The 72,089-nt window shown below is 43.5% G+C and overlaps 1 protein-coding gene and 1 long non-coding RNA gene across 4 annotated transcripts; one reads left to right on the forward strand and one right to left on the reverse strand.

The window, feature by feature from the left end:
* Positions 1-11,815: 11,815 nt before the first annotated feature.
* On the reverse strand, positions 11,816-25,709 carry YPEL5 (yippee like 5). Of its 3 annotated transcripts, none has more exon segments than NM_001194271.3 (4): positions 11,816-14,048; positions 15,884-16,048; positions 16,763-16,823; positions 24,136-24,432. In NM_001194271.3, coding segments are annotated over 2 exon segments (366 nt in total). In that variant the 5' UTR covers positions 16,025-16,048; positions 16,763-16,823; positions 24,136-24,432; the 3' UTR covers positions 11,816-13,823.
* Positions 25,710-26,123: 414 nt separating this feature from the next.
* Positions 26,124-54,182, forward strand: LOC144333806 (uncharacterized). The gene is made up of 3 exons (XR_013402869.1): positions 26,124-26,283; positions 52,370-52,451; positions 53,852-54,182. It is a non-coding gene; the product is annotated as an uncharacterized LOC144333806 (long non-coding RNA).
* Positions 54,183-72,089: the final 17,907 nt, after the last annotated feature.

The following is a 72,089-nucleotide window of genomic DNA, read 5'->3' on the forward strand; positions in this document are numbered from 1 at the left end:
TGCTCAAGTCCAAGAACAGGAGCTTCTCTGGCCACTGGGGAGTTGTATTCAAGCCTGCCCAGAAACTTACTTTCAAGCCCATAAAGCAAGTCTCAGAATCATTCTCTGGGTTTCCTGGTACAGGGCGGGAGCCTGCTCTGAGCTGGTTCTTGGGACTGAGCATTCCCCTGGGGCCACCAGCAGCTCATTGATGGAGCAGGGGCCTGGGGTGGCCAGCCTCTTCTTTACTGGTCTGGCATCTCCTCTGGCCTAAGCTGGGTGTGCTCACTGCTTTAGTGAGGAAAATGCCAACACAGCTAGACCAGAACATAGTCCAGTGACTCTCCCTGCTGACCATGTGCCGGACTGCATGGATTTGCAGAAGGAAATACCAATCTGTTTTCTCTCACTTGGAAGGAAGGGAGAGGGGACTTTTTTTTTTTTTTTTTTTGAGACGGAGCCTCGCTCTGTCGCCCAGGCTGGAGTGCAGTGGCGCGATCTCAGCTCACTGCAAGCTCCGCCTCCCAGGTTCACGCCATTCTCCTACTTCAGCCTCCTGAGTAGCTGGGACTACAGGCGCCCACCACCACGCCCGGCTAATTTTTTGTATTTTTAGTAGAGATGGGGTTTCACTGTGTTAGCCAGATGGTCTCAATCTCCTGACCTCGTGATCTACCTGCCTCGGCCTCCCAAAGTGCTGGGATTACAGGCATGAGCCACCGTACCCGGCTGACTTTTTTTTTTGGAAGCACTGTATCAGCTAATTTTTGCTTCATAACAAATGAGTGGCTTAAAACAACAAAAACTGATCATGCACAGTTTCTATGGGTCAGGAATATGGTGGTTACTATGGTCTGAATGTTTACATCCTCCCTAAATTCTCATGTTGAAACAATTCCCAATGTGATGGCATTATGAGGTGAGGCCTTTGAGAGATGGTTAGGTCATGAGGGTGGAGCCCTTGTGAATGGGATTAGTACCTTTATAAGGGGTGGAAGAGACCAGAATTTTCCCCATCCACTGTATGAGGACACAGCAAGAAGGCACCATCTGTAAGGAGGCAGGCCCCCACCAGACACTGAATCTGCTGGGGCTTTGGACTTCCCAGCCTTCAGTACTGTGAGAAATAAATGTTTTTGGTTATAAGCCATCCGATTTATGTGTTTTGCCATAAGATCCCCCAGTGGACTCGGACAGTTTGGCTGGCCAGTTCTGGCTCTGGGTCTTCCATGAGGTTGCCATCGTACGTCAGCCAGGGCTGCAGTCATCTCAAGGCCTGACTGGGGGCATCCTGGAGGCTGGCTACCACAAGTACCTAGCATGAGCTAGGTGGTATACAAGTAATAGATAGCAACACAATCATAATATACAATTGGAAGTTATTTCATGTTAACTATGTGTCCAGATGTTAAGTACTTTCCCTGAGTTACCTCCTTTATCTTCATAAAAACCCTACAAGTTTTGTCTGGTTACCATCTCATTGAAGAGGTTAGAAAACTGGGGCTTAGAAGCCAAGTGTGGTGGCTCACACCTGTAATCCCAGCACTTTGGGAGGCCGAGGTGGGCGGATCATGAGGTCAGGAGATCGAGACCATCCTGGCCAACATGGTGAAACCCCCTCTCTACTAAAATACAAAAAAAAAAAAAAAAATTATTTGGGCGTGGTGGCACGTGCCTGTAATCCCAGCTACTTGGGAGGCTGAGGCAGGAGAATCGCTTGAACCCAGGAGGCAGAGGTTGCAGTGAGCTGAGACTGGGCCACTGCACTCCAGCCTGGCAACAGAGCAAGATTCCATCTCAAAAAAAAAAAAAAAGAAAGAAAGAAAGAAAGAAAATTGGGACTTAGAGAGGTTAGGTACTACAGTCACACAGCCAGTAAGAGGTTGGGTCAGCATTCACACTCCTAAGACTGTGCTCTGTGTTCACTGTGCTCGAATGCCTCCCTTGGCATTTAGGTTTAACAATCCAGGAGGTGTACACAGATGAGGACACTGAAGCTCAGGAAGGTCAAAAACGTGGTCGAGGTCACAAAATCAGTAAATGGCAGAGCCAGGATTTGAACAGAGGCCTAACTCCAGAGCTCATGGTCTGTCCACTCCATCACATTGCTCCAGAACAGAGGAGACAGACATAGAAAGGAGAGAGTGCAAAAGAACCAGGTAGCCAGTCATTGTAGCACCTCTTGCTTGTTAGAAAAGGCGTCCCCTTCAGTGTGGCTAGGTGCTTGGCGTGGCGAGCTCAATCCCCACTCTCTTCCTTGGCCAGGCACTCCTGGTCAGGGCAAAATCTGAGTGTGACAGCCCTGGGGAAGGTCACAGGAGACAAGAAGTAGGCATAAGCAAAGGAGGATGCTTGCAGAAGAAAGAAGAGAGAAAAATAAACAGAAATAAAAGAGAAGGGAGAAGGAAAAATAAATAACCAGATGAGGAAAGAAGGGAAAAGAAAGGACAAAAAACAACAACAACAACAGAAGGCCGGATGTGGTGGCTCATGCCTGTAATCCCAGAACTTTAGGAGGAGGCCAAGGCTGGAGGATCACTTGAGCCCAGGAGTTTGAGACCAGCCTGGGCAACATAGGGAGACCCTATCTCTGCAAAAGTTAAAAAAAAAAAAAAAAAGGAAGGAAGGAAGGAAGGAAGGAAACAAAAACAAAAACAGAGCAAGCACATGGGGTCTGATTGGCCCTCCCAGGTGTAGGCTTGGGGCCTTCTCCATGTGTGGCAAGGGAGCCCACCAGGTTGGGGGAGCAGGAGACCCAGTGGAGAGCTTGAAGCCTCCTCTGACTCCAGCTCACATATTCTTCCCCATGCCTTTCCCTTTCTGGGTCACTAGTCTGGGGAATTAGGGAGAAGAAAAGACACTCCAGCATGTATCTGGCCAGAAGAAAAACGTAGCTTCAGAGAAAATGGGGTGGCAGCAAGGTGAGCGGCCTCCTGGATAACACAGGGAAATCCAATTCAGAGGATAATTGCTAGAGTATCAGAGAGCTGATTGATTAATTTATTAAATAGAAGACAAAATTGGCTGGGTTAGGTGGCTCACACCTGTAATCCCAGTGCTTTGGGAGGCCAAGGCAGGAGGATCACTTGAGTCCAGGATTTCAAGACCAGCCTGGGCAACATAGACAGACCTGTATCTCTACAAAAAAACTAAAAAGGAGACTAAATAGGAAAGCATTATTAATGGCTTCACCACTTTGCTTCTCTTTGCAGTTTGGTTCCCAAAGCAAATGACTTCATTGGCAGGGTTAATGTTGATTATCACTGGCCACTGATGAATCAATGTCTGTTTGCCCTTGTGTATGAATTAGTCAATTCTCACTTTTCCCTTGAGGGTATTGAGTGAGAGAAACCATCTGGAGGAGCTGCTAATTTGAAGTAAGTATAAAGAGTTGTGAGACTTGGAGGCCGAAGACCTGGATTTGAGTCCTAGTTCTGCCAGCAGCTGAAGATCAGGAACACCACAGCCATCCCATGGCTTCCAGTGGTCTCATGATCAGCTTTCAGTGGGCTGCTGCTCCTGAAAGCTGACCAGCCTCCCAGAGACCAGTCTCTAGCAGGAGGGTTGAGCAGAAAAATCATTTTTTTCCTGCCTCCCGTCTTTCCCTGTTCCAAGGTCTCACAATTGCCAATTGGCTTTCAAAAAATATATATTTGACCATTTCACTCTTCTACGTATAATCCTTCTATGGCTTCCATCTACCAATAGCATCGAATTCAAATTCCTGAGTATGGCAGGTCAGGTCCTTTGCAGTGTGCCCCCTCACTACCTTGTTAGTTTTGTCTTCTATCAGTTCCTGTGTACCTTGTTACTCTGGGCTTTTTCTTATGCTGTTAGCTCTTACTGAAACCACTCTCCTTCTGCTTGGTACTCTGTTTCAACCCTCAGCTTGATCATCCATGTATCCATCCCTCCATCCATCCATCAGCCATCTAACTATTCATTCATCCAACCACCCACGCAACTCATCCTGCACTTATTAAAACTCTGTTTCAGTGCTTACCAAGCTTGCCTGCACACTGGACTCACCTGGTGAGGTTTGAAAAATACTGATGGCCTGTTCCACCTTCAAAGATTGTGACTTAATTAGCCTGAAGTGGCCTGGGCTTTGGAATTTTTTAAAGATACCCAGGTGATTCTAATGTGTAGACAAGTATTGAAACTCTTGAAGACTTAAGAGATAAAAATTGGTTGAGACTAGAAATTTAGCCTAGAAGGAGAAAGAGACCAGTAAATAATTGTACAACCATGTACACAAGTGCTATGAAAGGGGTAAGCCAGAGTTTCTCGGGAAGGGACAGGAAGAACACATAACCCACACTGATGGGGGTGGCCGGAGGAGTTGAGTCTTCAAGGACAAGTAGGAGAATTCCAGGGAAAGCAGGGAGCAGACATCCAAGTCAGAAGAAAGACCGAATGCAGCAGAGCAAGCTGGAGAGAGCGTGCCATTTCTGGGATGAATGAGGACTTAGCGTGACTGAAGCTTTGGGGGCAATGAACCTATAGAGGCAGATGGGGTCTCACAGGGCAGGGAGGGAAGAGCCAGTGAAAGCAGGTGTCAGGGCTGTGACGGGTCCAACTCAGTAGCTGTGAAGTAGAGGAGGTAAGGCAGCTGGTGGACTAGGAAGGAAGATGGTAGAAACTGGTGGTTAGGCCTTCCCTTCTCCAGAGAAGCCGTCCTCACATTTTCTCCACCCACACACTCCTGCTCACGACAGAGATCCTGTGCATCTTTGTTCCTCTGGCCCACAGCTCTGTGCCTGGCAGATAATGCTCATGCCTCATCTCGCATGGTGAGGTAGGAAAAGCACAGGACAAAGAGCTTCAAAGGCAGACCAACTGGACTTAAGATCAATTCCATTCCTTACAAATAGTGTGCTGTTGGATGAGTCAGCCACATGCTCTGAACTTGGTTTTCTCTGTAAGGAAATGGAGATGATGCCAAGCCCATAAGCTTATTTTGAGGATTAGAAAAAGAGGTATGTCAGTGGTTCTGAAAGTGTGCTCTCTGGACTGGCAGCACCAGCATCATCTGCTAGTTAGAAATGCAGGTTCTCAGGCCCCACCCAGCCCTGAGGAATCAGAATATCTGAGAGTGCAGCCAGCAGGCTGTTCTAACACACCCTGCGGGTGATTCCTATGCACGCTCAAATTGGAGAAACACTGATATATGTCAACTACTTCATCCTTGCTTGCTTTTCTAGAAGCCTAGCTACTCTTGAACAGTGGAAAGAAACAACTGGCACCTCGCTCTGGGCTCTGTACCAGTCCCTCCTTTTGTTTTCCTTTCCAAGTCTGGTCATTGCAGATGTGGGGCTTAGGTGGTCAGGCTTGGAAATCAGACATCTAAAAGGGAGTTCCACATCAGCTGTCTGTGCGCACACACACACTTGACCTCTAAGTAAAACTGTGTGACCTTAACCTCTGAGCATCCATTTTCATCTACAAATGGGAGTGATAATAGTTATGGGCCAGTCATTGGTCTAAGCACTTTACATCTATTACCTCATTTTAGCCTCACAACAACCCTATGAAGGTAGTACTATTATCATCCCTGTTTTAGAGATGAGGGAACAGAGGTACCGAAAGGTGAAGAAACTTGCCTCAGGGCATAGTGATCATGTGTGAAAGCTGGGATTCAGGCACAGGCACTCCGGCCACAGGGTCCCCACTCTTTGCCAGTATGCCTCACCAGGTTTTGAAAATATTACTACATTTGTAAGACGTTTAGCACACTCTGTTGTGCTTTGTTAAGATGAAATGTCTCATTGTGGACAGTCATGTCTTTCTGCTTCTCACAGTGAGAACTTGGCTTAGTCACTTCACTTCTCCTGGCCTTAGGTTCCAACTGTTTAAAATGGGAGGTTAGACTAAATTAAAGGATATAAACTGAAGTTCCTAAGGCCCAAAGAATAAACTGTATTTGGCCAGAATTTTCTCTTAAATTGAAAGTGACCATCTTTAAGGGGTACATGCTCTCCCCTGCTCATCCTGTAAGCCCTGATTTCAGCTGTCTACCACAGGCCCACTTCTTGAGTGACCTGGCACCTGGAGGCATTTAAGTTGGAGATCACTGACACTGATCACAGCCAGTGGCTAAACCTGAGGTCCTACGGATTTACTATTCTTTCAATTTCACCTCTCTTCCTCCCCTCCCTGCAATCCATCTTCATACTTTACCTGGGATGTTTCTTGTGCAAAGGCAGCTCTGAGCCTTGGCTCCTTGCTTCTCACTGTTACAGAAGCCCTCTACTTGGCCTGGCTGCCAGAGGTGTCAGTGTTCCTACTGGCGTATGTCCCAAAATTGCTGATTTATATTTGTTTCTGCAAGGGAAAATAGATAAAGCTTGTTTTAGGGTGTATAGTTAAGCCAATTCCAGAATCTCCTACACATGGAAATAGATTTATTTTCACTTAATCTGAAAGGCTTCCTCGTTTCTAATGCAGACATTAAGCAATTGCTGGAAGAGGAAAGAACTTTTATCCAGCTTCATGAGTTCACGCACCCCTACACTGAATACCTTCCATTTCCTGCGGCAGGAATGCATTCAGTATTTTTACTGGCTTTGCAAATATCCTTCATCTGGCCGCCGGGAAACAGGTGCCAGGTGTTGTTGTATTACTATACTGCCTGACACACATAACAGGCACTCAAGCACTGCTGACTGGAGAAAGGAATGGGCAAATTCTTTAAACAACTGGAGCCTACACTACCAGTTAAGTAACACTGAACCTCATTCAAGTTATAGGAATATATATCATTTTTAGAATTCCATACGGCTTATAAAGTCCTCACACATGTTCTCTAGAAATTATTTTCCCTATTTGAAAGTCAAGGAAATGAAGCTTCTAGAGGTTAACTTCAAAGTCACACTGTGACATTCAATTTTCTGAGACCTCAGGTTACTGTTACCAAATTAAGGCCAATATTAAAACATAGTTTTTGACAAAAAACATTTTTGAAGTTGTATAAGCTAAAGCTTTAGATACTAAAACGAACATTGCAGAAAAAAAAATCATGTATCGTAAAGAGGAAACAGTACTATTGCCTCGCACTTGATAGTTTGCAAAGCATTTTCTCCATAATTCGATGTTGCCCAATGACGTCGTGCCATTGTAGTAAGAGGGTCCCTTGCATCAGCACCGGGTACTGCACCCTAGTGGACGAACAGCAACAAGAAGTGACTGCCGCAACGTTTCTCTTTTCCAAGATAGGTCAGACTGGTGGTTAAGAATGGAATTTCTTGGCCGGGCGCGGTGGCTCAAGCCTGTAATCCCAGCACTTTGGGAGGCCAAGATGGGCGGATCACGAGGTCAGGAGATCGAGACCATCCTGGCTAACCCAGTGAAACCCCGTCTCTACTAAAAAATACAAAAAAAAAAAAAACTAGCCGGGCGAGGTGGCGGGCGCCTGTAGTCCCAGCTACTCGGGAGGCTGAGGCAGGAGAATGGCGTGAACCCAGGAGGCGAAGCTTGCGGTGAGCTGAGATCGCGCCACTGCACTCCAGCCCGGGCCACAGAAGAATGGAATTTCTTGCACACTCATGCCACCTACTGGTACTTTTCTTGTAGCAAAGGTTCCAGCCGATTTTTTTTTTTTTTAATTAACATTTTTTTTTCAGTGTAAACTTTAGCAGGATAATTTGAATGTTTTACTCATTAGCCCAGTTCTTTAAAAATACCGCCCCCTCAAACTTTGAAACTCACTTCCTGTTGTTGCCCTAAGAAGCCTTCTCTAACACAGAATCTGACTCACTTGAAAGGGACTGAAATATTTTATTCCTTTTGGCCTGTTGACAAGCTTCAGAAACGCCTCTGAGCACCTTGCATTGGGCTGGGAACAAGGGAGATGAGTTAGCTGGAAAGAGATTACACTCATGGAATCTTCTGGAGTTCACAGTAATGTCTCCACTTTGCCCAGTATTTCCTGGGAGGGCTCCAGGTAGAGTGGGATAGTTGAGAAGGTGGTGGCCAGCTCCCCCCATGGCAGTTCAACTGCGGAAGAAGAGGGAAATTCTGAGTGAATTCTGAGGAGTGGCTTTCTCCTCTCCTGGATCAGGGGCACATCAGGGGATTTCTCAAACTGCTCCAGTCCCTGAAAACCTCTGGCCTATCCTCAAGGACACAAATATCACCTGCAAAGCTGGGTTTTCAAATTTTCTTTGGATACAGGTTTTAAAAATTACTACATGGGATTTGTCTTTGTATTTTGCTTTAAATCCAGGTGGAAGAGATAACTTGTTCATCTGTAGGGCACATCAGAAGAGGTATATAAGCCATTTATCTCACAACCTTAGGATTCTTTAAAAACTGGATGAACGTCATTATAGCAGTAGTATGCAATAGGCTGACACCAACACAGGAGAAAATGAGTCAGTTGCTATTAGTGAAAGCTCTGGCAGGTTCTCAAAGTTAGCTTGTCTGCGGGGGGAAATGATGGCCTTTTAATTACCATTGATATTATATTCAATGAGCTTTTCACCTTTTTCTCTTCTGCTCCATGGCAGGAGGAAAATAGCAGCTTTGAAGACTTTTGAAAGCAATGTAAAATTCTATTACAGCAGATTATGAAAAATCCCTTATAATGAAAAGTCAAGATGGTAACATTTAATAAACTGCAGATTTCAAATCTTCATTTGCTGAAAGGTTTAGCAGTACAAGTTAAGTCCAGAAAGGATTTAAAGAACTTTGAAAGCATTCTGGTCATTCTATAATTTAGAACAAATTAGGTTAAATTGTGAAGAGTTGTTCAGGATTACTGAAAAAAGTAGTTACTCCAGTTACACGCATACTGCTTATCAACAGGTTTTTATGATCTATATTTCACTATGTTCTGACAAGATTTAAGACGGGGCTTGTTTTTACAATTCATACTTGAGAGAACTAAGGTTCAGAGGTTAACTGACTTCCCAAAGTCACACAGCTAAAGTTAGTCAGCATTGCAGATATGTCTTCTTTATTACTATTATTTTTTTTTTGAGACGGAGTCTCACATCGTCACCCGGGCTGGAGTTCAGTGGTATAATCTCGGCTCACTGCAACCTCTGCCTCCTGGGTTCAAGTGATTCTCCTGTCTCAGCCTCCCGAGTAGCTGGGTGCCCGCTACCACGCCCAGCTAATTTTTGTATTTTTAGTAGACGGGGTTTCACCATGTTGGCCAGGCTGGTCTCGAACGCCTGACCTTGTGATCTGTCCGCCTCGGCCTCCTAAAATGCTGGGATTATAGGCGTGAGCCACAGTGCCCGGCGATTTTACATGTAGCAGTCTTCCCAGAAACTAGGTGCCTCTTTCCCAGGGACTCTTCCACTCCTTAAAGCCAGTTTATCAAATTGGTGTATTAATCCATTTTAAGACACTTTTTAAAGCAGATGGAAAGCCATATTAATGTGTTTTTTTTTCTTACCCATACTTCTTAGCCTATCAGCCTCTTGTGTCATAGGCTTTTATCAGATGGCAACATACCACAACTATATTTTCAATAACCCTTTGAATAATGATTGTCATGTATTAGCAGATGTTTTGTAGCAGCAAGGTTGTATGAGGTGCCCATGAAAATGGAGCTCTCTTAGCTATAGCACTGGCCATGACATGGGTAATGGGCATACATGGTGGGTGACTATCCCGGTCATCATAAAGGCAGTCCCACATGGCTTGCACATCAAGTGTATTAGCTGCTTTATCTTGAGTGTTCTGCCTCGCATTTATAGGGGAAGTTGGACAGTTCCCATTCTCAGGGTAAACAGATCTTACAGGGGCTTTTTAAATCCAGTCCACCAGACTAGCTATTCTTCAGGAATAACCTGTGTGTCTGGATCATGTTTAGCCATCTGCAATCTTTCAATAGTGAACTGTGGGTCCTCCATCAACCCAAACATTTCTTCCATTCTGCAGCATTTGAAACTAAAGATACTGCCCCTAAATTACTCTCATAGTCCATTTTAGTAAAGGTTCTTCAGGAAGCTAATGATATTGATCTACGAAATGCAACAAATCCTTGTACACTATACCCTCTGGTTTCAAGTTACTTGGTTTTGCTTTTCCCCGACATTGACTACCTTCTTGGTAACCATAGATCTGAGACTTTGTTGTTGCTGCGTAACTTTGCCCTTGTGGGTGGCTCTGAGGCTAGTGGCTGAAGCTCGGCCTGAAACCTAAGGTTGGTGCAGCATCAAAGTTGGACCCAGCACTCTCTGGTTTCATTTTAGCTATTATAGATAATAACCAAGGGATTGTACAGTTCACTTTTTTCTTATTAGCTTGCATTTCCTTATGCATCCAGTGAATCACTTCTCTACGAGTTGGATCCATCTCTAAATTTCACTGGTAGTAATTGAGTGCAGTTGCAGCTGTATACCATGGGTGGCCATGTGGCCACCCAGGAATCAAAGGTTTCTGACCATCACCCTTTCATCATTTTTCTTGTCCACCTTTCTGAGCCAGGGCCCTTCTAGCAAATCCCATCTCTCTGACAGCAATTGGTAATCAACTTGACCTGCAACCCTTTTCCCCTCCCGGGAGGTTGCTCTGTGAGGCTGGAAGCACCTTACCTCTAATCATGCCTGTATCTTTCCCGTGACCAGCTCTACCCTGGCTATCAGTCTCTATTAGCACACACAAAGAAAATCTTTTGAAAATTCCAAGGATTTTAGGGATTGTATTGCTAGGAAATAGGGACGAAGACCAGATGACCAAATACATATTTCACAGCATCAAAGAAACATGTTACTTTTGGAGTTTGGCAAAAAAAACAAAAACAAACAAAAAAACTGGAGTTTTGGCTCCACCTGAGACCCATTCAGTACTGGGGAGGGGAATGAGGACATAATTGACATGTTTAACAAGGCTCCCAGGTGCTCATGCTGCAGATGGGTTTTTTTTGTTTTTTTGAGATGGAGTCTTGCTGTGTCGCCCAGGCTGCATGCAGATGATTTTTAAAACCCAAATATGCAAAGTGATGCTTAGGATTATACAACCTTTACCGATGCTTTGGAATGTGTATTTTATGCTTTACCACAGAAATTTCAGTTTGAGAAGCCCAGTATTTTAAAATAAGCCATGCAATTAACACCCAACTTAACAGTATCCACCCTAATTTCTGCTTAGTTCTTTCTTCCTATAATAGATATCTTATCAGTGCAACGTGCTAGCCTGATAAGAGTCCTTCAGTTTAATCTTGCTTTATTCCCAATTCACATAGATTAGAAGTAAATTTATATGGCTCCTGGTAGGAAACAGGTGTTAAACAGATGAACGATTAGTGGATCTGTTTAAACTGAGATTTTTTTATAACTGATGTTTAGGAATGAATCATCATAAACAATTCTGAATATTTTACAACTGGTAGTTTAATTCTGCCCCACCAAAAATTACCTGTTGACTGATTTAAGCCTGGGCTTGGGCCCAGCCTCTGATTTAAACATGACTTTATGGGTAGGTAAATTTAGGAAACAGATGGTACTGATATTTTTCCCCTCCAATCCCAAAGTAACAACTCCTAACTGTAACTTAAATCTTCACATAATTACTAAAATTATTTTTAACCAGGAATGTTCACTTGAGAGTCTAAATAAAAGCACTTTAAGATCAAAACAACTTACAGTTATACGGCCACCTAAAACTAAGGGCAAGAATCTTCCTCTTCGGTCAGGGGAAAAAAAGCTTAAATCTGTATATTCCTCAGTAACCTACTTAGTTAAGTTCACCTGTACTTGTTTAACTCTCGTATCCCAAAGCAAAACTCATTCCTATTAATTAGTATCCCCATCTCAAAAGAACAACGGTTTCTGTAAATAATCCAAAGTAGACCTTCATTCATATATATATATATTTTTTTTTTGCAAATGAAGTTTTTAAAAGGCACAGAGGAGCTTGTTGCTGGTACCTGCCAGTCACCTAAAAGTTTACCCAGTAATATGAAATTTTTTTGTTTATATATACTGAACTATAGTTACCAGTAGCTAAGGCAAAATGATCTCAGAGAAGTTAACACTGGCAAAGTCAATGTCTTCACGTGTGAATTAGGCAGTTAACCATGTCAGAACGTCACTATCACTGCCAATTGAAGAAAGCTACAGTACTCAAAGATACCAAGTATGTGTTCAGAGATAAAAATTAAGATGATCACTAGACAAGATCAGTGGAAAATAAGTAGCAGTACTGCACCAATGCAAGACAAAATATACTTTATTGTGACAGCAAATGCACATAGTGCTGTAGGTAAGGCATGCTACTAGGAATCTGCATATAATCAAAAGCCAGTATGGAAATGAATGGAAATGAATGCTGTTCTCAGATTGAGTCCATGGTGGAGAAAGGGTAGTTTGTGTTCACTTATTTCAAATGCAGTATCATACCTACTTAATCAGTTACCTATGCTTCTAACCAACAGCCCAGTGGCAAATAAGAGGAACTTAACTGTACTCAGAAGTCACTTTCATTATCAATGACAGAAATATTTCACTAATTCAACTGAGGCAAATTTCCTTTCTAGACAAAGGACCTAGAAATTGAGCATGCAAAACATCCATCCATCCATTCATTCATTCAAATAATTAGCCAATTTTACCATCATTTAATTCCACCAGAAACAAATACTAAAATACCTAGAAGTAGTTTGGATAAAGAAACATTTACATTTTAATACTCTGTAATGTCATAAATTTGGGGCTAAAATAACACCAGGTCAAATTTGATCCCTTTCTATTTGAGGGTACAAAGTACAGTTTTGGTTTCAATAGCTGAACTTCTGAGGGAAGAGCTGAAAAAAATGCTCTTAAGAGATCTAGGCCTTTGATGAAAACTATTAGGCTCTACAGACTTGTCAAAAATCAATGCAAAACTGAGGGGAAGAGGCTGAAATGCTGTGTAAAGCAGTATTTTTAGATAAGTTGCTTCATTTCCCCCTTTTCTAAAACAGATGCAGATTAAATGGTTTTTGCATGAATGCACATTGACATTCTGTTCAACTGTTCTCTAAATGCAATACTGCCGGTTTAAACAGTATGCTTTCATTTAAACAAAGAACGTTATATGCATGGTCAATTTAGTTTAAGAGATGAAAAGAAACTTTACTACTATGAAAATTGCTTATCAAATCCTCTCCTCTTTTATAAGGTGTTTTTAAAAGCAACACAGGACCAAAAGCATCCAACTATTACTTTATTTATATTACTATGCTTAAGTTACATGGAAAAAGACAACCCAGCAGTTCTGTCCCATCTCAGAAGTTTCCAATCAACACCAATTATGTGGTGACAAATAACTAGGAATGGTGACATCTTTGGGTCAAGACTGACAAGGAAGAATGGGCTCTGGTGCTACGGTTCATCTCCAACAAGAATATGGCACACCGGCCAGCACAAGCCATGCTAACACTGAGCCTTTAGCGCTGGGCACAGATTCGGATCTCTTCTCTGGAGCTAGCAAATCAAGTGAGATAACTGGGTTTAAAAGAAAAAGTTTAAAATGAAGCCCAAGTTTAAAAACCATACTCCTAACATTTTCCTTTCAAAATTTACATAAAACACACTTTTCACTCTAACAGCCCAGATTTTTTTCCTTACATAGCTCACCACATAGCTGCAGACTCTTCTGCCTCAAGATGTAAACATAGGGTAAAAAATTAACGGCATCTGCATAATATTCTCTCTACACACTGCTGTTGGATGGAAAATACAAAATTAAAAAAAAAAAAAAAAAGAAAGAAAGGTTCCATCTTAGATTCTCACAACCTCTTGTTCCGCAGTTCATTAATCCGACTCTGATGCTAAGGTGACAGTGTATGTAAGTAGATTTTTGTTTTCAGTGAAGGAGACCTGGGAAAAGATGGATTTCTCTCTGTATCTTCAAGAGTTATCAGATGGTACATGCTCCTCAAAGCCCTCACTCTCTCGAACTAGAGCACGTTCCAGGATCACGCGGCCTTCCTTATATCGCTGGCTGTCTTCAGTGGCAAACTCATAGATCCATCCCAGTTTGCTATTGCAGTTTTTGCAGCTCACATCTCGAACCATGTGGCGGCCAGTGAGCATGACCCGATCTTGAACTTCACTGTACTGCAGGTTAACTACCTAAGAAGGGACAAGGAAAAACAAAATTGCGAAGGCATGTGAGTTATATTGCCAAGTATGTACAAAATATTATGGTTAATGCAACAGCAACTTCAGAAAAGCAGAAAAAAGTTGTTACTTTAGTCAAACCTATAATACCCGAGACTTATTTACAGAAGCTGCTGGGGCAGGCAGACATCTGGAAATTGCACAACACTAGACATCTAATGCAATCATGCACTACTGTACTAGCCTAAGTCACACTATTAAAACATACTACATTTCTGTGTTGCAGGTAAGAAAGAGTCCTGGAATTGGAGCCATAAAATGTAGGTTTGGGTCCAACTGTAGTAATTCATCATTATTCAATGATGAGTGCAAGTAATACAATCAATGTAAAAGAACCTAATGCCCCATCGTTATTCCATGAAACGGTCTGTTTCTGAAAATATACTTTATATATAGACTGGGACAGATTAAGCCAACTACAGACCATATATCTGCAATGCATAGTTTTAAAGTGAGTTCAAAGACAATGAACACAATGAAGTGGGTCTGAGACAACCTGTGGCGAATTTCCACTGATTCTGGATACCCAACAATCTTCTACACTTTCCTTTTCTGTAAAGGGCCAGATAGTATATATTTCTGGCTTTGAGGGCTATGTGGTCTTTGTTGCAACTTTTTAACTCTGGCATTGTAGCATGAAAGAAGCTGTAGACAATACGTAATGCACAAGCAGAGCTGTGTTCCACTACATTTACAAAAACAGGCAGCTGTCCTGCTGCAGTGTGCCCTCCTCTGTACCGAAATAAATGTCAAAGAGTATGCTCCATCAATTCTGAGAAAAGCTTCTTTCTACACGGAACAGAGGAGTACCCACTGGGGAAGTTCATCTGATCTTCTAAGAACAGTACCCTAGACTAGCTATGTTCCTTGGCCTAAAATACTTGGAAATTCAACTTTTCTATTATACACTAGATTCCAGGAGGCAGAATCACAGCATCCAACTTGAATGCAAGCCAGAAATTAGAGACAGGCAGACTGGGTACACACTTGCAAATTAGAAACACTCTTCCTGTCAGCAAATCCATGTAATAAACCAAATAGAATTGGAAGGATGATTGGTGAGCATGAATTAGAGCATGAAAAGTTGGTTAGATGATCCTTATTTGCTGTCAAGTTATAATAGTTTAATACCACTATCTCCCTATATGGATAAACCAGTGGCATGTGGAGAAAGGGAGGTGGGTGTCTTGACCTGTTCCTTCCATAGTCTGCGCTGAAGTCACTACCAAATTCTTACACTGAACATTTCCTGAGGCAACAGGAAAAGTATACGCTTCTTTATACATTTTTTTTTTTTGAGACTGAGTCTCTCTCCCTTGCCTAGGCTGGAGTGCAGTAGAGTTATCTTGGCTCACCACAACCTCTGCCTCCCAGGTTCACGCGATTCTCCTGCCTCAGCCTCCCAAGTAGCTGAGACTACAGGTGCGCAACACCACACCCAGCTAATTTTTGTATTTTTAGTAGAAACGGTGTTTCACCATGTTGGCCAGGCTGGTCTCGAACTCCTGACCTCGTGATCCGCCCACCTTAGCCTCCCAAAGTGCTGGGATTACAGGCATAAGCCACTGTGCCCGGCCTACTTCTTCAAACTTCCAAGGTTAAAATCACATCCTAGTAACACCTTCCTAAGGTCCCATCAAAGACGAGCTAGTGGGCAATCATTTCTGTAGATTTCAAGCTCTCATTTTGACTCTTCCTGGTATCTCTAAACTCTGAGGGGGTATTCTGGTGTTGCTGTCAAACACAGCCAATGAGCCCACTTAGGATTCAAACTTTTTCTCACTAACCTTGTTAAAAAGAAACGCTCTGCCAGTGGCGCCTGTGAAACGAGTGGAGATGAGTTCTGAGCGGTTGGTCAGGATCGTATCACAGTTTGCACAAGAAAATAGACGGGTACCACCGATATGATCAAGGAAAATTCTGCCCATTTTTATGGCTGAAGTTCTAAAAACCTAGGAGCAAATAGAAAAGGATAACAAATGCATTATAATAATCATGTTATCACCTACTTGGGGGGTGTCATAGAGAACCATTTATATACATATTTATGTAATCTCTGCTTTGTAGTACTCGATATGTGAAATAGCTGATCCTGAACAAAAAGATCCAAAGTTCACACACTGAACAAATAAACAGGCATGCCTAAGGTAAGATTTTAAAGCAGTGAGCCAAGGAAGTAAACCTATTAGCCAAGGCTAAAGAATGGTGTCACTTCTCTCATGGTTGGTGTGGAAAGAGAAAATGGAAAGTGGAATTTCAGAAAATGAATGATGTAAAGCACTGGCAAAGAGGTGAGAAAAGGGGTTTAGCATAAATATTAAGTATATGTTCTGAGCATGTATAATTTCAGAAAAGAATTGTGAGGTTCCAGGGGGATACAAGCAGAAAAAGGGGCAATTAGAAAACAAGAAGAGTAGTCTGGTTTGAGAACATGGGGTGAGTAGGTCTGTGATCACCAGGTGCACTCACAACTGTATAGAGCTGATGACTAACTTTAAGCCAATGTCTAGGGAGCACTGTTACTAGGTACTTACTTCAAAATTGTCACAACTCTGTGAGGTTGTTACCACCACTTCATAGATCACCCAAGTCAAGTCTAAAAAGGTTATTAACCGGTCAAAGGTTACAAAACTGTTAACTACAGAAAAGTACAGAATGCAATTCACCTAATTCAAAGTTCTTCCATGATCCTACAGTGCCTCCAAAATGGTCCAGGCTGGCATAAGGCTAAAGCAATGAGAACAGAATAAGGGAAAGATAAGCTTTCCCATACATAACTTGATTATCTTTAAGAAATCTTACTGATTCAATAAATCACAGAAGGGCCGAAACACTGAAAAGATGTAAGTTTGAAACATATGTCTGAAACTAGGCTAACACTTTAACATTCAAAAGTTAGGGAAGTTACTATATGCAACTTCTTAAATTCATTACAACTAATTCTCGTAAACAGTATTCTTAAAGATCTAGATATAGACAAGAATATACCACAGTTTTAGTTTAAAACATAATTTATTCTTGGGTATAGTTATCAGCTCCTGTGTTTTAAATATTTATTATACATCTTTCCAAAGGCATGCAGAGCTAATATAACTGCCACCGTGGAAAAAAAAAACACCAAAAAACTCCAGAATGCATGTTTGTAATGAGAATCTACTGTTGTCTTAAGATTGGGGGAATTCCATTACAAATTTAAAAAGAAATTCCATTCCTTCTAGTCTATGAACTTCCCCAGCCATTAGGCGGTCCTAATGTCACTGGAAATGTCATCACAAAAATTATGACACCCCTTAAACATCATGAAAGTTTAATAGGGAATAAAAAACAAATGGTGAATATAATGACAATGTGCAGCTAGTAAATGGAAAACCAGCATATTAACAAGAGTCACAATGAACCTTGAACTAAAACACAGACTTAAGCTATAATATTTAACTTTCTAATTACATTTCTACAAAATGACAGCAAAGGGAAACACTTATTGCCTTATTTCAGCCTTTAAGATTACCACATTATTTTTTTCCAGATGACTAAGAATACAACACTTGGCCAGGTGAGGTGGCTCACGCCTGTAATCCCAGCACTTTGGGAGACTGAGGTGGGCAGATCACCTGGGGTCAGGAGTTCAAGACCAGCCTGGTTAACATGGTGAAACCCTGTCTCTCTTAAAAATATGAAAATTAGTCAGATGTGGTGGCTCATGCCGGTGGTCCCAGCTACTCGGGAGGGTGAGGCAGGAGGATGGCTTGAACCCAGGAAGCACAGGTTGCAGTGAGCCAAGATCACGCCACTGCACTCCAGCCTAGGCGACAGAGTGAGACTCCGTCTCAAAACAGAAAAAAGAATACATTTATTATTTATTTACGTATAAGTCAGAAGTTGCAAATTTGAGGCCTACAGGCTGAATTCATTTGGTAGCCTAGGAATACAGCAGTGAACAGATACAAAAACCCTTCCCTGAAAAACATATGTGGACATGTGTGTTTTATTTGGGTCAGTTTTTAATCTTCATTTTAGAAAGCTGAGGTGACATTTAAAATCTGGAAGATCTCATTAAAGAGCCTGTAGTTTGGATTTATTTTTAACAATGGGGAGGGCACATATTCTCCTATGGCAACAACTGACTACAACTGAGCTGCAGCCCCTAACCCTCACCAGGCCATTTTATTTGCTTGGTCTCCACTTTGCTTCACACAATTACTTCACCTGTTTGGTCCTTGTACCAATATTTGAATTTATGACTCCTGATATAAATAAAACATTCAACAAGCCTGTGAGCATGCTAAGTTTGGTCATGTTTCTGAATCTTGATCATTAACAGAAGGGAATCAATGGCAAGGTTTGAGAGTCTCCGCCATTGAGGTATAGGCCTCAGATTCTATGTCTTTGAAGACTAGTATTTGTGCAGTCATTTGTAACCTCCAGCTAGGGCTTCTGGGACTCATTATTTTAAAGCTAATTTCCCTTAAGACTTTTAAATACAATATTCATGTTGTAATTTATTTCAACCATAATGGAGAGTAACTAGCTGTTTCTACATTGATCACTGTGACACCATGCTGTTGTGGTAAATATGCTGGACTTCAAAGTGAACTTCCCTTATACCTTCTGCTCACATCATTTTATCCTTGGCTAAAAGCTACTGTGATCATTTCCTACTGAGGGTAAATAGACTTAACATGACTTTTTTCCCTGATTCCAATTCCATCTATTTTTTCTCTTTACCCAAGTATTTTTACTGGATTCAATTATATGATTCATTACCAAGACCAAAAATATCTGAGCAAAACCTTATGTTACACTATTCCTAGTTGTGGTTGCCATTTATAGAGAATATATATATATAGAACTGTAGAATGTGGTTTTTGTTTGCTAAGAAAGATAAGAGAATGCCACAGGATCTAGCAGAAGCAAGCAAAACATCACTTGCTGTCAAAGGTCTTTAGGAAGTAGAAAAACCTCTGTAGGGTCCTTAGGCTCCAAAGGTAGCCCTGGCCTTTGCAGGGTTAGAAACTCAACCTAACACTGACACTATTCAAACTCTCAAGAGGCTGACACCCATTAAAATGCCACTGCTATGGTCTCAATGCTTGTGTACCCCACCCCACTAATTCATATGTGGCATTAGCAGGTGATTAGGTCACGAGCAGAGTCCTCAAAAATGGGATTACTGTCCTTATAAAAGGGTCCCAGAGAGCTGCCTTGCTCCTTTCCATCATGTGAGGACGAAGCTAAAAGGTACCATCAACAGACATTGAATCTTATCTTGGACTTCCTGGCCTTCAGAACTGGGAGAAACACATTTGTTGTTTATAAGCCATCCAGTCTACAGTACCCTGTTAGAGCAGTCAGAATGACCTAAGACAGCCACTTCATTATTTAAGGAGGACAGTCATTAAAAAGCTAAGATATAACACTTGAATCAGGCTTCTCTGGACCTGAACAACATATTGAACTCTGCCTTAGACCTAATAATTACTTAGCATCTACACTGTATGGGACACTGTACTTGGTACTTACATACCACATTTAATTTTGACAATTTTTAAAGTAGGTATTTATCACCTCACTTTTATAGACGAATTAAAGAGACTGTGACTTTCCAGAAGTGGCCAAGCCACTGCATTCCATTCTCTCCCTAGCGATTAGAGGGCTGTCAGATTTACTCTCTCCCTCAGGGTGTACCATCAGCCCCTCCTGCTTCCATGCTGTTCCTCCTGTATTCCCTATCTTGGTTGGTGTCAACTGCAATCACAAACTCTCCTAAACTAGAAACCCTAGTAAGTCATTTAAGAAACTGCAAAATTAACAAGACTTCCTAAATCACTTTTGGAAGTTTTCCTCCCTCCCCTTCATCACTGTATTAGATTCAAACTCTCCTCACATCTGGATAAAACTTTCAGGGTCAGGGAGTGGGAACTGTTAAACCCAACATACATTCATATATACCACTTCATTTCTGCTACACACAGCTACAAAAATACGGTCAAAGGCATGTGCCGCCCCTTTCTAAAAGCTCATAGAGGTTGCTCCCTTATAAACTTTGAAACTTTTCTGACAGAATAGAAAAATGCTGGTTTTTTTAAAAAGAAAAAAAACCAGTTTTATTAAGGAATACTCTAAATGACAAAGTTTACTCACTATAAGTGTACAATTCAATGACTTCTAGTCAATTTATAAAATTGTGCCACTATCACCACCAACTGGCTTTAGAATGCTTCCATCAGTCCCTCAAAAATTCCCACACCAGCCTGCAGCCAATACCTTCTCCAACTCCTGGCCACTGGCAACCACTGATCTGCTTCCTGTCTGATTGCTTTTACATTCAAAATACTCCCCAAGTATGCTAATCACCCTGGTTGGACTTAGAGTAATCCCAGATCTCTTCAGCCACGTATTGCTAAAACATCTTAAGAGTGAGCTGCTTTCACAGACAGCTAATGTTTGGTGTTGATTCTGGGGGCAGCTTACCGTGTCCTTTAGTAGCAACATGCAGACTTTGGTATATGTCAGTGCTGAAGTTCAAGTTTATAGCTGAAATGAGAGCTAAACTCATCATAAAGCTTAAGTTTTCTTTAAGATGTTCCCTACCTTATAATGTTATACATAAGGCCTCTTTGGTACTATCTTCTTGTAGGTCCAGGTTATAAAAACCCTAAAAAGGTTGAATAAGAAAAGCACCAAGCTTGACTGTTTAACTGGAAGCCTATTCTTAGTTTACTTGAAATTACCTGAAATAGTGAGGGGCTGGAATGAAAATATAAGTGAAATTTATAGATAATTTCATAGATCGTATTTTAGCATTATTTTCAATTTCCTCCCTCTCCCACCAATAGCATATTTAGCTATCTAGAACTTCCAATTTCTTTTATCAGAAGACTCTGGTGAAATATAAAAAGCATTTTCGGATCTCTGCCTTGTTACAGAATTTTTTTTTAACTACAGAATCTGTTAAGAGGGGAAAAAAGGGTGATTCTCTTCAGAAATCTGCCAAAGAGTCTCCAGGAATGCATTATTTTAAAATGCATGATGGATATGATGGACTATATAATTTCCTAGTTGCTTCCACATCAATAAAACAATTTTCTAAAAAGACTATTGGTTTATCATACGCATACACTATCAAACGAAATACGGTGTCTTGTTCACTTGTCTGGCTCATTGCTAACTGTTTTCCTTAAAAGCAGGGAAGGCTGTGGTCAATTCAGCTCGCCACCTGTTTCCGTACTGCCCACAAGCTGAGAATGAATTTTATACTTTTAAATGGTTGGGGGGAGGGGAGAATATTTTCTGACACATGATTATATGACATTCACACTTCAGTGTCAAAGTTTTCAGGAACACAGCCACGCCCATTTGTTTACACTTAACTCCTTCCACTTTACAATGGAGAGGTATGAGGAGCTGCTACAGAAACCTTCTGGCTTGCAAAGTTTAATATATTTTTTACCTGGTCTTTTACCAAAAAAAAGTTTTCCCTGCTTAAAAACACATTCTGATAGTGAAAGAGCTTTGCATTTAGAAAGCAGTCTTTCCCAGAAAAAATGGAAACTTGGTTGGTATTTGGGATTAAGGCTAGATAGGAGTATTTGAAAAGATCAGTTTAATCCCATTCCCCTTTTCTTTACTGATTTTGTGGCTAAAATCCTAAACTTTCTGTAACCAGTTCAGCATGTTGAAGATCAACTCTAATAAAGATTATAAAAATAGAAAATATCTACCAGCTGCTGTCTCTCTCTCCACCCCCAGGTCTTAAACTGTGGAGCTGACATACTGGAACTCTGGAGATTCCTAGATTCGAATCTCAGCTCTTCCCCTTAATAGCTTTGGAAACACTGTGTGAGTTCTCCTCTCCTGTTTCATCTGTAAAATGGCGAGAGGAGCAGCCATCTCTGAGTTATGAGAAATTAAAAGGAGATACTCTATTCTGAGAATGGTGCCTAGCACACAGTGAATGCTCAATAAAGGTCAGTAAAACTAGATTATCTATTCTTCAACATTCCCCATCCCAACTCGCCCTATGACAGATGAGAAAAGCATGGCCCAGAAAGGATATGAAACAGTAACAATTAACTGGCTTCACTTCCTGTTAATTATGCTAAAGCTAAGCGACCAGGTGATAGAAATTAGAAGCTGGAGGAAAGTTAGAAACCTTCTGAAGCATGTCACAGTTCTAGGTCTTAAAAAAGGTACTTGTTGTCCCTATAATTAATAATCCAGTTTGGTTGCAACCCTGGCAAGTGGAATTAGTCAAGGGAGGCACCACTTCCCAGCCCTAAAATACCAGGGAGGGTAGGTATTGCATCTCATAGGACTTTCTGATGGATGGAAAAACACCCAGTTCACAGATAAACTTTTCCTTAGTAAATGAAACCATCGCCTCAGGGCATTTCCATAGAATACACACTCCACCAGATCCCCAGTGTCAGACAGACGGCAGTGGGTTTTCCATTGCACCAGAAGATGGGACAAAGGCAAGGTACAAAGACTCTGCTGCAGGGAACTGAGTATGCAGGCATCTAGCGCAGAAAGGGTTAAAGGAACCTGCCCCTTGCAGAGGTCGTTTTGTTTTGCAATGATTCTGCTAAAATGGAATCCGGTGGAAGCCAGCTTTCGTATCTCGTTTTTAATCTCTTCCCTCCCTCGCCAAAACAAAGGATAAAAACCCAAAAAACTTTTAAGAGTGCTGGGTTAGGCCGGGCGCGGTGGCTCACGCCTGTAATCCCAGCACTTTGGGAGGCCGAGGCGGGCGGATCACAAGGTCAGGAGATCGAGACCACGGTGAAACCCCGTCTCTACTAAAAATACAAAAAATTAGCCGGGCGCGGTTGTGGGCGCCTGTAGTCCCAGCTACTCGGGAGGCTGAGGCAGGAGAATGGCGTGAACCCGGGAGGCGGAGCTTGCATTGCAGTGAGCCGAGATCGCGCCACTGCACTCCAGCCTGGGCTGGGCGACAGAGCGAGACTCCGTCTCAAAAAAAAAAAAAAAAAAAGAGTGCTGGGTTGATTACTATAATAATTAGCACTTATGGCTATTGTAACTTCATCAACTTTTTATACTGAGTTGTGACTAAACGCTATTTAAAAATCTACATGGGAAAACAGTTTGATCCATACAACCAACTTTCCAATTTTTGTGCAAAATATGTAACAAGGTAAGTTTTCAGTGACACAAGCAAGCTCTGCTATCCTCTTGCAGTACGCGACCAGTTTACTTTGCTGTGTCAAATGATGTCCTGGTTGTGGAATCAGGTCTTCATTTGCAGTAAGTTTTAAGGATATATTTTTGTTCTCCCCCCTCAACAATGCCTTATTTTTTCCTGTTTTGTTAGATGATTTTCAAGTTCACTATATTTCAATAACACTTATATTTGTTTAAATATCAGAAAATCAGACTAGTCATTTAACTCAGGAAGCCGTGTGTGTTAGTGCACAATCTGAGTTGGTCATATCCCCCCAAACCCTAGTAAGACAATTTCATGATCTCGTTTCTTGTGATGCATTACCAAAAGCCTCTAACTAGGTGGACTGACGTGTAAGCTGTCTGGCTTCCCGACCCAAGTGTCAAGTAGCAAGTTCAGGTCTAGCTAAGGTTCAGTTCCTGCATTACACTGACATTACTACCCAGGAATCCCTTAAAACTGACACTGATCTCTATAGGCATTCACTATTAAACCTAAAATGATATTTTGGGCACAAGTATACCTAGGACTACCTTCATGTCTCATGGACTGTTTGAATTTCAGACGGTAGTAGCTGCTTTAATTTCTTCATTTCATAATTTTTGATCTTATTTCCTTTCGCTTTTATTTTTTCTAAACCTTTTATTTTTCTCATTACTTAAATAGAGAACAGAAAAGGGAAACTAGAGAAAAGTTCGCCATGATCCAACCAGGTAACATTTTCCAAGTCACATATATTTTACTAACGTCTCATAACTATTTTTCATATTATTGCTCGATTGCATTTGTCTACGACTTTTGATTAAGTTACAAGCTTCTAGAGAAACTATTCTAAATTCTTTGCACTTTACTTCTTACCTAACCCAGTACAAGTATGCGATAAACTTTCAGGAAACGAATCCACCAAGACACTTCACTTCTGGGATGAATATGTGCCCTGGGAACACCATACGCCTTTTGGTTCCTCTCTGGCGGAATGCAGCTGCAACGCTGTATATGTGGCTATGCAAAGTTAGCTAATATCCTATTCCTCCCAGTTTCTTCACCACCAAGTGTACTAATTTTCCAAAAATACAAGGTTAGCCCGAGGTTACTTCAGGTTTTCCATCTGTCAAGAAGACGTGGAATAAAAATCCTCAGATTACCAACAGATCTCTGTAAACAGAAAAAGTTTAAAAATAAATGAGCTGAACAGCTTCCCAGACTCTCCCTGGAAAGGGAGATTAGTTGGTGTCAGGATTAAACAGATCTTTGTAGTATTTCAATTTCCCACTCCCGCTGATCCGGACACTCGTTTGTCCCATCTACCTGCAGAGGAGGGTACAGGAAAGGGGTTGCAAGGGCACGCCCACCCTCCCAACAGCGAGCGGAGAGCAAGCGGAGGACCGAAGCTGGCAGAGCTGGGCCGGCCCGGGCGACCCCGGGGTGGGCTCGGCCGCCAGCCGCAGTGGCACCCGCGAGCGCCCCCGCTGGCCCAGCTGATGGCGGCCACGTGACGCCCGCCGGCCAATCGGGAGGGCCTGGGGCGGCGGAGCGCGGCGCCAGCGGCGGGGCCGCCCCCGGCACAACAAACATGGGCAGGAAACAGCTGAGCGGGTGGCCGGCGGGCTCTCTTGGTCCCGACACCCGGCGGGCTGCACAAGCGTCACCCCGCGCTGTCAGCCCCGGGTCCTCCGGGCAGGGGGGCGGGGGAGGTGGACGTTCAATACGGGGTGCAAAGGGAGACGCCGCCCCCTCCCGGGGGCTGGGCCGCTTGGGCCGGGCGTGGGCCCTGCTCAGGCCGGTTCACTCCGTGCGGTCATCGCGGCCCAAACAACTCGGCCAAGTTCCGACTTGGCTTCGGGGCGGAGACCGGGCGCGCCCCCGACGCTGCGGCGGGTGGGGGCGGGGCGGCCGCGGCGCGGCGCGGCGCGGCGCGGCGGGTGGGAGGTCGCGGCCAAACCGTCCGCCCAGGGGGCACCGTGGGCCTCGGCGGATGGCCGCTGAGGGCGCGGCGGGGAAGCGGAGCGGAGGCGCGGGCGCCGCGCGGAGGGGTCACGGCTGTTGTCGCACCGGTCGCCCGGCTGCGCGGCGGGGGCGGGCCGACGACAGTCGCCGCGCCAGGCCTCACAAAGAGCAAACAGCTCCGCGCGTCCGCCCGCGGTCCTGGCGCCGGGGCCCGCCCTGAGGGGTTGAGGGCGGCCGCTCTGAGACCCCGGGATGCGTGCGGCGAGGAAGAGGCACTTCCTGCCTGGGCCCCCCACCCTTGGCCGATCCCCGAGTGCCTCGAAGCCGCCCGACCCGAACGGGCGCCTCAGTCCCCACCGGCCCCTAGCCCAGCCCCTCCCGCGGGACTCACCCTGAGCGGCGGTGAGATCAGCGACTGCCACTGGCTCCTCGCTCTTCAGCTGGTCTAAAGCCCCTCGGCCGCCCGAGTCTCCAGGTTTAGTCAGGCCCTGGCCTTGGCCCCGCCTCTCCCTGGTTGGGCCTCAACGTCAGTCACCCGGCGTGGCTCCGCCCCTCCCGCTGTCAACTCTCCCGGTTGGCCCAGAACACCCTTCGTTTCTAGGCCCCGCCCCTCTCCTCGGCTCCCTGCGTTTTCCGCGGGGCCCCGCCCCTTCTCTGGCTCACCCTCCCCCACTCCTGCACCCCTCCGCTTCGCGGCCCACCCCTCCCAGAAGCCGCAGACCCAGGGCAGGCTCGCGACAGCTCGCCCCGCCCCTGACCCAGCACTCCGGACTGGTATAGCCAATCAAAGAGGCTAACTCTGCCCCCTCTCTCGAGGCGGCCAATGCCGTGAGTCCGGGGACCACATCCCCCTTTCAGCTGAGAGCACACAACACAGCATCCACGTGAGTCAGCTTCTTAAAGGAGAAGGCTCAGCCTTTCTGATTGCGGCAGCTGGGAGACAACGCGCGTCATTAGCGTCACCAGGTGGCGGCTGGGGCCGAGCTTCCGGATACCTAGTGAGGCCCAGGGATGACAAATGAAAACAATAAGCTGTTTCCTAGACAAACAGCTGCCTAGGTAACTAAAGTGCACCGTGTAATTCGTTTCTTGGAGGCCGTTTCCCCTGACCAAGCTTGGTAGAGCGCTGCCTTTTGCTTTCAAACCCCTAGCCCTCGAGTCTGAGCACATAGGCCCTACTAAAAAACATCTGTGGATAAAGGATTTTTCAACTGCGCTTGACTTTATTTACAACTCGTTTGAATTTTTTTTTTCTGGATAGTGGAAATGATTCTCAAAAAGATGAAGAAATTCAGTGTTTTATATGGCGAATTTCTGCCTCAGAGAGTGAGATTTGTTTATTGTAAAGGGCAGCTGTTCCTTAACCCTCATCAGTGCTTAAGATGGAAGGTTTTGTTTCTCATTCCATTAGAGTTGCTCAGGTAATTACATCTCTGTTAGCTGACTTTCGGGATAAAACCAAAATATTTGATGACGCATACCTCTCAGATAAAAAATGTAGGTTAACATTTGGGGCTAGTTTGCAAGAAGTTTAAAGTCATTCTTGGTGGAAGAGAAGTTCCGAAGCATAATTCCTAGCACTTGACTCCCGCTCATGCCCAAATCCACAAGTATCTTCATTTAGTTCGTCTGAAGTTAACCTGAGCATCAAAGGCAAAAGAACTAGTTACCTTTTGACAAGTGAGTTTTCCAGGAGATAAGGAAGTTTTTTTGTTTTGTTTTTGTTTGTTTCAGACGGAGTCTCGCTCTGTCACCCAGGCTCGAGTGCAGTGGCGTGATCTTGGCTCACTGCAACCTCCGCCTCCAAGGTTTAAGCAGTTCTCCTGCCTCAGCCTCCTGAGTAGCTGGAATTACAGGCGCACACCACCATGCCCGGCTAATTTTTGTATTTTTAGTAGAGACGGGGTTTCACCATGTTGGCCAGGTTGGTCTGGAACCCTGACCTCGTGATCCGCCCGCTGTGGCCTTCCAGAGTGCTGGGATTAAGGCGTGAGCCACCATACCCGGCCAGAAGTTTTAAACATACAGTATTTTAGTTTCTTTTCCTTTATATTTCTTTATTTTCAATTAATATTAATTATTTAATATAAAAGTTACACGTTTATTGTAGGAAGGTCATACTGCCTCATTTGATAAGAGACTTCTGTCTTCTAACAGCTTCATATGTATCCTTCTATTCTTCCCAAACTGAATGTATTATACATAGAAGCATATTGTACTTCTTGTTTTTAACCTGCTTTTGTTTTTCACTTAACAATGTGCTATATAGCCATCCTTTCATGTCAGATGTGTCTTTTATCTACAAATTTACCTTTCTCTCCATAGTTTTCCATAGTGTATGACTTCACCATCTTTTTTTTTTTTTTTTTTTTTTTAGACGGAGTCTTGCTCTGTTGCCCAGGCTGGAGTGCAGTGGTGTGAACTCAGCTCACTGCAACCTCCATTTCCCAGGTTCAAGGAATTCTCCTGCCTCCCGAGTAGCTGGGACTACAGGCACCCACCACCATGCCCGGCTAATTTTTGTATTTTTAGTAGAGATGGGGTTTCACCATGTTGACCAGGCTGCTCTCTAACTCCTGACCTCAGGTGATCCGCCCGCACTGGCCTCCCAAAGTGCTGGGATTACAGGTGTGAGCCAATGCACCCGGCTTTCACCATCTTTTATAAACATTTTTCTGCTGATAGACATGTGGGTTGCCTTCAGTTAAAAATCATGATGTAATTGACAACTGTGTACATGGATAAAATATTCAAGTATTTCTGAATATAATCACTTGGAAAGAGAGCACAATGCTTAAACCCGCAGAAATGAACACTTTAGATATCAGGTAAAACAGTGGGGACAATGTTTATTGATTTAACAATACATATAAAATTTTTCCTGTTGTAAGTGCCTTAAAATTATAACTTTTAATTTTCATAACAACCCTGAGATAAGTACTGTTATCCCCATTTTATAGATGACTAAACTGAGGTACAGTGATTAACTAACTTGTCCAAGGTCACCCAGTAGACTTACCAACTACAGTATTTGTAAACTTGAAAAATAACAATGAAAGGCCGGGCGCGGTGGCTCAAGCCTGTAATCCCAGCACTTTGGGAGGCCGAGACGGGCGGATCACGAGGTCAGGAGATCGAGACCATCCTGGCTAACACAGTGAAACCCCGTCTCTACTAAAAAATACAAAAAACTAGCCGGGCGAGGTGGCGGGCGCCTGTAGTCCCAGCTACTCGGGAGGCTGAGGCAGGAGAATGGCGTGAACCCGGGAGACGGAGCTTGCAGTGAGCCGAGATCCGGCCACTGCACTCCAGCCTGGGCGACAGAGCGAGACTCCGTCTCCAGAAAAAAAAAAAAAAAAAAAAAGAAAAATAACAATGAAAATCGTATTTTAGAAAGATGAATCTAGATGATGATGATGTGCAGAGGTAAGGAAGGCAGACAGAATGGAGCTAAGGTGTGCAGGTTTAACTTTAGCAGGAAGGGCTACACAGGACTGACTTTATACTTGGGCTAAGGACAGAATTTTCAAAATCAGAGGTTTTATCCTAGGTGACTGATAGGGTGATGGTTTCCCATTGCCAGATATAAGGTGGTTGAGAAGGTTGATTTGGGGCGAAAGGCTGGGTCTGAGCTGATAGTGGGACACTCATTAGAAATAAAGAGTATACAATTAAAGGTGATTTGAGAAATACGTAAGAGAAACAAAAAAGAAAGGGTGAGAGGTTTGAAGAAAATCTTGTTGGGCTTTCAGTTAGAGTTGTGTTTTACCAGTAAAGTAATTGGAATAAATTGATACTTTATTGAAACTTTATAATACTAAGACTTTCCCACCAAGAGCATGGTGCATTTTTTTTCCATTTATTCAAATGTTCATTTATGTCTTTCAGTAAAATTTTATGGTGTAGCTGCCTTCCTCTAGGTTTTTTATGTAACATTTTAGGATTGTATTTAGGTATTGTATATTTTCTGGGAATGTTGTGGGCTAAACTGTGTTTCTCCCACTGAAATTCATGCATTGAAATCCTAATCCCCAGTACCTCAAAATGTGACTGTATTTGGAGGTAGGAACTTTAAAAGGTGATTAAATTAAAATGAGGTCATTCGGGTGGGCTCTAATCCAGTCTGACTGGTGTCTTTATGAGAAGAGGAGATTAGGCCACATGGAGAAACCAGGGATGCCCGCACACAGAGAAAAGGCCTTCTGAAAATGCATTGAGAAGATACCATCTGCAATGCAAGGAAAAGGGCCTCAGAAGTAGCCAAACTTGCCAACACTTTGATCTTAGACTTCTGGCCTCCAGAATTGTGAAAAAACACATTTCTGTTTAAGCCACCCACTCCGTGGTGTTTTGTGGTGGCAGCCCTAGCAAACTAATGCAGGTGGCTACTGTGAATGGGAACTTCCCATATTATATATTACATCTCTAACCAGTTATTTGTTTTGTAGGAAACATGATGATTTTGTAGTTTATTTTCCTGGATTTTCTGGATGGAAAAATGTTTTTGTCTGTAAATGATCACAGTTTTGCTGCCTACTTTCTAGTCATTTTGTCTTTTTTTTTTTTTTTTTTTTTTTGAGACAAGAATCTCGCCCTGTTGCCCAGGCTGGAATGCAGTGGTATGATCTCAGCTCACTGCAACCTCCACCTCCTGGGTTCAAGCGATTCTCCTGCCTCAGCCTCCTGAGTAGCTGGGACTACAGGCACATGCCACCATGCCCGGCTAATTTTTGTATTTTTAGTAGAGACGGGGTTTCACCATGTTGGCCAGGATGGTCTCGATCTCCTGACCTCATGATCCACTCGCCTCAGCCTCACAAAATGCTAGGATTACAGGCATGAGCCACCGCACCCGGCCTTTTATTTCTTTTTAAATTCTTGCTCGTGTATCTTTGAGTATATCTGTGAATATTTCTGTCAGACAAATTCATAAAAGTTATTACTAGTTTGTAATGTTCCTTTTTTTAAAGAATGGGCATGCAATTTTATTAAATATTTTTTAGTGTCCATTGAGATGACCATGTTTTTTTCCCCTTTATTTCTTTATATGTATTACATTAGCCCATCTCCAACATTAAACTAGCTTTGTGTTTCTGGGATTAAAAACTCCTTTGTCATTTGACATATGCTATTACTGACATTCTTTGAATAAAATCAAAAACAGGAGTATACCAATGTACACCAACATACCCTGCTGCTTTATTTGAGTTATTGACTATACTTTCTGTCTGAAATTGTATGCTGTGTCCCCAGTTGATGACTCTATTTAGTAACTACAAACCCTGAGTCAGGCTTTCAGAATGCCCTTCTTTTTATTTATTAGTAGAGATGAGATCTTGCTATGTTGCTGGTGCTGGTCTCGAACTCCTGGGCTCAAGTAATCCCCTCTCTTCTGCCTCCCAAAGTGCTGGGATTACAGGCACGAGCCACTGTTCCTGGCCCGAGTGCCCTTCTAATGGTGCTTCCGTGGACCTCTCCTTTGCTCTGATTTTCTTTCTCCTGCTTTTGGAGCTGCTCCTTTAGAGGTGAGACCACTCTTCAGGTGGGTGAAATCAGCAGTGAGTCTCCCATTGCCTCTCTGAACTTCCCACAGCCTGGTAAATTTTCTCCTTGTTCCTCAAGCCCTGGAACATTTGGGCCTCCACCCACCTGTCTTACTCTCTGCGGAGAGTCTTGCCTCATAATTTAGAGTCAGATTAAGACCGGTGGAAATGAACTGCCTTACATTTTCTGTCTCAGCATATCTTCCTCTATCACGTATTTTCTGCAGGTTTGGATAAAAGGTAGTCTCTCCTGATAATTCTCAATGCCTGATGGACACCTATTCCAGAACACGCTGCATCCTGGAGCCCATTCTGTCCTAAATGGATCCTATATCTCCTCTCAACACAGAGACAAACAACAAACATTCCTTTAGGCCTAGGACCGTCACTTCCCTGTGTCTGTTCATGGACCACAATACCTTGCCTGCTTCAGTGGCCGCAAGTGTTTATCATCTCTGTCTTGTCTGGGCTCTACATACAAGTGACCTGCCCTCATATCCAACACTCCAGTTTAGACCCCAGTAACTTCTTACTGGTCGGTTCTAATAACCTTTTAATAACTTCCCTCTATCTTTCCCCTTGCTTTATATTGAGATCTTATTAATTGTTTCCCCTCCATCTTGCTGCCTGGATCATGGATGATGCCAGTACCACAGGGACCAGGATGCCATCTGGGGACAATGGAGCAGTGAGCTGGGAGGAACCTGGATCCTGAACATCGTGTGGAGTACAGGTGTCATAAGCCTGAGGCTGGATTTTGTGTGTGTGAGTGAGTGTGTGTTTACTTTAACCTGAGCTTATGAGCGCTCTGGATAATGTAAATAGAATAGCTCCTTTAGGAAGTGTCTTAGTCAGTTTGGGCTGCTATAACAAAAATGCCATATACTGGTGACTTAAATAACAATTTATTTCTCATAATTTTGGAGGCTGGGAAGTCCAAGATCCAGGCACTGGCAGATCTGGCATCAGGTGGGGGCCTGCTTCCTGGCTTATAGACAGTTGCCTTCTTGCTGTATCTTCACATAGCTGATGGAGAGATCATTTTGCTCTTGTGTCTTCTTATAAGGGCACTCATCCCATTTGTGAGGGCTCCACCCTCATGACCTGATTACCTCCCCAAAGCACTACCTGCTAGTATCATCATATTGGGGATTAGGCTTCAAACTATAAATTTTATGGGGAAATGAGCAATCAGTCCATATCAGGGGGAAATAAATATATGTAATTATAATCACAAGTTAAGTAGTTAAGATAAAAAATATCAACACCTTATTCTGTGCGTGGCCCTGCCAATTTACTAAAAGCTATCATAAAGGACACTGATCATAAAACTTAGCCAATCATTTTAGCCTGCACAAATTCTATACAGTATTTGAAATAATCAACCAAACATTAATTCTTCAAACTTTGTTTTGTTTTGTTTTGAGACAGAGTTTTGCTCTGTCACCCAGGCTGGAGTGCAGTGGCACGATCTCCGTTCACTGCAACCTCCGCCTCCCGGGTTCAAGCAGTTCTCTTGCCTCAGCCTCCCAAGTAACTGGTGCTATAGGTACGTGTCACCCCACCCAGCTAATTTTTGGTATTTTTAGAAGAGATGGGGTTTCACCGTGTTAGCCAGGATGCTCTCGATCTCCTGACCTCGTGATCCATCCACCTCGGCCTCCCAAAGTGCTGGGATTACAGGCTTGAGCCACCGCGCCCAGCCTCAAACTTTTTCTTCTCTTGGCTCTGGAAGCATAGTACTCACCTATGGAAGACAGAATAATAGTACACCCAAAGATGTGTATACCCTCATCTCCTATGAAGATGTTACCTTACATAGCAAAAGAGACTTTACAGGTGGAATTAAACTAAGGGTCTTGAGATGGGGAGATTATTGTATTTTACCACAATTTAAAAACTAAACTAGGTTTTCTAACATTTGTATGTTATCCAGGTGGGGCCCTGTATAGTCACAAAGATTCTTGTAAAAGAGGGTCAGAGTCAGAGCAAGGGACTAACAAGATGCTCAACATTGCTAATTATTAGGGAAATGCAAATCAAAGCCACAATGAAATATCACCTCATAAGGAAGGCTATTACAGAGGAAAACAGAAAATAACACTTTAAACATAAACATTTAAGACACCACCAAGTTATGTTGACTAGGGTATGGAGAAATTGAGAGCCTTGTGCACTATTGGTGGGAATGTGAAATGGTACATCTGCTATGAAAAACAGTACAGCAAAAAGTTAAACATAGAATTACCATATGATCCAGCAATATGACTTTTGGGTATATAGTCAAAAGGATTGAAAGCAAGGTCTTGAAAAGCTATTTGTATGCCCATGTTTATAGCAGCATTATTCATAAAAGCCAAAAGGTGAAAGCAACCCAAATGTCCATTGATGGGTGGATGGATAAACAAAATGTGGTATATCCATACAATGGATATGATTCAGTCTTAAAAAGGAAGAAGGTTCTGATACATGTTATAACATGAATGAACCTCGAGAACATTATGCTAAGTGAAATAAGCCAGTCGCAAAAAGAAAAATACTGTATGATTCCACTTATATGAGGTATATAAAGTAGTCAAATTCATAGAAACAGAAAGTACAGTGGTGTTTGCCAGGGGCTGGGTGAAGTGAGTTATTGTTTAATGGGTATAGAGTTTCTGTTTTATAAGATGTTAAAAGAAAAACTTCAGCCAAATTAAATTTAAAGGAGTTTAATTGAGCAACGAGTGATTCGCAAATGGAGCAGCCCCCAGAATCAGGGCAGATTCAGAGAGTCTTCAGTGCAGCCACGTGGTGGAAGAAGATTTATAGACTAAAAAAGGGAAATGACCTACAGAAATCAAAAGTGAGGTACAGAACAGCTGGATTGGTTACAGGTTGGTGTTTGCCTTATTTGAGCACAGTTTTAACACTCAGCTGTGTATTCATGGTTGAAGTACGGCCTCTGGGATTGGCCAAGACCCAGCGGTTGTTACAGGTGCATACTCCTAAATTAGGTTTTCAGTCTTGTCTACTATTAAACCAGGTGGCAGTTCGTCCACAGGGACTCAAATATAGATGTACAGAGTCCTTCTCAGGCCGTATTTAGTTCACTGTAACAAAGATGAAAAAGTTCTGGAGATCTGTTGTACACAATGTGAATATACTTAATGCGACTGAACCGTACACCTAGAAATGATTCAGATGGTACTTTTTTTTTTTTTTGGAGATAGGGTCTTGCTCTGTTGCCCAGACTGGAGTGCAGTGGCATGATCAAGCTCACTGTATGTAACCTTGGACTCCTTGACTCAAGTGATCCTCTTCCTTCAGCCTCCCAAGTAGCTGAAACTATAGGCATGCACCACCATGCCTGGTTAATTTTAATTTTAATTTTTTGTAAAATAATAAAACAGTGAGATAAGGTCTCACTAGTTTGCCTAGGCTGGTTTTGAGCTCCTGGCCTTAAATGAGTCTCCCACCTTGGGCTCCCAAAGCGCTGGGATTACAGTCAGGAGTCACCGTGCTGAACAGGGGTGGTACATTTAATGTGTATTTTACCACACTTTAAAAAACTAGCTTTTCTAATGAAAAGGAAGTTAAGAGAGTCAGAGAAGGAGATGTGACCATGGAAGCAGAGAGTACAGTGATTTGGGCCAGGGGTCAAGGAATGGAGGCAGCCCCTAGAAGCTAAAATAGGCAAGGAAACAGTCTCTCCTAGAGCTTCCAGCATGGAGACAGCTCTGCCACTTTAGCCTCTTTTTTAATTTCATAAGATCCATTTTAGACTTTTGACCTCCAGAACTGTAAGATAATAAATTCATGTTGTTTTGGCTGGGCACAGTGGCTCACACCTGTAATCCCAGCACTTTGGGAGGCAGAGGGGGTGGATCACTTGAGATTGGGAGATTGAGACCGGCTTGGCCAACATGGTGAAACCCCATCTCTACTAAAAATACAACAATTAGCCGGGTGTGGTGGTGCACACCTGTAGTCCTAGCTACTTGGGATGCTGAAGCAGGAGAATTGCTCGAACCTGGGAGGCGGAGGTTGCAGTGAGCTGAGACCGTGCCAATGCACTGCCACCTGGGTGACAGAGCGAGACTCCATCTCAAAAAAAAGAAAAAAAAAAAGTTGTGTTGTTTTAAGCCACTGCATTTGTGGTAATTTGTTATGGCGGTGATAGGAAACTAATATATCACCTGTTTTCCTAAAGTCATATTTCATGTTTTCTTGTTTTAATTACTTGGTGCTACATACAATTCATTTTAATTTTGTTAATACACATAACTGTGTTCTTTCTAATGTACCTTATTTCCAGAAACCCGACTCAAGATAATGTTTAAGTGGTCAGGGAACAGAGCATTAGTTCACCCCGTAGCTCTACCTGCATCAGGTCAAAACTACCAAGAGGATATTCTAATATTTCCCCTACATTATGTTAAAAACAAAAACTGTAGTAAAACACTCACACACTTTTCTGACAATAAACACTTGACGTTTCAAAATCTGAGCCTTGGGATAAGGAGTGATAAATGTCCCCAGTTAGGTGGGGCCACTTAGCAGAATAAAATGGTGGTGAGAAACTCAAGCTTTAGAGTTAGTGTGCCCAAGGTCAGACCCCAGCACTGACAGACACACTGTCTGACCGTGGGGAGAGCTTCACATAATTACCAAAAAATAGTCATAACTTAGGTGATTGTGAGCATTGACTACGCTGACTTTAAGTGCGTAGTCAATGTCCCTGGCACCTATTACATGCTCAATAAAAGCTGCTGCTGTGTTGGTTCTTGTTGTGATTGCCGTGATTCTTGATTATGAAGCTGAGTTCAAGGTAAGCAGCTTTTGCTGTTTTCTGTGTACCATCTACGTGACAGAGTGTTAAGGTCACCTCGCAGACTGCCAGGCCGATGCTTGATAGCTCTCTTTTGTGGTTCAACTCCGAATGGAGAGAATACTTGAAATATTGCCAAAAGTCTGACCTGATTTATGTCATGGAAATGAAAAACTAGTCATTCGACTTCTTTCCACACCTATCTACACACAAAAGGTCAGTAGAAAGGTCTCTGGGCTCTAAACGAGAATCCTGTCAATGAGATTACAGTAGTTCCCCCGACCTTCAGTTTCAAGTTCCAAGAATATTAAATGGATAATTCCAGAAATAAACAATTTACAAGGTTTTTCCCCCACACATAACATGGATGTATGATTTATAAGTTTTAAACTGCGTGCTGTTCTGAGTAGTGTGATCTAATCTGGCTCTGTCCTGCCCTGTCCTGCATGGGGCATGAATCAGCCTTTGTCCAAGCTATACACACTACCTGCCCATTACTGTACAGGAAAGCACATGGTGTATATAGGGTTCAGTGCTATCTATGGTTTCAGGCATCCACTGGGGGTCTTGTAATGTATCCCCCATGAATGGGGGGGATTACTGTGCATACACTCCCAGTGACCACCATTACCAATGATAGTCATTTAGGAGGATACACTTTAAACATACACATTTAAGACACCAGCAAGTTACTGGAAGAGAAAAACACAAAAAAAAATTTTAATTTTTTTTTAAATTAAAATTTAAAATTTAAATTTAAAACAAAAACAAAAAACCCACCAAGCACCAAGCAGATTATATGAACTAATATATTATGATGTCCAAAAGACGTTATTAATTGGGAAATGCAAGCTATGTAGAATTCTATACAGGGTCTGATGCAATTTTTGTAAAATAAGATCAAATGTGTTTATATATGTACAGACATCTGAAATATTGCCTTTCTGCACTGTCCTGGTTTTCATAAACATATTTTACAATGGATATGTTTAATATTAGTGATTAGAAAACTGGTAAAGATAAATGTATTGCCACAAACATTTTTAATTTTAGTTTGTCCTCGGCTGTTACAGAGAATTGATACAAAAAAAGATCATGTGAAGAATTTGCATCTTCTGCAGAGCTACCAGTATCAGTCAGCACTAGTAGGTTGTAAGTAGCAGAAATCCAGCTTGAAGGAGCTGAAACATAAAAAGGAAATTTATTGGCCCATATCACTGAAGAACAGGAAGGGTGGTTGGATCTGGCCTTAGAAAACTTATAAGCAGCCAAGACTGGCTGGCTCTGTTGCTACTTGTCTTTCTCTTTGTAGGTTGGTCCCTTGTACTCCATGTTTACGTCCTTGTGGCTTCTTGACTGGAAAGTCTTATCCCTGTAGGCTCAAGTCGACAGAGTCCCAGAGAAGGATTCTGTTTGGCTTGGCTGGATCAGGGACTGATTGCCAAGGTTAGGTGTTTGGGGTCTTCTCATCGGCAGCCCCCATACCTCCCTAGTACCATAGGACTGGAGTTGGAGAAATGGCATTTCCCAAATGAAGCAAGGCTCTACTCAGGGCAGACAGAGCTGTGTTGTTATTATGCAGCTTGCAGGGATACCTTGCAACATCTGTTATAAAAGTTCCTCAGTGATTAACTTGCCCTTGAGCAAAGGCTCTGAGACAGGAACTGTTAGTGTGCTTGGGGAAGATGGGAAGACTTGGGAGCTCTGTTCAACAGAATAGTATCTGTATAGGACAATGTTGAAAGCCCAGGCTGAGAACAGATAGTAGACAGGCGATAAGTGTCAGTCAAAGAAATTTAGCTAGACTAATTCATTTCTTTTAAAGTTTAATTACTTTTTTTTTTTTTTTTTTTTTTTAACACAAAGACGTTAAAGTCTTAAGAACCTCAATTTCAAGTTTTCCAAAACCTGGGTTTTCAGGATCAGAAGCTCACTATTGGAAAATTGAATACTGTATGCAAATCTTTATTGAATGTCAATTAAATGAGTCTGTTAAATGTATATTGGTGATAAGACTGAGTGAATTAGGAGTTCTATCAAGATACCTTTACATCCTTACTGTAATTCTGAATTTTAACTGGTACCATCTCAATAAGCTTTGATCTGGGATTTTATCCTACGGAGTTCATAGGAAGCTCTTTGTTTTGATGAAGGTTGTAATCGTATCAGTAAGCGGAGAAGTGGCTCATGGCTAGCATATTTTTTATCTCTGTGGGTGTGTTCTCTGGCTCCAATGGACTTTGGAGAATGAGCAAATGGATGGCTTCTTGGGGAGAGAGAGAAAGAGATACAGAATTTCAAAGATACAAAGATAATAAGTACACGATGGATGGAATCACAGATCAATGTTTGTTTATGTAATTCTAAATAGGCTTCTCCTTCTCCAGCGCCATGGCCGTTGTGTTCCACTGTGTTCCTGGGAAGCCTCGTGTCACCTAACATGTACCAGGAAAAGAGGGTTAACTGTGTCCACTGTAACAGCTCTGTTTCACTAGTAAAGCTTAGGTCAGTTAGAATTCTGCAGAAAGACTTCAAGCAGGGCTGAGTTTTGTCTTTTGTGGACTGGCTATCTGAATTTCAAGATGAACACACCACAAATAACAAATAACAAGCAGTGGCTTTTGGCGATGCTACATGGTAGTGTAGTACACTGGCAGCCGTGTTTAATTTCTGTTCTTTTCTTTGCATTTTCTCAGAGCAGTGCTATTGTCATTGTGTTTATTTCCTAGAAAACATTGAGAAATATTAGGGTTTTCTTTCTTTTTTTTTTTAATCCAGTTTGAGTGACATATCTTGAATATAGAATAGACGTATGTGAAGTATTTTGTGTGAACGAGGTGAAAAGGAAGACAAAGGGTAAGAAAGCTTAGGGAAAGGGAAGGAAGTGGTTGGAGAACTTTTTACAGTTTCTGAAGACAAGAGGACCTTTTTTGTAAGCAAAAAAAAAGTATCAAGAAGTATTTAGTTAGCTCTGTTCTTCATGAAGTAATGCTTTATGCTCCCAAATAAATCACAACAGCATCATAACAATAATGATAGTAGTGGTATAGTGTTTATTATGTGCTCCTCAGTATTCTAAATATTTGTTACCCACATTGATTTATGTAATCCTCACAACAACTGTATGGAGTGGATCTATTATTAAGCCCATCTTAGATACAGATGAAAAATCTGAGTAATAGAATGGTTGAATAATCTGTCTATAACTGAGTACCCCCATTTTTCAAAGAGAAAGGGAATTAGTTATTTTTTAAATTATTATTTTCTTCTTTTTTCTTTCCTCCTTCTCCCCTGTTCCGCACTTCCTACTTATCTGTTTAGAAATGCAGTTATCACCTTTACCTTCCCTTCACTAGACACTCCCTACACAGCAAGCTTGTCTAAGTGTGTGCTTACTTAGAAGCTCCAGTGCTTCTGCCACTAGGAGATTGTCTCAGGAGACAACAGTCTGTTTACATTTACAACCTAAAAGTATGCCCAAGACAGAACTCTCTGTACCCGGACAGTATCTCAGACAATGGCCACTTTACAACCTAACTCTGCCTGCAATAGCACCAGCTTGACTTCTTGGTAGATAGAAGGCACAAATGCCAGTCACACAGAACCCCACCTGCTCGCTTCCTCTCCTGCATGCTGCTCATCCCAAGTCCCCTGCTTTCTGCCCCAAACGCGAAGCAATACCCTTAAAGGCAGGAGCCTGTACTTCTTCCCCTAAGCTCACTTTGGAATGAAAAGTCACTTTCTTTATAGCAGACTTTGCTCTTGTTCACTGAATTCGGCAAGCAGCAAGTGACTGAACCTGTGGTTCGGTTACATGTCCATGGCACACAGTAAACAGTGGTGCCTAATATTAACACTCAAACAGGATGGCCCCAGAGCCCATCCTCTTGACTACTGCTCTATACTACTTGATTGACAATTTTTCCTTTTCTACAGAACTTTATGTTCTAGAAATACTTAACATTCCCATGATCTCACATGGATGTATAGACAGTAGGGGGACTTTTGCTGAATCTCAGAGACTGCAGATCTCACAGAGCAAGTACATGGAAAGGATGAAATACAAACTCAAATATTCTCAAATGGAGACATGATCATTCTCCTAGTCCACAGTTATCTCCCTAAAGGGCAGCAAAACTCTAAGCCAGCAATTCCACTTCTTGAAACTTAGTGTATGAAACATTTATACCAGGGTACAAAAATATATACAAAGGAAAGTTCATTAAAGTCCTCTTTGTAATACCAAAAAAGCTGGTAATGATCTAAATGTCTATCAGTAAGTAAATGATTCAATAATTATAATACAGATATACTATGATATTTTGTGTTGTAAGATGTGTTTATATGTGCTAACATAGAATGGTGTTTGTGTAATATTTTTAAAGAGAAAAGAGCAAGTTAAAAGGAGAATTAAAGCCATTATTTTAAAAATCTTGGTTATAGGTCGGACAAGGTGGCTCACACCTGTAATCTCAGCATTTTGGGAGACTGAGGTGTGTGGATCGCTTGAGCCCAGGAGTTCAAGACCAGCCTGAGCAACATGGTAAAACCCCATCTCTGCAAAAAATACACAAATTAGCCGGGCATGGTGGTGTGTACCTGTGGTCCCAGCTGTTGGGAAGGCTGAGGTGGGAGGAACGTTTGAACCCAGAAGTTGAGCCATGATCATGTCACTGCACTCTGTGGGTGACAGAACAAGACCTTGTCTCAAAAATTAAATTAAATTAAATTAAATTTAAAAATAAATAAAAATCTTGGTTATATGAGGAGAAAAAACACACTTGTGTTTTTATTCTTTCAATAATTGTTATTAGAGCACTTCCTATGTACCAAGCACTGCTTTAGAAACTGGGGGTGCCATGCTAAGACCAAGTCCTTGCCCCTCATGGGTGGTGGACTGTAGTGAGAGAGAAACTGAAAAAGTAAATAACTGAATACTTGCAGATGATTGCAGATGCCTTGAAGAAAACTAGGCAGTGGAGTTGGGGTAGGGTGGCTGTTTGAGATTGCGTGGGAAGGAATATTTGAGAAGGGACAGTGTGTGCAGATGGTAGAAAAGAGCATCCCAGACAGAGGGGATGGGAAATTGGAGGTCCCTGAGTGGAAGGAGCTCACATGGCTTGGGAAGGCTTGTGGGGCATAGGCAATGAAAGGAAGGAGATTGAAAGTGGGGCAGATGCCAGATTTTGTAGGACTAAGGGGGTCGAGTTCTATTCCAAGTGTAATAGAAAGACAATGCCCATAGGCCAAAGCTCATTTTCATTTTGTGTTTTAAAACAGCCCCTCTGGTTCTCCTAGAAGCATGGAGATCAGTCCAGAAGTGGAGGCGGAGATCTAGGTGAGAGTAGATGGGGCTTACACCAGGGCCGCGGTGTAAGGGCATGGGGAGAAATGATGACATATGAGGTATATAACACGTTCCAGTAGACAGGACTTATGCATCGGACGTGGGATGTGAGGGAAAGAAAGGGATCAGAGCTGACCCTTAGGTTTTAGCCTGAGTAATGAAATGAATATTGGAGCCCTTTAGTGAGAGGGAAGCACGGGGGCCTCAAGGAATGGCTTTGGCAAGTGGGCGTAGGGTGAGGAGAGTCAGGAGTCCTATTTTGGACTTGTTGAATTTGAGCTGTGTGTTTGGAATAGGAGGAGAGGTTTCCTGGAGGTGATTGTGTATTCCTATGTATGTGTTAGCTCTCTGGAGTTGACTGGAATGGGAGACAGGTCAAGTGAAACTTACCCTTTTCTTCCGTAAGCTTCAGGTTCTTCTAAAAAACATTATTTTTTTTACGATAAACATCTGTTTCTTTTATAATTTTTAAAGTTCAAAAGAAAAAATTTGTATATGGGTTTGTGTAAAATAGGAAGTTTTGGAAAGAAACATACTGTGAGCAATGAGCACCCTTAAGCAGTTTATACACTTATGTATCAATTGGCTTTTTATTTTGTTAAAAAATATATATTTTTTGAGATGGAGTCTTGCTCTGTCACCCAGATTGGAGTGCTCACTGCGACCTCCACTCCCCCCGCACCCCCGCCGCCCAGGTTCCAGGAATTCTCATGCCTCAGGCTGTGGAGTAGCTGAGACTACAGGCGTCAGCACCACGCCCAACTAATTTTTTTGTATTTTTAGTAGAGCCAGGGTTTCACCATGTTCACCAGGCTGGTCTCGAACTCCTGACCTCAAGTGATCCTCCTACCTTGGCCTCCCAAAGTACTGGGATTACGGGCATGAGCTGCTGTGCCCAGCCTGATTGACTTTTTAAAAAGCCTGTAAACCCTTTGTAGTTTTCAAAAAGAAGTCAATAAAGTAAGGGCAGGTTATAATCTCTGCACCATCTCTGTTTTCAAGCAGGAACCCAAGGACACTGGTCTCCTTCCTATACCCCCAGTTCTTGGTAGCCTTCCTCCCTTGTCCGTTTTGTTTCTCCCCTTCTGTGCCTGGTACGTCACCATACCCTGGGATTAATCACTGCACTGTCCATAAGAAAGATTCATTCCCATTTATTGGTTAATAGGGTCAAAGGAAATCCTTTCTCTTTGGCAGTAGAGACCACATCCTTAAATTTGAAATCTTAACAAATTAAGTTTGTGGCAACACAGAACCGAAAGGACTTGGAAATAATGTAGCCCATCTCTCTCACTTTACAGATGAGGAACCCATGGCTTTGTGAGGAGTGATTAATCGTTGCAATCCCGGGTGTGATGCTAGGGTGACAGTGAAGTCTAAAGGAGCAGGTTGCCCTTTGTGACTTGTCAGATGCCCGTCTCTCTCTCTCTCTCAGTCAGCTCAGGCGCCTCAAGAAGCAGATGCCAAGATGGGATTAGATGTACCAAAGATGAAATGGAGGAAGCCCCTGGGAAGGAAAGAGGGACGTGAACCGCAGTAGGCCAAAGAGCCAACCGCCCGCGATGTAGATCTGACACCTGTGGAAGGAGAGAGGGAGGGAAGGAGGACTGGGTAGGAAGAGCTTCGGACAATGGGGCAACCCCAGAAGAAGGCAGCCTGTGAGCAGAATCCCACATCAGGCAGAAATCGCACCCGGTGCATGCTCAGGCATGGGGTGTGAGTGCCAGGGACAGTGTGGCTCTGTGGCAGGTCTGTGCGGGAAGCTGTGCTCCCTGCAGCCAGTTCTTTTGGAGGGAGGTCTGAGGCCACCACACTCCCTCTCTACTTCCTGTACCCATCTTCTCACTGCTGCATCCTCCACTGTGGGCCTGTTCCTATTATCCCCTTTCTATAGGTGCCTGATGCTGTGACCATGTTACACTCCTGGCCACTCTGCAGAGCTGCCCACTGACCTGTGTTTTGCACCCATTCTTTGCATGGCTCCTGGAGAACTTCTGCTCAGCTTTCAGGGCTTTTGTTTGTTCTTTCTTTTTTAAAAATAAATTTTTAAAAATTTGAGATGGGGGTCTCACTTTGTTGCACGGGCTGGTCTCCAACTCCTAGGCTTAAGTGATCCTCCTGCCTCGGCCTCCCAAAGTGCTGAGATTCAAGGAGTGATCCACTGTGCCTGGCCCAGACTTTTGTTCTTGATATAACTAGTCAAATTTAGAATTTCACATTTTTTGTTTTTATATATAATGGTATTTTTCTCACTACTGAAACCATCCAATATATTCATGGCACTTGCCTTCAGGGCATGTTCAAAGCTGTGTGCTTGTTCTAAAAATGTTCAGCCGAATCAAATGTACCCACCATCCATATATATGCCCATCCGTCCATCTGTCTCTATTTCACTCTGTTTCTACCTTTCTGTTTCTTCAAGCCTACTGTTGGCTCAATGTCTTACCCTTGTATGTAGTGTTGGAACACAAACTCCTATGTCTGGGGACACATTCTTTTCCACATTTTCACTATTGTCACAAATATGACTCTAGAATTTTTAAAGCCTAATGTCTGTGTTGAGAGTATGGGCAAACAGGCAGAGTCTCATACTCTGTTGATGATGATATAAATTGGTACAATATTTGTGGAGGGCAATGGGCAAAATCTATTACATTTTAAAATAGGCAAAAACTGGTCTCACATTTTCTACTTCTGGGAAATGAGACTAGAAATACATTAACACAAATAAATAGTTGTTTTCAGCAACATTTTTAATGTTGAAAGAAAAATATATATATATTTCCACCGTTATAAGAAATGATAAATCGTGACACAGCCATTCAGTAGAATACTGTGTAGCCATTGATAGCAATAAAATACTGATATAGAAAAAATGCCCAAAATATATTGGATAAGAAAAGTATGTTGCAGGACTATGTTTAGTATAATTCCACTTTTGGTTTTAAAAATGTAAATTATATATAAAGGTAGATAGATAATTTAGGTTATGCAGAAAATCAGAGTAGGCCAGGCGCGGTTGCTCACACCTGTAGTCCCAGCACTTTGGAAGGCCAAAGCGGGCAGATTGCTAGAGCCCAGGAGTTCAAGGCCAGCTTGGGCAACATGAGAAAATCCCATCTATACAAAAACAAAACAAACAAAACAAAAATTAACTGGGCATGGTGGCATGAGCCTGTAGTCCCAGCTACTTGGGAGGCTGAGGTGGGAGGATCGCTTGAGCTCGGGAGGTCAAAGGTGCAATGAGCTGTAATCGTGATACTGCACTCTAGCATGAGCCACAGAGCAAGACCCTGTCAAAAAATCCTCCCCAAAACAGAATCAGAGTAAAATATATCAAACCATTAATAGTATTTCTCTAGAGGTGGTGTGTGTATGGGTGAGGGGTATGGGAAGAGGGTGAAGGGAATGAGTATGGTCTGGGTATCTTACAAGAAACTTTTTATATTATACACTTCTTTAATGCTTATTTTTCAACAAATATATATGTAATATTTTTAAAAAATTAGATTCATCTTGAAAAATTATGGGACAAAATCACGACCAGTTTATGAACATTGATATAGTCAAGATAGAGAACATTTTTCCACAACCACAAGGATGACTCATGTTGACATAGCCACGCCCACTTCCCTCTCACCCTATTCCCGCTTTAATTCCTGGTAACTACTGATCTGGTACCCATTTCAAAAATGTTATATAAGTGGAACCACACAGTATGTAACCTTTTGGGGATTCGCTTTTCTGTCCACTCACCATAATTCTCTGGCTATTCCTCCAGGCTGTTCATGTATCATCAGTTCATTCCTTTTTGTCTTCCTTCCTTCCTTCCTTCCTTCCTTCCTTCCTTCCTTCCTTCCTTCCTTCCTTCCTTCCTTCCTCCCTCCCTCCCTCCCTCCCTCCCTCCCTCCCTCCCTTCCTCCCTCCCTTTCTTTTTTTCTTTTTTTTTTGAGAGGGTCTTGCTCTGTCGCCCAGGCTGGAGTGCAGTGGTGCCATCTTGACTCACTGCAACCTCTGCCTCCTGGGTTCAAAAGATTCTCCTATTTTCAGCCTCCCAAGTAGCTGGGATTACAGGCGTGGGCCACCGTGTTCATTCCTTTTGGTTGATGAATAGTATTTCATGGTAGGGATGTATCACAGTACATGCAATCATTTGTCATTGATGGCCATCTGTGTTGTTTCCAGTTTTTGTCTCTTATGAATAAAACTGCTTTAAGTACTCATGTATGGGTTTTTTGTGAACATGTTTTGCTACCCCTGTGGGATGTATGCCCACCTATGCAATTGCTGGGTCATACGGTAGCTGTGTGTGTGGTCTTCTAATCCACAAACCTGGTAAGACTCTCCATTAATTTAGATCTTCTTTCTTTCTTTCATCAGTATTTTGTAGTTCCAGCATACTAGTCTTATGTTTTGTTAAATTTGCCCTCCTTAAGCATTTTATTTTTTGAATGATTGTAAATAGTATTTTTTTTTTTTTTTTTTAGATGGAGTCTCACTCTGTCACCCTGGCTAGAGTGCAGTGGCATGATCTCAGGTCACCACAACCTCCGCCTCCTGGGTTCAAGCGATTCTTCTGCCTCAGCCTCCCGAGTATCTGGGATTACAGCACCCACCACCACGCCTGACTAATTTTTTGTATTTTTAGTAGAGATGGGGTTTCACTATGTTGGCCAGGCTGGTCTCGCACTCCTGACCTCAGGTGATCCACCTGCCTCAGCTTCCCAAAATGCTGGGATTACAGGTGTGAGCCACTGCACCTGGCCAGTGTTCTATTTTTAAATTTCAGTTTTTCACGTTTATTGCTAGTATGTAGATGTATTAACAATGACTGTATTGATTTTTGAACATGGAACTAGCTTTGCATCCCTGGAATAAACCTCACTTGTTCATGGCATGTAATTCTTTTTTTATATTGCTGAGTTGTTTTTGCTAATATTTTGGTAATGTTATGTGCATCTATATTCACGAGGGATATTGGTCTGCTGTTTTCTGTTTTTGTACTGTCATTGTTTGGTTTTGGTATCAGGGTATACTAGCTTCATAAAATTATTTGGGAAGTATTCCCTCATCTTCAATTTCTGGAAAAGATTGAATAGAATTGGTGCTAATTTTTTAAACTTTTCATAGAATTCTCCAGTGAAGCCATCTGGGCCTGGAGATTTCTGTTTTGGGAGTTTTAAATTTTTACTTAGTAGTTGTAGGGCTATTCACATCATACATTCCATATTGGGTGAGTTGGGGTAGTTTGCATTTTTTTTGAAGAATTGATCATTTTCATTTCAGTTGCCAAAGTTATGGATGTAAAATTGCTTATCGTATTCTCTTATCATTTTGACATATGCATGGTCTATAGTGATACTGCCTCTTTCACTCTTGATATTTGTATCTTTTCTGTTTTCTTTGTCAGTCTTGCTAGAGACTCGTCCATTTTACTGATCTTTTCAAATAACCAGCTTTCTCTTTTATTGTTTTTTCCTATTGTTTTTTGTTTTCAATTTACTGAATTCTGCTCTTTATTATGGTATTACTTCTACTTGTTTTGGTGTTTGTTTTTCTATCTTCTTTCTCAGTGTTCTTAGGTGTGTAGCTAGATTATTGATTTCAGGCTTTTTCTCTTTTCTATTAGAAGTATTTAGTGCTAAAAAATGTCTCTTCAGTGGTGTTCTAGTGGTGTCCCACAAATTTTGGTATGTTGTATTTTAACTTTTGTTCAGTTCAGTGTATTTTTACAATTTCCCTTGAAACTTTCTCTTGGCCCAGGAGATATTTGAAAGTGTGTTGTTTAGTTTCCAAGTGTTTGGAGATTTTCTGTTTTTCTACTATTGATTTTTAGTTTGATCCCATTGTGATCAGAGAATATACTCTGTATGACTTCAATTGTTTTAAATTTATTAAGTTTTTATTTTTTAAATGACACAGAATATAGTTTTTCTTGGTATGTTCCATTGGCACTTGAAAGGAATGTGTATTCTGCTGTTATTGGATGAAGTGCTCTCTAAATGTCAGTTAGATCTTAGTATTGATGGTATTGAGTGCTATATCTGTCCTGATTTTTCTGTCTTGTTTCTCTCTGTTATACACTTTTGAGAGAGGTTTAAGTCTCCAACCATAATTGTAGATTTGTCAATTTTTCTTTTTAATTCTATTAGTTTTTGCTTCACATATTTTAGCTCTGTTTGGTGCATAAACAGGATTGCTGTGTCTTCTTGGCTGGACTTACTCTTTTATCATTATGTAATGCTCCTCTCTGTCCCTGGTAACTTTTTTTTGCTTTGAAGTCTACTTTATCTAATGGTAGTATAGCTACTCTTGTATTCTTTTGATTAATGTTTTCATGGTATATTGCTTTCCATTCTTTTACTTTTAAAATCTATATTGTTATATTTGAATTAAATGTCTAGTAGACAACATAGACTTGGATATGTGTTTTAATCCCTCTGCCAACCTCTCTTAGTTTATTAAGACAATTTGAATTTAGTGTAATTATTGCTATGTTAGGACTTAAATATGCTGTTATTTTCCCCCATATTTGTTTTCTGTGATTTTTATTTTTTAGTTTTTATTTTTTTTCCCATTCCTGTGGGTTACTTGAAAAAATTTAAAAATAATTTGTTTCCTCTAAGTACTTTTGGTTTGATTTTGATTTTTTTGTTTTAAGACAGAGTCTCGCTGTGTTGTCTAAATATAGTCTCAAACTCCTGGGCTCCAGCAGTCCTCCCACCTCAGCCCTTTTAAGTAGCTGGGATTACAAGTGCATGCCACTGTGCTTGGCCCTCAGTTATACTTTTTTGAATGCATGTCTTTGTTAGCTTTTTAAGTTGTTTCTCTAGGTATTTCATTATATGTACATAACTTATTACTGTCCATTGCCAACATTTTACCAGTTCAGATGAAGTGTAGAAACCTTAGTTCTTTTTGCTATCTCCATTTGTAATTGTCTTACATATTTCCTCTTTACAGAGAATAGCATCAGAGAGTGTATAATTTTTTGCTTCAGTGATCAACTAATTTTAAAAACTCAAGAGCAGGAAATATTGTACTTACCCATTTTTTTTGCTTATGTTCTCTTTCTTTCTTCCTATTGTTCCGATATTCTTTTTTTTTTTTTTTTTTTTGAGACGGAGTCTCACTCTGTAGCCCAGGCTGGAGTGCAGTGGCCGGATCTCAGCTCACTGCAAGCTCCGCCTCCCGGGTTCACGCCATTCTCCGGCCTCAGCCTCCCAAGTAGCTGGGACTACAGGCGCCCGCCACCTCGCCCGGCTAGTTTTTTGTATTTCTTAGTAGAGACGGGGTTTCACCGTGTTAGCCAGGATGGTCTCGATCTCCTGACCTCGTGATCCACCCGTCTCGGCCTCCCAAAGTGCTGGGATTACAGGCTTGAGCCACCGCGCCCGGCCCCAATATTCTTTTTAAAAACCATTTTATTTTTCTTTTTAGAGAATGTTCTTAGCTATTCTTCCAGTGTAGGTCAGCTAGCAACAACTTTGTTTGGTTTGTTTTCTTTCATTGAGAATGTCTTTATTCCCCCTTCATTCCTAAAGGATATTTTCTCTAGATATAGAATTCTGGGTTGACAAGTCTTTTTTCAACACTTGAAAAATGTTGTGCCACTTTCCTTTTGAACTCTATGGCCTCTTTTGTGAAATCTGTTGTCATTCAGATTGTTTTCCCCTTACACGTAAGATGTCTTTTTTTATTAGAATTCTTTTTTTTTTGTCTTTAGTTTTCAGAAGTTTGACTGTGACATGACTTAGTATAGATTTCTTTGGGTTGATATTGTTTGGAGTTTTCTTGGCTTCTTGAATCTGTAGATTTGCATCTTTTGCCAATTTGGGGAAGTTTTCAGTTATTATATCTTGGAGGACTTTTTCATCCTGGCCCTTATTTTCCCCTTTTTCCAGAATTCTGATGACACCAGTGTTAGGTTTTTTGTTTTAGTCCCACAGATCCCTAAGGCTCTGTTCTTTTTTGTTTGTTTGTTTTGTTTTCAGTTTGTATTATTTTCTGCTCAGATTGAGTAATTTCTGTCTTCAAGTTCACTGGGGTTTTACACTGACTTCTGCTATAAGCTCATCCATTAAATTTTATAAAAATTTCAGTTATTATGATTCCCAGTTCTAAAATTTTCATTGTTTCCTCTTTATGTCTTCTGTTTCTTTACTGTGTGTTTTTATTTGTTTCAAGCATGTTTGTAATTGCTCACTGAAGGATTTTTATGATGGCCACTTTAAACATTTTGTCAGTAATCATCTTTGTCATCTTGGTGTGGCATCTTATTATTTTGAGACAGGGTCTCACTCTGTCACCCAGGCTGGAGCATAGTGGCATGATCATGGCTCACTGCAGCCTCAACCTCCCAAGCTCAAGTGATCCTCCCAACTCAGTATCCCCAGTAACTGGGACCGCAGGCACATATTACTATACCCAGCTAATTTAATTTTTTTGTAGAGACGGGGGGTCTCTACAAAATTGCATATGTTACCCAGGCTAGTCTTGAATTCCTGAGATCCAGTGATCCTCCCACCTTGGCCTCCCCAAGTGCTAGAATTGCAGGGGTGAGCCACAGCACCTAGTGGTGGTGGTATCTATTGATTGTCTTTTTATTCGGTTTTAGATCTTCCTGGCTCTTGGTATGATGAATATTTTTCTATTAGAATTTGTATATTTGGGGTTTTATGTTATAGGATTTTTAATCTTGTTCAAACCTATGTTAGTTGGCTCTAGCAGGTGTTGAATAAAATCTAGTGTGAGCTCACTGGGGGTAAGGGAAAGTACTGCCCATTTTGCCAGGAGTGGGGACAGAAGTCCAGATTCTCTGCTTTGCCTCCGTTGACACTTATGAGGCAGTGCTCCTCCGCGCTGCTGGGTGGAGGTGGGTGTTCTTGATTCCCTCTGGGCTTACACACCCTGGCTGGGAGGGACACTGCTCCCTACATGGCTTCACTGACACCATGGGAAGAGGTGGCTTGATTTTTACTAGGCAGTGGTATAGGTCTTAACTCTCCACTAGGCCTCCTCCAAGCCCCTAGCCCCTCCCTAGTGGGGAGAGGGAGGGTTGTCTCATTACCACAGGATGGGGGCAGAAGTTGAGGCTCCCCACATGGTCTCCACTGCCACCACATGGCTGGATGGTGGGAGGTAGGAGGGGTCGCTGCCAGCTGGTAGAGATGAAACCTCTGGCTCCACACTTGGCCTTCTCTGACACCACCCTGGCAGGGGGCTTGGGGCACCTTGCTACAGCCTGGTGAGGGTGGAGTTGAGGTTCCCCACTGGCCTTTGCTGGTGAGGGGCGGGTATGGGGCCACCGTTGCTGTTGTTGTTTCCTGTAGCATTTGGCTGGAGTCGAGTGGCTGTTGTCTAAAGGTTTTCTCTTTTGCTAGGCTGCCCTTTTCCTGGTCTTTTGCTAAAGAAAGCAGACTTCTGTTGGGGATGTTTTTGTGTGTGCCTTTTGCCATTTCTGAGTTGCCAGCTCCTTTAGCTCCAAGACAAAAAGAAAACTCCAGGGACTCACCATTGTATCATTCCCTGTGACCCAAGGCCCCTAGCCTGTCTGCCTCCTTCCCTCCATCTTCAGATTCTCCTGTTTGTTTTATATATAATGTCCAGGGCTTTTACTTGTATTTAGAGGGACAAATAGGGAAAAGTATGCCTCTTCCTGGAAGCAGAAGTCCTTGGGTAACACTGAGAAAAGGGCAAACTGTAAGGATAGAATCTAATGTCAGCTCAGCCCTCTGTTTACTCAAGAAGCCCTGCAGGGCCCACAGCAGGGATTGCACCAGAGGAGGTGAGGAGGGGGAGCAGGTGGGGCTCCTGTCACAGGCTGGGTTTTTCTGGAAGCAGACTCAGAGATGGAGTTAGCATGTAGGAGCTCCATTACGGAGTGCTTTTGGTATCAAACCTATGGAAGGGAATGCAAGAGGAAAGGAGAGGAAGGGGAAGGGGAGAAAGAAGGGGAAGGCAGGGAAGCAGGATTGTGTAGATGGAGATGCCAAGGCTCCATGGAAGCCACCGCTAACCTACCAGGGCAAGCTGAAGATAGGATGAGCTTCCATAGCTGTCCTAACTTGGGAAGAGAAGGTCAGGCCTTTGTACACCTGTATTGCCAAAGCGTGTGTGTTACCCCGAAAAGGGATGTGACCCTTGGCAAGACAGCCTTCTTTACTGAGGTCATCCCCAGGGGTGGTGATGGCGGAGGCTGGCCTTGCAGCAGCCAGGGGATAAGTCCTTCATTCTGAAGGGTGCTTGTGACATGCCGCGGACCTGCCACGCTTACCTTTCTTCAGCTAGTGACAGAGAGCTCTGATCACAATGCTTCTCTGTGGCCAGACCTGGGGACTGACGGTTCCCTGTTGATCGTCTATGTCCTTGATGCTGTTCTTGAGGAAGGGGTAAGCCCTGGACATGGAATGCTTTCCCTGGTTATACTGGCTGGACCCCAGCAATGAGTACAGAGTTCTTACCCTGTTCCCTTCCATCGTGTCTGACTCCAGCCACCTTGGCTTCAATTTAATCTCCTCTTTTTTCAAGACAGAGCTGCCACCTTTAAAGACATTATTGTTAACAGTACTAATAATATGACTATACTTGATTGAGTATCACTATGTCTCAATCGATTTACGTATTTTATTTTATTGAGTGCTCATAACCACTCTATGTGGTAGGAATCATTATTGCTCATTTTGCATATGAGAAAATGGAGGCTCAGAGAGGTTAAATCACTTGCCCAAAGCCTATAAGTTACTAAGAAGCGGGGTCAGAACCAAACTCTTGTGCTTTTCCCACCCTCTAGTGCCGTCTGTATCCTGTTCAGCAGGGTCTCAGCTGGCTTAACAGAGCCATTATCATGTAGCAATACAGCACATTCACTTTGTCCGCTGTGCAAAATGAGACTGCCACATGCAACTTGGGTTTTAAAAAAGAATTTGGAAGAAAATATTTCAAAATATTTACTTTGGTTACCTCTAGACTAGTTAGGGTTACAGAAAATTTTGAAAAAACTTTAGCATTTTCTAACAATTTTACAAGAACATGTATTACATATATAAGTAGGAAAAAAAAACCCTTTTAAAAAGGAAAGTAAATAGTGAGACAACAAAATTTGTTCAGAAATGAAGCCAGCTGTCAGTGGGCATGGTGTGAAAGAAAAGCAACAGAGCCTGAGAATAGACATGATTTGTGGACTCTGCCCTCATTTGTTGAAATGATTGCATTTATATACTAGATGTCTCTGAAATGCAGATTCTAAATCCATTTTGTCTAAGTCAGTCTATTTTGGATAGACTAGGGAAAGTGCTTATATAAATAAATATTGTAGTAATTCCCTCCTAAAGTTATAATCATACATCTATTTGTACCTTATAGTTTACAAAGCATTGAACGTATACTCTCTAGTTTGATCCTCCCAACAATAATGTGTAAGGCGTTGCTTTCTTCTTTCTACAGGTATAAACTCAGCCTGAGATTCCAGAATATTCTGTGTATTGACCACCACAGCAAGAAGAAAATCTCCATGTAGGACTGAAATGTAAGTCTTATGATTGCTCAACTTGGTCTTCTCTCTACCATAACGCCTTTGAATTGAGTTATCTCACAAATAATAATCTCCATGTCTGCTTGAAGTAGATTTGTTTATAGGGCATTGCTTTCATTCATTCTGAAGCTGCTGAGCACTAGTGTAAGCCAGGCTTTCTCCCTTGCCTGGGGATGCAGCAGTGAACAAAGCAGACTCGATCCTCCTCTCTTGAGTTTTAGTCTGTAGGCCAGAAGTTGGAGGGTAGGAGAGGAAACTAGAGGAGCAGCGTCATTTCCAATGGAGGTTGAGAATGATGAAGATGAAAAGCATAATGCTGGGGGAGAGAAAGACTTGTTGGTGTGTGGGTGTGGGGCCACTTCAGGAAGGGTCTTCAGGGGGCCTTTCTGAAGAGCTGGCACTGACGCAGTACCTGAAGGAGGAAGCCAGTAACCATTGAGGGGTCAGAGCCTTCGGGTAAGAGGGAACCATAACAGAAGACAGCCCGAGGCTGTGGGAATGGACTTGGCTTATTTGAGGAAGCAAAGGAAGGTTTGCATAACTAGATTGGGGGCCCTTAGAGGGTAGTGGACCCTGGCTAGGAATGTGGCCTGTGACTTACTTCCTACAGTAAGAAGTCCTCTTCTCCAGGACCCTTTCTGTGAGCCACAGCCAGTGTGGTCTGGTGGGTTCCAGCACTAGCTCTCACTCCATCCCAATCTTAGGAAAATGGGTCCCTGCATTCCCAGCTTCAATCTCCCTACCAAGAAGTGCAGGGTTGTCACTGTCCTCTTCCTACTGAATTCATTTTTTCCCTTCCTCACAAGAGGACAAGCTCTGTGAAGACTGTAATGAGGTCACTCCTTTCTGTCTAACTTCTCTACACTCCCAACCCATCCATACACCTACACCCAGAAGCATCCAGGCCACTTTTGTTCAATCATGGCAGATCAACTGATATACAAGCTAGGGATTTAAGAAATCCACAAGGGTTGGAATAAGCTGGATTTATTGGCCAGTTGTAAAAACTGGTACTAATATTTATGAGCTATAGAAAGAAAAATAGAGGCCTGCGTAGGCCCTGTAGCCAGCTGCTAGCTCCCAGCCACCCCCACCATCTGGGCCTGGAGACAGAACCCACTCTCCAGTACTTTCCTGCCCCCAGGGATGACTTGCTGGGAGGATAATGCTATCTTGCCTGGGATTTACCCATCTGAACAGCCCATATTTCACACCTGTGGCTCCCCACTAACTACACCTCCTCTGAAGAGTCAGCGAAAGGAAGGAGTCTTGCGGGAGGGGTAGGTGATGTTTGCTCAGCTTCACGCCTAGAGATAAAAGAGTGAGCTTTCCAAAATTCCAGTCTGATCTGTACTCCCCCACTTCATGCTGGGCTGTACTCCTATCACCCTCAGAAAGAAGTTCCCTGTCCTGACCGGGCGTGGTGGCTCATACCTGTAATCCCAGCACTTGGGGAGGCCGAGGCAGGAGGATCACGAAGTCAGGAGATGGAGACCGTCCTGGCCAACATGGTGAAATCCCGGCTCTACTAAAAATACAAAAATTAGCTGGACGTGGTGGCGTATGCCTGTAATCCTAGCTACTCGGGAGGCTGAGACAGGAGAATCACTTGAACCGGCGAGTCAGAGGTTGCAGTGAGCCGGGATCGCGCCACTGCACTCCAGCCTGGCGACAGAGAGAGACTACCTCTGAAAAAAATACAAATAAAAAGAAGTCTCCTGTCCTTACACTTTCAAGTCCTGCAAATTCTAGCCTCTGCCTCCCTCAGGGCACCCCCACTCCATGTTCTGTTTCTCTGACTCTGTCTTCTGGCCTCTCTTAGTCCCTGGCATTGGCCATTCTAGCCTCTTCCCTATGGTTGAGAATTCTCTGTGCCTTTCCCCTTGCCTCACTCTTCGGCAGGTAAACTTATTATCACTTTCATCCGTCATGTCTTGTTTAAATATGGCTGCCTTGTGGACCCCATGGGAGAGCAGCTTTCTGTTCCCTGTTCCCTCAGCCCCCAAGCCCCATCTTTGGCATCTTGTCATAATTTGGCTTTAATGGCTGGCCTCCCTGTTGGCTATAAGACCCTGAGGACAGTGGCTGCATTTCTCCTATTCCTAGGTGGTTTTTTTCGGGTGAAGGGTGACAGGATGTCACTGTGTCACCCAGGCTGGAGTGCAGTGGTGCAACCATGGCTCACTGCAGCCTTGACCTCCTGGGCTCAAGTGATCCTCCTACCTCAGCCTCCCCAGTAGCTGGGACCACAGATTTGTACTACCACACCCAGCTAATTTTTAAAAGTTTCGTAAAGATGGGGTTTTGCCATGTTGCCCAGGCTGGTCTCAAACTCTTGGACTCAAGCAATCCTTCTGCCTTGGCCTCTCAAAATGCTGAGATTACAAATGTGAGCCACTGAGCCTGGCCACAGGTGTTCTTCCTTCCTCACACAATGTCTGGCATAGTAGCCATAAAACTTGGTTGCATGGATGAATAAGTGAACCAGGAAGGCCTTTGAAGCTTTTTTAGCACTGCTTAGGTTTCAGGGTGAAATTTGGGGGATCCTTTGAACTTCAGTTTCTTAAACTCCAGCAAAGAACAGGACCTGTAACTGGGAAGTGAAGGTGAGAGAACCACAATGACAGGAGCGTTTTCAAGCTCTGACCCGCTAGCCTAGAGCCTAGTGCCAGGCCCTGCTCTAGGCTCTTTGCATGAATTACCTGGTGAATCTCACAATTGCTGTTATAATCTCCATTCTTCAGCCAGTCCTGGGAGTAAGGGGAAGGGTGCGTGAGTACCAGGTCGGAAGAAAAGCAAGAAGTAGGTGGTAGAAACTCTAAAAGTTTAGAGTTCCAAAAGAAAGAAGCAGGCTCAATTTGGGAGGTCTGCTGGAAGAAACAGAAGAGGCCCCATGACTCTGGCTTCAGGGCCAGGGACTGTGTCTGGGTTGCTTGGTCAAAGACAGACAGGCTTCACCCAGAGCTGGCCAAATGCTGGACACTGGGCTAAGAGGGCTTTATATCCCTGCTTCATCCAACTGCACAACAGCCCACCGAAGAAAGGGAGCTTCAGAAAAGTCACTTGCTCGGTGTCATACAGCTAGTGGCAGAGTTGCAACTGCAAAGTCCCCTTGTTCACTGGGGCATTCCCAGATGGTCAGTGAAACAGCAAGCTCCGGTTCACTTCCTGAGTGTAGCCCAGATGAGTTCGTTTAAAGCACTGACAACGTCTTAGAGATTTTATATATATATACTACACTGCTCAGAGCAGCAGAGGCACGCCTGTAAGAGCAGATGCAGAACGGGCCTTCGTTCCAGTAGGAGAACAATTGTAACTGAGGTTCCTTGGTCTGGGGGCCACCAGAGAATCCTCTGAGCTCAGCCCAGCCTCTCGATCAGAACATTTTGGGCTAATGCCCCAAGTCATTTCTCTGCTGTCTGACTGAGCTTCCTTCCTCTGATAACCATAAAGTGCCGTCTCTTCCATAAAAACAAAAATTTTCTTCTAAAGCTGTCTTCCACCCCCAACCACAAGCCCAAGGTCTCTTATTTCTTATAAGTTTCTGCTCCCAGAGCCATTTTATTTCTCCTTGTTGCATGATCAACTTTTCCCTCTTTACCGGGGACTTTCCTGCTTTTAGGACTGAAAGTCCTTGGTCCTAGGCAGCCCCCTCAGTCCCAGGTAAAAACCAGAATGGTTGGTCACTGCTCTACACTAGGTGAGGCTAGAGAAATGCTTTTTAATTCTCATCCATACATCAGTTTCTTTTGCTGCTTCATGTATGCAGCCTGTCCGATTTTGTGACAAACCATCACCAACATTCCCAGAAATTGGCAGGTCATGTGCAGTGTACTTGTCTGACCTAGTGGACTTGTTGCATACATGCACTACCGCTGTTGGACACTAGATGGTGGCCTCACACCCTTGTTTAGAGAAAGTGCGACACTGAACCGGCCCTTAGGAAGTGCTGGGCATTTGGGAAGAACATGGGCCAGAGAGAAGTGAAAAAATATATGCTTATGGGACAGCCTGGAAGAAGCAGACCAGTGTGCAATGGCAAGCCCTAAAAAGGAAAAATATCAGATTTGGCTTAAAATTCCTTAAGCATTTAGACATTGGGGTGGAAAGAAAGGCATGTTTATTTCACCGGGAAGTGGATCTGCTTTCACCAGCTGATCCGAATAACTTGTCCACTGGGAATATATCGTATAAAGGAGAAAACAAACAAACAAAAAAACTAACAAGTTGGTTAGATGCAGGGAACATTTTCTGGGTGGGTTTAGTTACAGCTTTGGCTCCCTGGCTAAGCAAATATCCCGATACCAGAGCCGGTGCTGCAGGTGTGCTTAGCCAGCCCAGCCAGGGCCGAAGATGCTGAGAAGCCCGGAGGAGGCCCCTCCCGAGGCTGAGTGACTCACGCCACCTGCAGAGAACACAGTTGCCATGAGCCTTGCTCATCCTCCTCGAGCAGCTAAATTTATATTCTGAGAACAGAACACTGTGGCGCCGGAGCTGTCAGGAGGGAACAGGGAGGAGATGGGAAGGAAGAGTGCCATCATCTTGGAGCGGGCTCGGGGGTGGAAGTGGATTCACATTCTCAGGGCTTTGTAAGTGAGCCCGCAAGATTTTTCCTGGAGAAAGTGGTGTCTGAGAAATTATAGTTTTTCTTTAAGTGTTGCCCTCTCCTCCACTTAAACCCCAGTAAAGGCTGTCAAGGTCAAGGGAATAATCTTCCCTTTCATTCTCTGAAGGTTTGCTGAAAAATCAACTCACAAAAGGCAGGTTCGTAAGAGAAAAGGCATACACATTTATTAGCATGCACAAGGCTGAATCAGAATGACTGTCCCGTGTCCCAGTGGGGCCCCGATACTTACATAGCGTATTTCAGAGGGAAGCGGGGAGATGGGGAATATAGGTACTTCTGTTAAGAGGCAAGAAATGATTACTAGGGAGAATGAATGGATCAGGAACACAGATTAACTTGTAAATCATTCTCTCTGGAAATTGAATGAGCCTGAGAGATGGACGTTTTCCTGTGAAAGGGTCTCTTCAGGCGTGGTTACATTGAATAGATAATAAGATAACAGGAAGAGGAAGGAAAAATAATTACTTTCCTTGGTGGGTTGATCTGGTCTTTATGCAGATAAGATAAAAGTCTCTTCTAGCATCTGTTGATCTCTAAGGGCCTTCAAAAGACTCATTATAGGCCAGACGTGGTGGCTTATGCCTGTAATCCTAGCACTTTGGGAGGCCAAGGTGGGAGGATTGCTTGAGCCCAGGAGTTCGAGACTAGCCTGGGCAATATAGTGAGATTCCCCAACCCGCTCCTCCACCTCCCCGCCACTGCCATCTCTACAAAAATAATTTAAAAAATTAGCTGGGCACGATGGTTCATACCTGTAGTCCCAGGTACTCAGGAGGCTGAGGTAGGAGGATCTCTTGAGCCCAAGAGGTCAAGGCTGCATTGAGCTGAGATCACATTGCTATACTCCAGCCTGAGTGACAGAGTGAGACCCTGCCTCAAAAAAAAAAAAAAAAAGTTAAACCCCAAATCCTCATTATGCCAAGGAGCCATATTTTGGGGTGAAGTTGCCTGTGCCCCTTCGTTACTAACAAGTTATGCTGCTGAACTCCCTTTCAAAAGCTTGAGTTAACGGTTAACACCCTGCCCTTCACAGGACATACTCATTAACCCAAAGAATGGTGGAGCTGGGCTGGCACTCAGTGGCCCAGAGGCTTTTCAAACTGCTGGGGAGAGCTAGCTCTCCATACTCACCCCAGGGTTTTCTTATACAAAGATGTATTTAATTCTGCAAGTAGAATGTTTAAGATGTCTAAAGAAGCTGTTACCACTTTTTATCTCTTTTATTATGAACTCTGGAAAAACTGGGCTTGAAAAAGAAATCCCATACTAAAAATACAAGTTTGATTAATTTTACAAGCTCAGAGAGATGAAGTAGAACCACAGCCTTCCCCTAGAGCTGGTCCAGCAGGATGACTAAGCCCAGGCAGAGCCCAGTCATAAGGCACGCTTTTCCTGCCCTGATGTCATGTCCTTGGAGTGGGTTAGAAGAGGTCTCTAAAGCAGTGGCCTGGAGCGGAGTCACAGCGTGGAAGATGAGGGGGTTTGCAGGAGAAAGCTTGAAGGAGGCCTCACCACGGAGCTTCAATGGAACCTCACTGAACCTCAGTTGCCTTGGTCCTTCAGAGAGTGGGACTTTGATGCCTTAAATCTGTTTTTTTCTTAGACTCTGGGGCTAGAGGAAGGCTTTCACTTTTGCATCTGCCCTGCAGGTGGGAGTCTGATAGAGCACCAGCTGAGGACAGCCCTGAACTGCAGGGCTGGCAGGAATGATCCAGACTGGATAGAGACTCCATGTGAGTGGTGGTGAGTAGTAGTGTGACCGTAGGCAGATAATCAGGTATCAGCAGGGCAGAAGAGGGCTCCCCCGACACACAACAGGAGTGTTGGGCGACCATCAGGCGAGGGTCAGGTCGTGGTTAACTGTTTCTCTAAAGTAATAATTGTTCACAGCAGTACCAGGGAAAGGCAGTCTCCAGTCTTCTAATACATAGAAAACATCTGAAACTGGTGATCAGCAGCTTCCCCATAAGATCTCAGGAGAGGGGAGAAGTAACACAAGACCCCAGAAGTATGTTGTATTAGGGTTCTCTAGTGGGACAGAACTAATAGGATACGTGTCTATATGAAGACGAGTTTATTAAAGAGTATTGACTCACACGATCACAAGCTGAAGCCCCAAAATAGGCCGTCTCCAAGCTGAGGAGCAAGGAAGCCAGTCTGAGTCCCAAAACCTTAAAAGCAAGGAAGCCAAGAGCACAGCCTTCAGACTGTGGCCGAAGGCCTGAGAGCCCCAGGCAAACCGCTGGTGTAAGTCCAAGAGTCCAAAGCCGAAGAACTTTGTCTGATATTCGAGGGCAGGAAGCATCCAGCATGGGAGAAAGATGAGGGTCAGAAGACTTAGCAAGTCGGCTTCTCCTGCCTTCTTCTGCCTGGTTTATTCTAGCGGCATCAGCAGCTGATTGGATGGTGCACCCTTCCATTGAGGGTCTGCCTCTCCCAGTCCACTGCCTCAAATGTTAATCTCCTTTGGCAACATCCTTACAGACACACCCAGGAACAATACTTTGAATCCTTCAATGCAATCAAGCTGACACTATATTAACCATCACATATGCCACTGCATAAAACCCCAAGTCAAGAGCTCAAGCCACATACTTGGTCTTTCCAGTTGCCCTCTTGGCCTTCTTCCAAGTGTACCTTTCTTCCTTCCTTTCATTACTACTGTAGAACCTTTTTTTTTTTTTTTTTTTTGAGATGGAGTTTTGCTCTGTCACCCAGGCTGGAGTGCAGTTGCGCAGTCTCAGCTTACTGCAGCCTCCACCTCCTGGGTTCAAGCGATTCTCCTGTCTCAGCCTCCTGAGTAGCTGGGATTACAGGTGCACACCATCACAACTTGCTAATTTTAGTATTTTTAGTAGAGACAGGTTTCACTATGTTGGCCAGGCTAGTCTCGAACTCCTGACCTCAAGCAATCCGCCTGCCTTAGCCTCCCAAAATGCTGGGATTACAGGTGTGAGCCACCGCACCTGGCCTGCTCTATAGCTTTTTAATAAACTTTCACTCCTGCCCTAAAACTTGCTTTGGTTGCCAGGCGCAGTGGCTCATGCCTGTAATCCCAGCACTTTAGGAGGCTAAGGTGGGTGGATCACCTGAGGTCAGGAGTTCGAGAATAGCCCGGCCAACATGGTGAAACACTGTCTCTACTAAAAATACAAAAATTAGTCAGGCGTGGTGATGGGCACCTGTAATCCCAGCTACTGAGGAGGCTGAAGCAGGAGAATCACTTGAACCCGGGAAGAGGAGGTTGCAGTGAGCCGAGATCGCGCCATTGTAGTCCAGCCTGGCTGACACAGCAAGACTCTATCTCAAAAAAACCAAAAACCAAAAACCAAAACAAAACTTACCTTGATCTCTCCTTCTACCTTATGCCCCTCAGTCAAATTCTTTCTTCTGTGGAGGCAAGAATTGAGATTGCTACGGATGCAGAGGGATAACCACCACCGCTAAGAGTAGAGGGAGGGAGCCTTGAGTGGGAGGAAAACAAGCCTGGGTCTCTTAACTCCCGAGTCCTGGTTTCTTCACCTCTAACGTTAGGTATAGTAATAGAGGCTCCACCCATTGCCCAGGGTCGTTTTGAGAAACAAGTAAAATGATGAAGGTGACCAGGTGTTTTAAAATAGAAAGTCAAGTATTTAAAATAGCTCACATGTTTGAGCACTGACGACGTTAAGCACTTTGCCACCAGCAGTGGAACTTCTGTGGTGGCACTTCTCACAGAAGTGCCTGTGAGAAGCAGTGACACCCTGACACGTGCACACGGGAGCCCCGCGTTAGGCCGGGTAAGGGCCGGGACCTGGGCATCACGCAGGCTTGGATGTGGACCTGCCTGCAACAGCTCCCTCCTGGGTGTGATGCTGAAGGGGGTGCTTGACACCTCTGAAGTCTCAGTCCCCTAAGGTCACCCCCAGCTTATAGGATTGTGCTTCTGTGGATTAAACAAGACACAGCAGTCCTCCCTTATCCATGGTTCTGTTTTCTTTCACCAAAAATATTAAATAAAACATTCCAGAAATAAACAATTTATGGTTTCAATTGAGTGTCATGATGAAATCTCACACCATCCTGCTCCATCCTGCCCGGGCATGAGTCATCCGTGTGTGCAGCACATCTGGTGTCTATACCCACTACCCCTTAGTCACTTAGTTACTGTCTAGATTGTCAGATCAAAACCATAGAATGGGCCGGGCCTGGTGGCTTATGCCTGTAATCCCAGTGCTTTGGGAGGTGGAGGCAGGGGGATCATTTGAGGCCAGGTGTTTAAGGCCAGCCTGGGCAACTAGTGAGACCCTGTCTCAACAAAACATTAAAAAGTTGGCCAGGCGTGGGTGGTATACATCTATAGTCCTAGCTACTTGGGAGACTGAGGTGGGAGGATCGCTTGAGTTCAGGAATTTGAAGCTACAGTGAGCTGTGATTTATGCCGCTGCACTCCAGCTTGGGTGACAGAGGGAGACCCTGCCTGAAAAACAACAAAGAAACAAACAAAAACATATAGAGAGCTTGATATGATCTACAGTTTCAGGCATCCACTGGGGGTCTTGGAATGTATCCCTCATGAGTAAGGGGGTACCACCATCCATTACACACATAAAACATTCAGCAAAATACTTATCAATGGCCTACAAATTTTAACTTAGAAAAGATAATTTTATTTGGGCTTCTGTCCTAGTCACTTAGAGGTCATGCCTGCGCCTGCCTTTGAAGAGCTTACAACCTAATTAGGAGGTAAGACATTAACATGAGCAGACCACTGACATACAAGGCAGCCAGTAAAAAAAAAAACAATGAGGTGATTCAGACTTTATGTATTTTAAGGGATTTAGAGTAAGGAGAGTGGTAACTTCAAGCTGGGGGTAGGGGCTGGGGTATGGAGTGAGAATGACTTTTTGCAAAGCAAACTATACATCCATATATTGGATCTTCTGTCACCCTTATGGCAACCGTGTAAGGTGAGGAGTGGGTAATCCCAACATCCTGTCCTTATGTAATCAGTTTCCTGCAGGGCTCTCGCATGCTGGTTACAGTTTACACTGGTGGCTCCAGGCTGTTTGGAGTAAACCATGGGAATAAAATGGAATACAGCGGTTGTTCTCAAACTTAAGCGTGTTCAGGATCACTTGGAAGGTTTATTAGAAACTTCATAGGCCCTGTCCCCAGAGATTTGAAAACAGGGGGTTTAGGGTGCGGCCCATGGGTTTGCATTTCTAGCCAGTCCCCGGGTGATGGCTGTGCTGGGGGTCTGTGGGCCACACACTGGGAGCAGTGCTGGAGTGGAGCAGTGTCCAGGGCTGCCCTGGGACGAAAGCACACATCTGTGTCCCCTGCTTACGGGGGTGGCCTCTGATGTACTCTCAGAACTTGTATTTCTTCTTTGAGGCTCACATCTTGGGTGATCGGGAGAGAATTAATTTTTTTTCTTTTTTTTTTTTTGAGATGCAATTTCGCTCTTCTTGCCCAGGCTGGAGTGCAATGGCACGATCTCGGCTCACCACAACCTCCACCTCCCAGATTCAAGTGATTCTCCTGCCTCAGCCTCATGAGTAGCTGGAATTACAGACATGTGCCACCATACCCAGCTAATTTTGTATTTTTAGTAGAGACAGGGTTTCTCCATGTTGGTCAGGCTGGTGTCAAACTCCCGACCTCAGGTGATCCACCCGCCTCGGCCTCCCAAAGTTATGGGATTACAGGCATGAGCCACTGAGCCCGGGGAGAATTACTTAATCTCTCTGAACATCTATTTCCTAGTTTGAAAGTGGAAATGATAGCTACACGGTAGAGTTGCTGTGAGGACTAATGCAAGTGGAAGCCCACTGCACGTGCCCCCTTGTCTTGGAGCCTCCCTCTCACACCCCAGATCCCACCAACCTCCTTGACTTGACTTTTCAGGCTTACCCTTTCACCTGCCGTCCCTGTGGAGTACGGCTGTCGCCGTCTGTCTTCCTTGATTCTTTCAGATCCTGGATCCTCTTGCAGGACGTTGACTGACACACCTGAACTCTTCTGACTGACCCTACACCCGGCCATAGTTCCTCCTCCTCTGTTTGTCTTTCTTACTGCCAACACATTTCTGAAAATATTGCCCTTTAGGTGTTTTTACATAAAGGCGTCTGGACTCTGTGAACCCTTCTTATTGTTGTAGCTAAGACTCTGGTATTCAGAAGGCTCAGAACCTGGGAAGTCCCAGTTTATAGTGGTTGTAGGTAATTTTGGCTGTTCCCTCCAGCCAGTCACAGAATAGTATGTGAATCAGGCTGGGTTAGTCTTTGTGCTTCCCTTTCTTGCTCACGATAATTGGTCCGTGGAGTGAGCATTGACCAAGGCCACGTCAATCCAAGTTCTTCCCTGGGGTTTTTGATACAGTAACTCATAAAATCTGCCATCTCAGATGATGCAGTGCAGCAGGTTGCATTTTTCAAAGATGCTTACAACAGCATCCTCGAGACTACAGCTCTGCATATGATGCGACCTTTTCATTTCTCCTATAAAGAGGTGGGGTTGATTTTCCCTTTTCTTAAATCTGGGTAAGTGTGGGACCAAGGTGAAAATAATGCTTTGTGACATCTAAGGCTGTGTACTAAAAGATAATGCAGTTTGCATCTGGTCCTCTGGGGATAGTGCTCTTAGAACCCTGGAACCATGCTATGAGGAAGTCCAGGCAGCCGCACTGGCCGTAGCGAGGTGCTCTGGCCACACCCCCAGCTGAGGTCCCTAGCAGCTAACATCAGTCCTCAGACAGGTGGGCAAGGACCCCTCAGGCATTCCAGCTCCCAGCTGTCCAGTCACCTCTTGCCATTGAACCCCAGCTGATGCCGCACAGAGCAGGGATGAGATATCCCCTCTGAGCCCTGCCCAAATTATAGATTCATGAGCAAAACAAATTATTGTTGTATGAAGCCACTAACTTTGGGGTGGCTTGTAATAAATAACTGAAATACGGAACTCGGTAATAAGAATTTGGAATTTCCATCAGCATGTCCCCATTATATAAAGAAAATTTATTGGTAATAGGGGAGGACGCAGAGACAGCAGAAATAAAAGTGATTCCAATGATAATCGAGTTCCCAAGTTCAGTCTCTGAGGTCCCCAGATCCTCTCTTCCTTCTGCAACTTTTCCACTCACACTGAGCTGCCTACCCCAGTTTCTTTCCAGCAAATCCATTTTCTTGCTTAAGGTAGTTTGATTTGGGTTTCTGCTGCCACGTTCACAAACAGGTTTTTGTGGTGCGTGTTTCCTTCAGAATGTGCTGTCCATCAGTTCTCATCAACGTGGGGTCCAAAGAGTAGCATGATCAGCCTCTACGGGGAGAAAAGCAAAATTCCAGGCACCATCATCTCAAGCCTATAGAATCTGTGGGGATGGGACCCTAGAATCTGTATCTTTTTTTTTTTTTTTTGAGACGGAGTCACGCTCTGTTGCCCAGGCTGGAGTGCAATGACACAATCTCAGCTCACTGCAACCTCTGCCTCCCGGGTTCAAGCAATTCTCCTGCCTCAGCTTCCTGAGTAGCTGGGATTACAGGCACCTGCCACCACACCTGTCTAATTTTTTTTTTTTTAATTTTTAGTAGAGATGGGGTTTCACCATGTTGGCCAGGCTGGTTTCCAATTCCTGACCTCAAGTGATCTGCTCACCTCGGCCTCCCAAAGTGCTGGGATTACAGGCGTGAGCCACTGTGCCCAGCAAGAATCTGTATCTTTTTGTTTGTTTTGGGACAAAACAACCTAGGCTCTGTTGCCTAGGCTGGAGCACGGTGGTGCAATCATAGCTCACTACAGCCTCTACCTCCCAAGGCTCAAGTGATCCTCCCACCTCACCCGCCCAAGTAGGTGGGGCCACAGGCATGTGCCACCACACCTAGCTAACTTTTTAAAATTTTTTGTAAAGAAGGGTGTTAGTCCAAACTGTACCTTTGTTTTTTTGTTGTTGTTGTTTTGTTTTGTTGTTTTCATTGTTGTTGTTGTATTTTTGAGATGGAGTTTCACTCTTGTTGCCCAGGCTGGAGTGCAATGGTGCAATCTTGGCTCACCACGACCTCCGGTCACCATGACCTCTGCCTCCCAGGTTCGAGCAATTCTCCTGCCTCAGCCTCTCGAGTAGCTGGGATTATAGGCACCTGCCACCATGCCCAGCTGATTTTTTGTATTTTCAGTAGAGACGGGGTTTCTCCCTGTTGGTTAGGCTGGTCTCAAACTCCCGACCTCAGGTGATCCACCTGCCTCGGCCTCCCAAAGTGTTGGGATTACAGGCATGAACCACTGCACCTGGCCCAAACTGTACCATTTTGTAAGCCTCCCCACCCTACCATTTCACAGACCTTGGTCAAAGTGAAACATTCCATGGGTGTTCGGGCCGTGAAAAACAGCCTGTCTAACCACCTGACCACAAGGCACAGGAACGTCCTTATCATACCCTGCCTAGCAAAGGGCCAACTGAAGAAACATCCCTGTCATATTCTGCTGGGAAAAAGTGCAAGGAACATCACATTCTGCAGGAACAAGAGTCAAACTGCCTCATCGTGGGAACATCTTATCAACGTCTCTCCCAGCAGCAAGCTGTACTGCCCAGACCCCTCCCGCTCAGTCACGTAAGTTCTCCAGCCTGTTAAGCGGTGGTGGCTCTGGCATTAAGGTGGTGCCCCCACCTCTACAGATTTTTGCAATCTACCTGTGTTGTTGTAGAGCCACCCTCTCTCTGTGTCTTTCTTTAACCCTCTCCTTACCTTTAAAAGAAACTAACAAAGTGGCCGAGTGCAGTGGCTCACGCCTGTAATCCCAGCACTTTGGGAGGCTGAGGTGGGCAGATCACCTGAGGTTGGGAGTTCGAGACCAGCCTGACCAACATGGAGAAACCCTGTCTCTACTAAAAATGCAAAATTAGCTGGGCATGGTGGCACATTCCTGTAATCCCAGCTACTTGGGAGGCTAAGGCAGGAGAATCGCTTGACCCCAGGAGGCGGTGGTTACGGTGAGCCAAGATGGCACCATTGCACTCCAGCCTGGGCAACAAGAGTGAAACTCCGTCTCAAAAAACAAAAAACAAAAAAAACCTAACAAAGGGATCTCACTATGATACCCAGGCTGTTCTGGAACTCCTGGGCTCAAGCAATCCACCTGCTTCAGCCTCCCAAAGTGGTGAGATTACAGGTGTGAACCACTGTGCCTAGCCAGAATCTGTACCTCAGCAAGCTTGCCTGGTGATTTTTATATAGCAGGGCCCCACTTTTTCTCACACTCTTTAAAGAATTGGTTAGAGGACGGTGCAAAGTTCCTGAAGGTCAGCTCCTGAGCCTGCCTCATCCACTGTGTCATTCCTGTGAGCTGCATTCCAGATAAGGGGTGTTGTACTCAGAGGGGCGGAAAAGGAAGGTAGATGATGGTGACACTGCAAGGAAGTCATTTTCCCATCGAGATAAAGGGTTTGAAATTGTTCATTCATAGCCATTTATTTTCTCTACAGCCTATGCTGAGCCCTTCCCAGGTGGGAGCATATCAAAATAGTGACATTTTCCTGTCCTTAAGGTAATTAAACTTTAGTTTTGGAAAAAGACGTGACAAATTTTTTTTTTTTTTTTTGAGATGGAGTCTCACTCTATCGCCCAGCTTGGAGTTCAGTAGCTCGGTCTTGGCTCACTGCAACCTCCGCCTCCCAGGTTCAGGTGATTGTCCTGCCTTAGCCTCCTGAGTAGCTAGGATTATAGGTGCCCACCACCATCGCTGGCTAATTTTTGTTTTTTAGTGGAGACAAGGTTTCACCATGTTGGCTAGGCTGGTCTCAAACTCCCAACCTCAAGTAATCCACCCACCTCAGCCTCCCAAAATGCTGGGATTACAGGCGTGAGCCACCACGCCCAGCTGACTAAAATAATTTAATAGGCTGGGTGTGGTGGCTCATTGCCTGTGATCCCAACACTTTGGGAGGCCGAAGCAGGCAGATAACCTGAGGTCGGGAGTTTGAGACCAGCCTGACCAACATGGATATACCTAGTCTCTACTAAAAATACAAAATAAGCTGGGCATGGTGGCGCATGCCTGTAATACCAGCTACTCGGGAGGCTGAGGCAGAGAATTGCTTGAACCCCGGAGGTGGAGGTTGCTGTGAGCCAAGATTGTGCCGTCGCACTCCAGCCTGGGCAAGAAGTGCGAAATCTTGTCTCAAAAAAAAAAAATTTAGTAATACACTGTAGGTAGCCCATGCCAAAAAGCCAAACGAAAGATCCAGCCATGCACCCTGGACACCCTATACGATCACTATTTCAAATATCTTGTTCCCTGGACCCACATACTATTGAAACATCCTCCAGAGCCCAATTTATGAGCATCCAAGCAACATTTCCCAGAGTGTCTTTCACATCTGTCAACAGCATGAAACTCTGTATCCACATGTTCCAAATTTGGGTTCAGAAATACAGTCTCTATAGATAGGTTTTTAATGAAAGGAAAGATAAATGGTCATCTAGTGGTGAAGCCAAGAAAGGGTTAGCAGAGGATGTAAAACGAAGCTGGGTCTAAAAGGGGGATGGGCAGCCAGCAGGCCAGTGACACTGTATTGTAGAGGAGTCTGCAGAGCAGGCGGGTGGGAACTGGGTTTGGCTTTGTAAGCCATGGTGGGCCACGGGAGATTAGAGAATGGGAGCTCGGGATGGAGATATTCTCCCAGAAAAATTATTCCAACAACAGCATTCAAGATGTGTCAGGGCATGAGTCTGTGAAATTGCTTTCCTAGAGGTTTTGCTGCGTCCCATCCTGCGGGGACAGCAGGGCTGGCAGTTGGCTTTTTAGGGTCTTTACTATCATACGAAAATCGTTCTTATATTTGCATTTGTAAAGGTTCCTGGTTTAACTGCAGTCCTGATCGATCATTTTCCCATGAGGCTTTTTTTTTTTTTTGATATGTGCTTCAAAATGCTGATAACCTCTTTCTAACCTGTGCTCGTCTTGTCCTTCATCCTATCCCCACAGCCCTATGTGTGGCATTCTCTGCTTAAGTCAGTGTTTGGCAAACAGTCGTGATGACTGGAGAACATTAAAAACAACAAAAGCAACTTTATTGAAGTTTAATTAATGTACAATAGATTGCAATATGTTTTGACATATATTTCTGACCATCACCACATACAATCAAGACTATAAACATCTACATTATCCCTGGAAGTTTCCTCATGCCAGTTAGGGGTTATTTTTAGCTGCATTTTGCAGGAAGACTATCTTCCTGATTGGGGGTGGTGGTGATCAGAATAAAAAATTAATGTCCTTTGGGTAGAAACATGGACTCCATGCCATTTCATGAACAATTCCATTCACCGTCCTATCTTCCTTTCCTCCCACAGCCCTGCAGGGTTTAGGGAGTTGGTTCTGACTAGCCATTTCATCCTAATATTAGTTGGCAACAGTGGAAGTCATACATTGATGCAAAAGGTACAATGCCTCTTTCACGCCTTTTAATTATCCCTTTTTTTCTTCACCACTAAAAATAAAAATAACCATCATTTTTGATTGCCCACCAAATGCCAGGTACTTGTTTAAAAACTCAACACATCATGTTGCACTCAATCTAGTCGTCCAAGGTAGATACTTTTTTTCCACCTAATAGAGAAGTTAGTGAGTTGCCTAAGGCCCCTATGTAGAGTTGGTTAGTAGAGGTGCTGGCCTTTGGACCTTCCACTATTAACTACAAGCAAGGCCTCTGTGCAGCAGTGCGGGTTGTGTACTACACAACTCCAGTGGGTCTCCATTCACGCGAATGCAATGGTCTGCTCCAAAGTCCTTTCTCTTTTCCTTTTATTACTTTGCCTACATAAGTGAAGCTGTTGTCGCTTCTAAATGAGCCAGGCAAGATGGAAACTGTTAGTGTGGAGGAAAGTTCCCCGGGACAGACTGGCTGGCCATTAGGAACCTTGTAAGTGGTAATGTATTATAGTGAGTTCACCAAGGTCCAGAATCTGGCTCTCAAGTTTGTACACAATTCGGCCCTTAACAGTGGTGAAATGGTTTGTCCCCCAGGATAGAACACAGCCTAATGTCATTAAGTGTTCAGATGAAGTAGCTGGCTTTGTGTCTGGAGTCCATACTCTTCAAGCCACAGTAAAAGACTGGCCTTTCTGTGGGTCAGAGTTCGTCAGACTTGACCATTCTGACCCACACCGATTAAGCCACAACACTAAATGTACTCCAAGTATAGCTAGCAATCATGTTGGCAAGATCAGTGCATTCTTTCCTTAACAACCACAGGGAGCAAGATGATCAGAAGGTGGCTTGAAGAGTGTGGACTCCAGACACAGAGAGCCAGCTACCTCATCTGAACACTTGATGACATTAGGCTGTGTTCTATCTTGGGGGACAGCTCAGCCCAACCATTCCACCACTGTTAAGGGCCGAATGGTGTACCTTTCCCCACCCCACTTCACATGTTGAAGCCCCGGCTCCCAGTGTGAATGTGTCTGGAGATAGGGTCATGAAGAGGTCATTAAGATTAGATAAGGCCCTAAGTGTGGAGTCCTAATCCTATAGGACTGTGATCTTATAAAAATAGGAAGACCTCCTTTCTTCCCCAGCACATGAGAACATAGCAGGAAGGTGGAAATTTACAAGCCAGGAAGGGGGCCCTCAGCAGAGCCTAGCTATGCTGACACCCTGAGCCTGTAGAACCATGAGTCTAAGTCCCCCTGCAGGCTCTGGTAATTTGTTATGGCAACTTGAGGTGACTAAGACAACCATAATTTTAACCCTGGCAGATTAGATTTTGTTCCTGCCTAAACTGGGACCTCCTCATCAGGGCAGTGCTTGAATGGGCTCACTCCCCTCTCCTGAGTTGCTCCCAAACCTGCTTTTCCTCCTGGGTTCCCCAGTTTGGCACCTGGCACCACTGCCTACCTACCCACTCAAGACAGAAACCTGATGTCTTAGTCTGTGTAGTGCTGTTATAACAGGATACCTGAGGCTGGGTAATTTATAAAGAAAAGAGGTTTATTTAACTCATGGTCCTGCAGGCTGGTAAGTATGAGAAGCATGGTGCTGGCATCTGCTCAACTTCTGATGAGGGCCACGTTCTGCATCATAACATGGTGGAGAGGATCAAAGGGGAAACAGTGTGAAGAAGAGGCAGCCCGAGGGACATCCTGGCTTTATAACAACCCACTCTCCAGGAAATGAATCCAGTCTCATCTGAGCTGGAACTCTAGAACTCACTTACCAGGCAAGAATGGCACCAAACCTTTCATGAGGGATGACCATACTGCCAAAAGCAATCTACAGATTCAATGGAATTCCCACCAGAATACCACCATCACTCTTCACAGAACTAGAAAAAACAATCCTAAAATTCACATGGAACCAAAAGAGAGCCCACATAGCCAAAGCAAGACTAAGCAAAAATAACAAATCTGGAGGCATCACATTACCTGATTTCAAAGTATACTATAAGGCCATAGTCATCAAAACAGCTTGGTGCTGGTATAAAAATAGACACATAGACCAATTGAACAGAATAGAGAACCCAGAAATAAAGCCAAATACTTACAGCCAACTGATCTTTAACAAAGCAAACAAAAACATAAAGTGGGGAAAGGACACCCTATTCAACAAATGGTGCTGAAATAATTGGCCAACCACATGTAAAAGAATGAAGCTGGATCCTCATCTCTCACCTTATATAAAAATCAACTCAAGATGGATCAAAGACTTAAATCTAAGACCTGAAACCATAAAAATTCTAGAAGGTAACATTGGAAAAACCCTTCTAGGCACTGGCTTAGGAAAAGACTTTATGACCAAGAACCCCAAAGCAAATGCAACAAAAACAAAGATAAATTGATGGTGCCTAATTGAACTAAAAAGCTTCTGCACAGCAACAGAAACAATCAGCAGAGTAAACAGACAACCCACAGAGTGGGAGGAAATCTTTGCAATCTATATATCTGACAAAGAACTAATAACCAGAACCTACAAGGAACTCAAACAAATTAGCAAGAAAAAAATAAACAATCCCATCGAAAAGTGGGCTAAGGACATGAATAGACAATTCTCAAAAGAAGATACACAAATGGCCAACAAACTTATGAAAAATGCTGAACATCACTAGTGATCAGGGAAATGCAAATCAAAACCGCAATGCAATACCACATTACTCCCTCAAGAATGGCCATAATAAAAAAAAAAAAAAAAAAAAAAAAAAGATGTTGGCAGGGATGTGGTGAAAAGGGAACACTTTTACACTGCTGGCAGAAATGTAAACTAGTACAACCACTATGAAAAACAGTGTGGAGATTCCTTAAACAACTAAAGGTAGAACTACTCTTTGATCCAGCAATCCCGCTACTGGGTATCTACCCAGAGGAAAATAAGTCATTATACAAAAAAGACACTTGCACATGCATGCTTATAGCAGCACAATTCACAATTGCAAAAATATGGAACCAGCTCAAATGCCCATCAATCAACAGATGGATAAGGAAATTGTGGTGTATATATATACACACACACACACACACACACATATATATATATATAATATATATATACACACACACACACCATGGAATACTACTCAGCCATAAGAAGGAATGAAATAATAGCACTCACAGCAACCTGGATGGAATTAGAGACCATTATTTTAGGTGAAGTAACTCAGGAATGGAAAACCAAACATCACATGTTCTCACTCATAAGTGGAAGCTAAGCTATGAGGACACAAAGGCATAAGAATGTCTTTGCAGCCAGAGAACTGTTTTCTAAAAAGTAAATCTGGGCTGGGGATGGCAACTGATGCCTATAATCCTAACAATTTTGGAGGCCGAGGTAGGAGGATTGCTTGAGCACAGAAATTTGAGACCAGCCTGGGCAACATAGCAAGACCCTGTCTCTATATATATAAAAAAAAATTAGCCAGGTAGGGTGGTGGGCACCTGTGGTCCCAGCTACTCAGGAGGCTGAGGCAGGAGGATTATGTGAGCCTAGGAGTTCAAGGTTGCAGTAAGCTATGATTGTGCCACTGCAGTCCAGCCTGG

This window comes from Macaca mulatta, chromosome 13 (genome assembly GCF_049350105.2).
Source record: "Macaca mulatta isolate MMU2019108-1 chromosome 13, T2T-MMU8v2.0, whole genome shotgun sequence".
Lineage (NCBI taxonomy): Eukaryota > Metazoa > Chordata > Mammalia > Primates > Cercopithecidae > Macaca > Macaca mulatta.

Excerpts from the sequence above, each read along its gene's own strand:
- YPEL5 (XM_015112018.3), bottom strand. The coding sequence starts at position 16,024 with ATGGGCAGAATTTTCCTTGATCATATCGGTGGTACCCGTCTATTTTCT. Across the intron at positions 14,049-15,883 it reads GAGCGTTTCTTTTTAACAAG|GTAGTTAACCTGCAGTACAG; the intron begins GTTAGTGAGAAA and ends GTCCCTTCTTAG.